This window comes from Cibotium barometz, chromosome 49 (assembly GCF_041138505.1).
Source record: "Cibotium barometz isolate CiBa-2024 chromosome 49, ASM4113850v1, whole genome shotgun sequence".
In the NCBI taxonomy this organism is placed as follows: domain Eukaryota; kingdom Viridiplantae; phylum Streptophyta; class Polypodiopsida; order Cyatheales; family Cibotiaceae; genus Cibotium; species Cibotium barometz.
In genome coordinates, this window is record NC_141094.1 from 15,502,376 (window position 1) to 15,574,464 (window position 72,089).

Here is a 72,089-nt window from a genome sequence, read left to right on the forward strand (position 1 = left end):
TTTAGAAGCTTTTGAGTGTGGGAAGAGTACTGAAGTGTCGTACGGTGATGGGACAAATGCAAAAGGGTACTGATCGTCCGTACGGACAAGGAACTGATGAGGATCAAAGACTTTGTACAAATCAGTTCAACTTCAACATAATGTTTGTGCTATATTTGATGACTAAATCCTATTACTCCCAAGGCTTGCGAGTCGGAACTCTCTTTTTGAACTTGATTAGACTCTTTTTCTTCCTTATTGGCTTGATGTCGACTTTCTGTTTATCAATGCTTGCCTCTGTTGCTTGTCTGAGAGGGGTATCCTTGTCTTCAGCTATCTCCACGTGTTCTTCTTCTTGGATTGTGTGGCCTGATGCAATCATGGGTGGCTCTCGAAACCTTATGAGCTTGTGTTTTCCATAGCCCTCTAGACATTTGGGCTCCTTAACACCACATGCTAATGCATAAGAAGTGTAAGACAAAAAGTAAGAGGCCCTAGAGGCCTGCTTATTCACATAATCCCCAAATATATCTATGGCGGACAACCTCTCTATTAAAATGATCTTTTCCTTTTGCCATGGAAGATCATGTCCACCTAAAACCCTAGACAAACATTTAAAGAAGTAAACAATGGCTTCTCCATTGTTGCTCAACTGCCTATGGTAAATCAAGATCTTAGCACTGCCTAGATCATGAATATAATGAGCTAGGCTTGACATTTTGCCAAACCCAGCCGGCCTGCTTCCACTTGATCTCTGGAGGAATGTGTCATCCTCAATTTGTAGCTGCCATGTATCAAAAGATTATAGTGAGACAATGATACATAACTACAAAACATTTAAACACAACATAAAGTATTTGATTTGAAGTAATAATATCATACCCTCTCATTTTCATCAGCAACAAGAAGTTCATCTTTCCAAAGATTTATTCCTCTTCCCTCCAATCCAGCCTCTTCTTTAAGTTTTTCCTTATGAAGTGATGAGAGATTAATAGCTTCCTGGGTGAGCTGGAAGGCAGCTTCATCTGGCTCTTGGAAACTTTCAGCCTCTTTGAAACAAATAGTAAGGGCCTCTGCAGGATCAAAGGTTGTTTCCAAAGCTAGCAGTGAATGGTCATCCTCTATGCCAACCTCCTTGTCAAGCCTTGAAGCCTGGGCAATAAGGGAAATGGCATAGTCCTCCCTCAAATTGAACATACACTCTATATCATGGAGGAAAACATAATCTTTACCACCAATCAAGACACCTGGAAGCATGGGCACTGCATAGTTGCTGCTCTGAACATCAAAATCTTCAACTGGCTGTGCTGCCCTAAGAGTTTCAGTCCTCAGTTGAACAAGGTCAAGAGCAGCCACTTGCAGCCCCTCATCCTGGAGGTTGATATCTTCTTCCTGCTCTACCATATCTGTTGCCATAGGAATATCCTCTTTTACCTCCGCTACAGATATATCTTCTTCTTCAGTCTCCTGCCCTTGCTCTTCTAGAGATTGCTGTTGAAAGACAATGTACATAAGGAATGCCATGTTTTCCTCAAGCACTCTACACTTTCTGGTGTGCAAGTTACAGCTGAATTTATATTCCTCAGGCAGGCTGTCAAACCTTGTATTCACATGGTACCTCAGCTTGTCAATGGAGACAATATGATTTAAATGCACAAAAACCTTTTCACCTTCCACAATCCTTCCTGCCTCTGTCAGTTGTTTGAAGGTATCCCAATGGTCTGCAAGGAAATCTCTGTGATGGTCCAAAAGAGAGCTCATAGTGAACTCCCTGTTGAAAATACTGTGGTATATGTGGAAGTTCCTTTGAGCCTTGCACTTGTGAAGAAAGTCAAATAGGAGCAAATGTGGAGATTTGTCCTCTTCTGGTTCCCTTTGTTTTGAAAGGGAAGACTCACCTTTCTGCTCTAGTCTCTTGCTTTTGCCTGAACCAAAATTTATATAACATGAGTTCTATATGCTCACATATGCAATCAAATAATGTATAGGATATCACCAAACAAAACTCTTCATAAGCACACATGAATCACCTGGTGATTGCTGTGGTCTGAGTATAGCAGCAGAAAAGTCCAGCTTCCTCTTGAAAGGAGGGGCCTGAGGATCAACTGTTCCAAAGCAAAAACATTTCTCATCATCAAGAAAGACATCTCCATGGACATTGAAAGCAAAACAATGAGCAAAGAGTAAAAACCAAAAGAGACACAAGACTTTGCAGCAAAACGCGATGCAGATCCATTTGAAAAATGTAAAGTGCTCTCCTCGCATTTTGTTGCAAATTCTAAATTTCTATTAACATCCATTTCCAATCAAATACTAGGGATATCTCACAATGTTTAGGACAGTAAATGATACCAGGAGGAATTCCCCAGGGCAAAAGAGATTAAAAGAAGGAGGAAAAAATAAAAACTAAAACAAATATCAGAATTTGCAGGAAAACGCGATTTGGAGCATTTGGAAAATGTAAACTACTATAATCGCATTTTGTTGCAAAATTCTAAATCCTACTCATATCCATCTCTAATCAAATCCTAGGGTGATCTGCTAGATTTCTAGGCACTGAGATTCAAGAATTCTACAGATGGAAGAAATATATATCAGAAAACATTGGAAAGGGTATAGATCTCTGACCTTTCTTTTCCTCTTCCATACTGTTGGAATAGCCCTGGAGATTCTCCTGCTCTCTTCCAAAACTGAGCTGTAGCACTGGTAACCTGGAGATCTGGTAATGGTAGTAGTCTTCAGACAGGTTGTAGAGTGGATGGAGTGTGTTGGGTAGAAAGTGATCAAAGTGGGAAAGAAAAGGATGATGGGAGGGTGCTGGCAGGGATGGAATACGGGGAGGGAAAAGTGTTAATGGATCTAATTATGAAATCATGATTGGCACAATTTCCAAGGCAAAAAGTGATCCACAAATTTCAAATTCCAAAAGATCTGGTGGGACCCACACGTGTTAAAAAACGACTATATTTCACACGTGTGGTATTTAATACCTCCTTTATTTGTATTTTGTAATAATCTACTCTCCTAACTCAGTTCTCTTGCATCTCTACCTCCCTACTCTACACCATCAGCATCCAGACCAGCAGCAGAGGTTCACAACCAGCACAGGATACTCATCATCAGCACAGCACACTTGCAGATAGCTTCCAGGTTAGTAAGAAAATCTTTTTCCTTTTCTTCCTGTTTAATAGTATATTAGGGTAAGGAACTGATTGATGTGATGTAGGTTACACATTATGATAAATATTATATGCATTTTTTAGATTTTCTCCACTGCATGTAGAAGCAGGAAGACTTTTTATTTGGGCCTGTTGAATGAGAGTTTGATCACTTCTTGATGTCCATAGGCTCAATCCATGTTGCACCAAGCTGCATACACACTGAAATGACTAAAGGCATGCTGAAGTATGTTGTCTCTAGAATTTGCAGCAAAACGCGAGGAGAGGATTTTAGAAATCTCAAAATAGTCCAAATCGCATTTTGTTGCAAATTTTAAAATGCTTCTTCATCCACCCATTTCATTGTGATTTTGTAACTTTCTAGGGTATTCAAGGCTGCATAGTTCTTCTATAAACTCAATACATAGTTGAAAAGATAGAGAATTCATCATAGGGATGCAATAGCATGTTGTTTCAAGTATTTGCAGAAAAACGCGATTTTGAGCTGTTAAAAATTTCAAATCATCATAATCGCGTTTTGTTGGAAATTGTTCAATTTTGCTTTATCCAATTTGTCATCACCTTCTTTTATCATTCTATATTCTCCATGTTTCTAATCTTTTTCTATTTCTTTGTATGGACCTTTTCAGAGTGATGGCAAGAACCAAGGCAACTGCAAGGAGGTCTGGCAAGGGGCCAGGGCTTGCAGCAGCAGCAGAGCTGGGGCTGATGTCAAGGAATCTAGTGTGCCTACAAAAGGAAGAGTTGCACATGGCAGGAAGGGGAAGCCAATGAGCATGCTGCAGCAAAAGTCCAAGAGGTTAAAGCATTTTGCTGGTGTGCTAAAGGAGATCAGGAAACAGCAAAAAGCTATAGGCTTTGCAATCCCCAAGGCACCTTTTCAGAGGCTAGTGAGAGAAATTTGTGATAGCTGGCACCTTGGTTTCAGGTGGAACAGGACTGCCATTCTTTCCTTACAGGAAATGGCAGAGGATTACTTGGAGAAGTACTTTGAAGATGCAATGCTTGTAGCAGCCCATGCTCACAGGGTATCTCTGATGGCCAAGGACTTCAACACATTGTCCAGAGTGAGGTGGAGGTATGACAAGCTGGTCCATCCTGTGGAATGGCAGGACATTAAAATGAGAGATATATTATTAATTCCACCTACAAGGAAATTGAAGGCAGACAAGGTGAAGGTTGTTGAAGTGACCCACTCAATGAGCACCAGAGGGAAAGCTGTTTATGAGGAGTCACTGAAGCAGCAAATAGAGGAATCCAAATTTGCTATAGATGTGGAGACTGTACAGATGGAGCTACAGATACAGAGAAGGTTGCAGGAGCTGGGCCCTAACATAGTTGTCCATATTGAAGATGATTTTTCAGAGAATAATTTTGACTTGACAAAAGCATGCTTGGCAGCATTGGCTCATAAGAATGAGTATTGCTCAGATACTATCATTCTTGCAATGCTCTAGTAAGTGTCTTTTATTTTACATTTGTTTGCAAAATAATCCTTATTGTACCTCCTTCCTTACACCTTACCTTAATTATTATTTTGTCCAATGTAGCATGATGAGAAGCTGGCTGAACCATGCTGTACAGCATACAATTTATATTATTGATCCTGCAATTTCCTTCAAGTTAAGAGATCCAAAGGAAACTCCCATGGATATTTCCAATTGGTTCAGACACTGTGATTTTGATCATGTTGATATTTTTCTACTTCCATACCATAATAAGTATGTGTGTGGCTGCTTCTTTTGGGATTTTCCTTCAAGATTGAGTACTCTTGTAGCCTTTGATTTCTTAATGCTTTTTTCCTTATGCAGTGACCACTGGAGCTTTGCTTCTATTGACATCCAGCAGAAGCAATGCTTTTTATTCAACTCTCTTAGAAACACACACAGAGAGGTTAAATTGTAAGTGGTTTGTGTGCTATTTTTAACTTTAAACTTCATTATTTGGATTTAATGCACACTAACTGAATTATATGTATTGCAGTTGTATTAGAAGACTTCTAGATGCATTGGATCAGTGTCCTCCTAATGTCAATCTTTTGGATTCAATAGAGCCAATAGATTTAGAGGTAGAAAGTTGTTCCCTCTACTGATGTCTATTTCATGCTATGCCTTTGAACTTATTGAATAATTTTATTTTGTTCAGATATTAACAGTTTCTAACATATCTTTCCAACTATCCAGACACCACAACAAGATGATTCAAGTAGCTGTGGCTGGAGAGTGCTGATTAGTGCCAAATATATACTTTCAAGCTATTTTGAGATAGGACAGCCAGAGCTTGTAAGAAAAAATAATTTTCATTTAGCTTCAAAAAATTTGATATTGGTACAAAGTGTTCTAAATCATCATATCTCATTGCAAATGAGAGAAGATAGCTTCAACTCGAGCTATGTGTATAGTTTTAGAATTGATATAATTTGGAAGTTTTTGAAGTATGCCTTCCCCAAACCTATTGTACAAGCTACTATCGAGTTAGGTGAGAGCTCTAAAGTCCGAGAAGGTGTCATACACCTTGATGACACAGATGATGCAGATGTGGTGCCACAAGAACAAGGTCCTAGTGGTTATGAGGAGAAGCCACAAGAACAAGGACCTGCTGCTGCTACTGATGTTATTGAGAAAATGATGGAGCAACAGCAAACAGATGCTCCAGGGGCAGTAGAGGAGACAATGGAGCAGCACCAAGAGACTGTACACGACAAGATGGAGCAACAGAAAGTAGATTCTCCAAATAAAGATGATACGGTGAGCCTGGACCATGTAGAGCAGCCTCTAGATCAGCCTGTAGATAAATAGAAAATTGTTGTCAAGAATATGTTCTACATATGTAATTAAACACTTCTGTACAGAATTTTACATTTCTGAATACAATACCTTTGTTTATGGAGTCTGTGTTATCTCAATTTTTAAATTTTCAATGTCTTTGCATTTTATTGATCTCTCTCTTCTTTTGAGCACCTGCAAAAAAGAAATATGAAACAATAGGGTAAAGTAAACTAATAGCAGTGCTTAATGAGACTAGGATAAGTCACATGGTATACCTTCTTATTGTTGTAGATAAATAAAAAGTCCTTTGAAATAGAACCTTCTGTCTCAAATAGAATGTCATTGCGCAATTGAGCTAGGGAGCAACATTGTCTTAATGTGATATTGACTAGCACATCACCATTCTCAACAACATCAATATCAAGAAGTTTATTTTCTGCACCAAAAGAATCTTCATCTTGATCCATTGGGACTAGTTTTGTACCTAGCATTCGACTGCACTTATATTAAAAAGAAAAAATAAAATTTTGTGATGCAACCATGTACTTCAGTTGCATAGAAGGTTGGACAACCTCACAAAACACTGAACTACATGTCTTCTTATCCCAACCTTTATCCAAAAATTGTGGCATGCATGCCAGACTTGTTGCTTTAACTGTGAACATTGTTTTTGAAACCTTCACTGGAAAGGTATTAAACAAGTCTACAAAAACTGTGAGAGGCATGCACAAAGAAATTTTTATTATCCTTGTGGCAATATTGGGCCTCAGAGCTTTCTGTACTTCTTTGAAAAGCTTGGCTCTATATGCCTCTGTAACACTAAAATGTGGGAGAGGCCAATCCACTGAATTCCATGCTGGAAGGTCTTGTTTTCTTAACACACCATGTGTGTTTGCATTGTCCAGCAACTGATAAAAATGATCAGTAAAAAATATACCGGATTGAGCTAGCTCTGTTGCACATCGACCTTCGTATTGTTGTTCTCCTATCGATCCATGCAAAACATCTATAAATCCCAGAATACAATCGATGTTTTGCCATGTCTCATACGATGAAGGGTATAAATCTGAAATAAAATAACACAAGAATATCAATAAGTAAAGAAAGAAAGCTTTGTCTTAAAAATCCATGCACCTCATAAAGAACAAAACCACAATAGAAAAATATACAATTAGGCCTGTGTTGCGGAAGATCATTTGGATAGTCTCGCAAGACAAGTTCTTTATGCATGTACACATGCTGAATCAAAACTTCTTTCACCAATATCTTTCCTCTGGTGATTTTAAAATCTCGTACTCTTCCCTTCCATGATGCCAAGAAAATATTTTTTGTCTGGGGTCTCTTTCTTTTACTAGGTTGCATGAGCACCCATGCTCCTTTCGAAACAGTAAACCTTTCCCAAGTTCCTTCCGTTTTGACTGTACTTGAATTCTCTACCGAAGAAATAGAAGAAGCAGGTCGACGGGGTAAGGATGTGTGGTATAATTCTGCCTTCATAGCATTATCATCCACAGAGCGTCTTCCACAAGAACGACCATAGTTTTTATTCACCATGGATACCTTGTGAATCTGTAACCACAGCAAAGTAATGTAAACAAGATAACAAAGTGAAGTTTCAAGAAAGAGAAAGTAAGCAGACAGATAGTTGACAAGAAACATCTTACTCTAAGCCAAACTGGATCAAGGGAGCAGTTTTGGAAAAGAAGAGGTTGCTGTACAATGAGGTAGTGGTGTAGAATGGTAGACCTTTCGAAGGAAAGGCAGCACAACAATTCAAAGTTCAAAGAGAGGTGGAAGTGGGAAGGCCCTTGTCAGAGAAAATGTCAGACTAGATTCTATCGTCATGTCCAAAGATCTTGTGAGAATAAAAAACCAATCTCCACATTAATGTAGCACGCTTGTACCTACATAAAATATTGTTTCTTTTATCTATTTTCTTTTATTTTTGTGAATTTCCAACGTTACGTTGGCCCTCTGTTCATTGGTTGAGAGCTTATTTTTCCAAACCGTAAAAGGCCCCAAAATGAGCTCCCTTTTTCCCTAATGTAACATGGAATATGAATCAGCTATAACTTCCATTCTCACATTCACATCACTCCAACTTACAATGTTATTCATTCTTTCACACATATGCACAATCATTTTTCTTTATGCACTCACTCTTCCACTTATACTCGCACACTCATTCACCAGTCTAACTAATAACTTTTAAAGAATAACCTTATTAAAGGTCAAGTTGGAATAAGCTTGATCGTTCTCAATATTTCGTAAACTTAGCTTCTTCATCATTCCACTCCTTCTTGTCCTCTTTTCATGTCTATCATACTTTGAAATTAAACCTATCTTACATTAGCAACACTTCACCCACGGCGTAGTCCTAGACTAATTTTCAATTTTTCAAATTTTTATAAATTTTTTGAGTTTTAATTTTTTTTCTTGACAAAATAAACCTTAAAAAAACAAAACAGTCACGCACACTTCCTCATAAAAACTACATCATCTCAACAAATTCACCCTCGATGAGTATAAACCCAATCACTCCACTCATCGACATCCTCTATCACATCAGTATCTACTAAGAATATATTAGCCAAATCGAGACTATCCACCTGCTGCTAGGCTTTAAAAAAGCATCAAGGCTACAGGGTAAGGAGGTCAAATACAGCTAATCCATTGAGACTCTTCATCCTCTAAAGTGATCCTAGTAGTCACCTACTCCACTACAAAATGGACAAACAGTTGGTAGCGTCATATTATAAAAAGAATGATGTAGATCGTAACACCTCGCCATTCTCCAACGCTCAGCCTTTAACTTAGGACCAAGAAACCTATGCTAGAATGCACCTCTATCTAGATTTAAAAAATTCTATGCTCCTCATGCCTCTGAGGAGTCAGACCGACTAATGTTTTAACAAATCCCATCCCATAATGTCTAAGATAGGTACGACATTGCAAACATAAATATGCCGATGTATGTAACAAACGATGCTCACACTCTCGGCAAGAGGAAATAGGGTGGAACTAAAGGAAGAATAAATAAAAAATGAATCATGACAACATTTATCACCCTCACTACAAAATAAAACCGAGAATAAGTAAGAAATGAGGGAATAGCAAACTCATCCTAATGATGTACTGCCACACTATCCTCCTCCAAAATAGGTGTGATCATTCATCTAAAAGATCTACCCTTCCCAATAAAAAGAAAACAACATACATCAAAATCAATCCTCTACACTATATCTTCCTATACCTTCATTACCCTTACCTAAACATCACCATTTCCAAGGTATCCTGAAACTACATAATAATGCTTAACCCTTAATCCATTAACCCAAAATGGTTCATTCTCTATTTGCAAATCTTATATACTCAAAGAACCATTATTGAAAGCTTACACAACCATTTCCAAGGTATCTTGAAACTACATAATAATGCTTAACGCTTAATCCATTAACCCAAAATGGTTCATTCTCCTTTTGCAAATCTTATATACTCAAAGAACCATTATTGAAAGCTTACACAACCTTAAAGGGTCTTAATAAACTAATCTTTATCTTCCCAAGAAATTTATGCTATCTACTGTCGTAAACCAACACTAAATCGCCTTCCTGAAACTTATGAATTTTTATATTGCAATCGTGCCACGCTTTTCTACACTTATGTATAGCCTCTAAACTTTGAAGAGCTATTAATCTTTCCTTATCTAATCTTTAACAAACGATTGTTCAATCTAACACTCTCACCTAATCGCATAACTAATGCTATTCGTAAAGTTTAAATTTCTTGCTTAATAGGGAATATTGCATCTGTACCATACACCAAATTGAATGGAGTATTTTTTGTAGTGAATTTATAAGCTATACAATATGCCCATAATGCTTCATATAACCATTCATCCCAATCTCTTTGGTTTTTTGCTACTGTCTTGGTTAATAATCCACATAGAATTCACTTGGTAACTTCTACTTTTCCATTCTCTCTAGGATAGTATGGCATTGATTTATGATGTTTTATTTTGTAAAGCTCAATCAATTCATTGATTGTATCATCTAGGAAATGAAAACCTCTATCACTCACTAATTCTAAAGGACATCCAAAACGCGTAATAATATTCTCGTAAAGAAACTTAGCAACATCCACGGCTCTTTCTATCTTTAGGGGTTTTGCCTCTACCCACTTAATCACATAATATGTACATACCAAAATGTATTGATTGGATCTATAACATGATGGGGGATCTATCGATTCTACAAAATCTATTCCCCACTTCTCAAATGGTTTCGATGCTAAGATAGGCATCAATGGTGTTGCAAAACTTTTAGATGGTCGGTCAAACTGTTGGCATTTATCACATTTACGATATTAAAAATGATAGGCTTTAAATAACGTTGGCTACCAATAACTACCAAGGAGAACCTTGCGAGCCACTAATTTGCCGATACACAGGGTTCATCCTGTAAAGTTTTTAAAATAGCAAAAGCATTTCATCTTCATGCACATAATGGCGATAAATTCCTTCTCAAGGGAAGTACTTGTAAAGGTAACCACCCAACAAAATATAAGACCAAGATTATAACAAAAGTTTTTTATTTTCCCTCATGTCTAACTACTGTAGGTTTGAGTTGTGCTCAAAAAATTAGCAATGCCATCATACTATGGCACTTGTGTTTCTATTAAAAATAGTTGAGCATCTGGTAGATCATTTTCTACCCCAATCTCTTGATCATCTGCCAGTAACCTAGATAAGTGATTGGCCAATACATGCAAATTTCTTGCTTTAGTCACCACTTGAAAATGAAACTCTTGAAATAAAAGCATCCATCTAATAACATGTCCTGATAATTTTGGCTTTTTCAAAGCTATTTTAAATCCTCATGATTGACATAGAATATGAAGTTGTTTTCCAAAAGATAATAAAAAAACTTCTCGCGAGACAAAGAATACCATCGAGAGGCATTCCTTTTTCGTTGTATAATTTTGCTCAACATCACTTAATATCCTACTCGCATAATATATAGGATGATCCACTTTATTATTATCTGGCATGATACTGAACAAACTGCCATCATTGATGCATCAGTGTGAATATGGAATTCTTTAGCCCAATCCGGAGGTACCAAAATTGGAGCTTCCACTAATTGCTTTTTAAGGAGCTCAAAATCTCTTGGACATTCCTTCATCTAAATAAAAGAATTAAGGGTAAAGAGATAATGGAAAAGTTTACGATAAAACACGATGGTAGTTCACATAACATAAAAATTCTCATATTTGATTAAGATTATAAGGAGGAGATAACTCATTTGTCTTTCTAATCTTTGCTTCATCCATAGCTATCCCTTCCCTATAGACTAAATGTCCTAACAATGTACCACTTTCCACAACAAAGACACATTTCTCTGGTTTAAGGATATCCCCACCCCAATACTGTGATGGAATAGTTTTTCCAACTTATGAGGCATATCGTCAAGAGTTCCAAAGATGCATAGAAAAACTTCCATCCAATGCCTGAGAAAATCTTGATAAGCCGCAATCATGACATGTTCGAAAGTAATCGAGGCATTGCATAACCCATCTAGCATAACTTTATCAGTAAAGGTTCCCCACTCCGTAGTAAAGGTCGTTTAATGTTGATCCTTAGGATGGATTAACACTTGGTTATATCCACTAAAACTATCCATAGAGGAATAAAGCTCATGACCAGCTACTTTATCTAGGACTTGGTCTCAGTGTGAATGGCAAAGAAAAACAATCTTTCTTCGTCTTATTATTCAATTACATGTAGTCCACATAGATATAGAAATTTTTGTTTTTCTTAGGGACTATGACAAAAGGTAAAACCCATTCACTATTAGCTACAGGATATATAAACCCCACATATTTATAGGACCTTGCAAAAACACTTAAATGTTTAGTTAAAACCTTCTGAAATCATAAAGATGCTAGGTCTCTTGTAAGTTTTACTAGTGTTCCTTGAGAAATAGTATACCTTATCATGTATTTACAAGACAATAGAGGAAGAAGGACCCTAGGAAAAGCAAGGCGACTGTGACTTGTATATGATACTACGTGGAAGTGTAAACCTTGAAGGTAGTGCTTGGTGTGAAGATTCTATTGCTAATAAATAAAAGTATTGTCTCAAAACAAAAAGGATACAAAGTGAAATTGTATGTGTACGTGTCGAAACAACATGCACGCAAAATAAACCTATGTTAATGTCCATTGAAATGTGAGAAAATATAAGGCCTATATATATATATTTTTTAACTTGTCATAAGTAGACGTAGCTAAAAAAAATTAAACCGACTAGACAAGTGCCGAGCTATTGGCTTGCTTGAAAATCTCTCCATATGTTTCCCATATATATATATATATATCAACAATGAAGACCATAGCTCCATCTAAAAGCGCCATGTGTGCGAGAGGCAAACTAGGGGCCACTAATTATAGACTTCATCATTGGCCGAAAAGAAATGAGGCTAGCGACATACGACGACATAGGAGCTCAGTTGAGATTCACATAGAGAGACTCAGTTGAGATTCATATAAAATTGATTGATGCAATACAGCTACAGCAACAAACGACGCAATGCTCAGTTGAGATTCACATAAAAATTGATTCATATAAAATTGATTGATTGATTGAACGACGGCCGGAACGCGGGATTGCGGCCCCTCCGCCGTAGTGTTGTTCGCTTGAATGATTGAGAATGCTGGGGGCCCCCGCCGTGATGGTGGATATTCACACACACACACACACACCGCTGCACCCCACCCTTGAGTGTGAGCAGCTCTATTTAAGACGTCGACGAGTGCCTGCAATATACTCACACCATCTGATCAGAACTATACCGATCCAGAAGCTCATGATGACGTCTAGTTGCTGCAGCTGTTTTCTACTCCGTGTCTCTGCTGATCTCTTGCAGCAGCTTGTCTTGATTATATTAACGTCCATAATTCGTGACGACAGCATAAGTGTAGCAGCCCAGGACTGTACCCCAATCGCCCCTTCCTCCGGCGACACCCCTCTGGACGGGGCCGTGAGCATCATCAAAGGCGGCAACATGGGCTGCCCCGGTGGCCGGCCTTGACGTCAGCACTTACACCTCCGTTGCCGTCGACGCTCTCACCGCAGCCAAAATCATCATAGTTCCGACCTAATTTTGATCTTTTTTGAATATATAATAGCTGGGTCTGATCTGTATCTTATAACAAACTCTCTCTTATATAGAGATGTCAATGAATAGACTAATCACACATGATTAGTTGGGTCATGATCCCTTGATTAATAGCACTCCAAAGGAGTCCAGTCTGGACACAGTTGTATGACTTGCAGCAGCAGCTGCTGTTTATAATGTCGTAGATGTCTAGAGTGGATTGCTGCTTATAAGGGTATATCTAGTGGTAGCATATTAAGCAATGAGTAGTAGAAATATAAGGGCATGCTATCAAACATTCGTAAACACTAACCCTTCCCCCACCAATCACGTACCTCACACCCAATCAATCACGTACTGCAACAGTGCCTGCTTTTGGTCCTTGTTTTATTTTCATTTTTCTTGAAATGAATCCGAAAGTATGCACAAATTACTGTTAAACACTATAATATGGTACACTGATCTTACCTTGCTTCTGATGGCATTCGAACTGCACCATGCAATGTTGATGTAAGTTTTGGTTTGCTATTATTATTCTGACTACACATTGAAACTTAGGATATAAAGTTCTCACGACTATGGCTACTATCTATCTTGCATAGCTCATTACATAATCACTCCACAACCATATAAAGTCCTTGTACTACTTACCTATAATGCTCCACGATGGTGATTGATTCTTACACTTTGGTCCTATTTGGATGATTGTTTGCAGGATCCAACACAACTTTTTCAATGGTGTGATCACGTCACTCAGAGTTGTGTTGTGCCAAGCGGGCAGATATTCAACCCATGCTAAATATACATTAGACGGAGTGTATCACCACTTTGATCTTTGAGGATCCTATGTTTTCCATGGTTTGCCAGTGCAACAATCCCACACATTATCATGATAAAAAGATTTGACACTCCATGTCAAAAGGAAAACCTCCGCCATCTCCTACTAATAAACTTTATTTTTTGATGCCTAAGCTTGCTAAAATGTTATATCATTGTTTCTAACATGGTCCTTGAATATGATACTATTTCTACCTCACATCCATGTAATTGGAAAGCTATTTTTACCAAAAGGCTCTCTTCAATTAGAAATTTATAATCCCTGTCCCCCTGGCTTCTTGCTTTTGTGATAGGGGTACCGAAATTTCCATGTGTGACCTGGTGGCAAGGATTGGCTTTAAGCGTTATCAAGTCGTACAATTCAAATCAACTCAGAATTGAATCATGCATCCTCATAGATTGGTGCTTGAGATAAAAATTCATTGATATAGAGTCAAATAATGAAGGCTCTAGGTTACAGTTTTAGGATAAAAGTTCTCATTTTCAAGTTCGTTTGTATAGGCTTTATTGTAGGAATTGTTTTTGAAAAGCATGCTTTTATAAACACTTGAGTGAATGAAGATTGATTTCATAAGTGCCACTTCTTGTTCCTACTGATATGTCTTTACAAGATCACACTTTACTCATGCACTAGCTATCACATCCACAGATTCACATCAATGGATTCCACACTTTTAAACTTTCATAAATGAAGATAGCATAAAAGCTTCATATATCAGGCCCTTTGAACCTACAAAATTGTCAGGGGAAGTGGTTTAACAATTTGTTTTGCACAACAAGGTAGAAGTCACTATCAAGGTTATTTTCAACCACGCTTCTCAACGCAACTCCTATTTTTGGTGTCGTCATGGGCCTTTTTAATATTTATAGTCCAAGGGTTGCTTATTGTTACTCTCAAAGACATGAAAATGACCCTTGAAGTGAGAGAGAGAGAGAGAGAGAGAGAGAGAGAGAGAGAGAGCATCTAGTTTTCCACATTGGCCCTTTTTTGTTTTATGATAAGTATTTTATTTTATTTTCTTATATTCTTCCAACATATATGCTAGGCTATCAAGTGACATAAAAGCAACCTATATACTCTAAAGGAATATACTAAGACATCAATATGGAGGTTATGTACTAGCACATAAGTGGGGTGATCACATAGAAGATCCCATAAAATCACCCCAAAGGAGTCACTTCACAATAAATTTTATATTTTGTGTAGTACTTAAAGTTAATTTCCAGGGTAATGTCTAGAGTAGCTTGGCTTTTGTGGGGCTTCTGACCATTCAGAGATGATGATTTATAAATTATATATATTGTAGTATAAAAAGTAAGTAAATGTAAAGTGCAATTTATCAAACACTAGTTTTATAACTTCTAAAAATGTACATTGCTTTCTATTCACCATTAGTTTGTGGATTAAAAAAAGTATGAACATATCACATGATGAAATGATTAAAACTTGATGATAATATTCATCTCTAAAGTTTACTTAGAAATCCACCAAATATTGTTCCATCTAGAAACCTATTTGTACGGTTCATTGATAAAATCTTTGAGGGGAGTGTTATCTAGAATAGCCCAATCAATAGTTGTTGGGATGTAGAAAGTAAATATGGGTTCCTAGATGGTGTAAATATTTCTTGATGACTTCTACCTTGTTCTGCACAACAAGGTAGAAGTCACTATCAAGGTTATTTTCAACTACGCTACTCCATACCACTCCTATTTTTAGCCTCGTCTTGGACCTTTTTAATCTTTATAGTCCAAAGGTTGCTTATCATTACTCTCAAAGACATGAGAATGGCCCTTGGAGAGAGAGAGAGAGAGAGAGAGAGAGAGAGAGAGAGAGCATCTAGTGTTCCACATTGGTGCTTTTTGCTTTATGATAAGTATTTTATTATATTTTCTTACATTCTTCCAACATATATTCTAGGATTTCAAGATACATACAATAACCTGTATACTCTAAAGAAATATACTAAGACATCAATATGGAGGTTCTGTACTAGCACATAAGTGGGGTGACCACATAGAAGATCTTATAAAATCACCCCAAAGGAGCCACTTCACGATAACTTTATCTATTGTCTAGCTATCACATCCACAGATTCACAATAGATTCCACCCTTTTAAACTTTCATAAATGAAGATAGCATAAAGGATTTTTATATCAGGTGCTCTGAACCTACAAAATTGTTATGAGAAGTGGTTTCACAATTTGTTTTGCACAACAAGGTAGAAGTCACTATCAAGGTTATTTTCAACGGCACTAATTAACACCACTCCTGTTTTTGGCATCCTCTTGGGCCTTTTTAATTTTTTTAGTCCAGGGATTGCTTATCGTTACTCTCAAAGACATGAAAATGAACCTTGAAGAGAGAGAGAGAGAGAGAGAGAGAGAGAGAGAGAGCATCTAGTTTTCCAGATTGACCCTTTTTTGTTTTATGTTAAGTATTTTATTTTATTCTCTTACATTCTTCCAACATATATGCTAGGCTATCAAGTGACATAAAATCAACCTATATACTCTAAAGAAATATACTAAGACATCAATATGGTGGTTATGTACTAGCACATAAGTAGAATGATCACATAAAAGATCGCATAAAATCACCTGAAGGAGTCACTCCACAATAAACATTATATTTTTTCTAGCACTTAAAGTTTATTTTTCTATAGTAATGTCTAGAGTTGTTTGCATTTTGTGGGGCTTTTTACCATTTACAGATGATGACTTATAAATTATATATATTGTAGTATAAAAAGTAAGTAAATGTAAAGTGCAATTTATGAAACACTAGTTTTATAATTTCTAAAAATGTACATTGCTTTGATCTATTCATTGTTCGTTTTTGGATTTAAAAAAGTATGCACATATCATATGATGAAATGATTAAAACTTGACGATAATATTCATCTCTTAAGTTTACTTAGAAATCCACCCAATAATGTTCCATCTAGAAACTTATTTGTAGGGTTCATTGACAAAACCTTTGAGGGGAGTGTTATCTAGAATAGCCCCATCCATAGTTGTTGGGATGTAGAAGGTAATTATGGGTTTCTAGATGGTGTAAATATTTCTTCATGACTTCTACCTTGTTTTTCACAACAAGGTAAAAGTCACTATGAAGGTTATTTTCAACTATGCTACTCCATACCACTCCTATTTTTAGCCTCATCTTAGACCTTTTTAACCTTTATAGTCCAAAGTTTCTTATCATTACTCTCAAAGACATGAAAATGGCCCTTGAAGAGAGAGAGAGAGAGAGAGAGAGAGAAAGCATCTAGTTTTCCACAATGGCCCTTTTTGTTTTATGATAAGTATTTTTTTTTATTTTCTTACATTCTTCCAACATATATGCCAGGCTATCAAGCTACATATACAAGCAACCTATATACTCTAAATAAATATACTAAGACATTAATATGGAGGTTATGTACTAGCACATTAGTGGGGTGATCACATCGAAGATCCCATAAAATCACCCCAAAGGATTCACTTCACAATAAACTTTATATTTTGCCTAGTACTTAAAGTTTTTTTTCCACAATAATGTCTAGAGTGGGTTTGGCTTTTCTAGGGCTTTTGACCATTTAGAGACAATGATTTTTAAATTGTATATATTGTAGTAGAAAATATAAGTAAATGGAAAGTCAAACATTAGTTTCATGACTTCTAAAATTGCATGCTAAAAATGTACATTGCTTTCTATTCACCTTTCATTTTGGATAAAATATAGTGTACACATATGACTTGATGAAATTATTAAAACTTGATGATAATGTTCATTGTAGAGCGGTTCTCTCTACCGTGCAATATAGTGCTCATAGAGTACTACCGATCAACAAATGTGTTAAGAAACACAATGTCAATCCGAGGACTCGACCCGATTAGTGCATGAAGGCTTATCCCATGAGGGAGAGCTCACATACACGAACCACCACTTGACGATTCAACCATTCAACACCTCAATCAATCTCTCAATCCATTAAATCCACTACACTAATCAAGAGAACAAGCAATGCATGGCAATCTCTTAATCCCATTCAAACATTGATTAAATCTTAGCTTTCCCTAATACCAGCAAACCCATAAGCGTGCATCTACTAATCCACAAGCTTAAGCAAGCACAGAATGTAACATTCACAAACCCACAAGCTCATAGAGAGAGTCTATCCATGAATAACTCATTGCCAATGAAGTGGGCAAGAGCTTTCATTAATGGAGACTGCACACACACTACAAGCATGCAGCATACATAGGAGAAAGAAAGAAGCATTAACCTAATCATAGATTAATCTACTTCAATGATGCTAAAACAGATTAAGAGAAAGAAGTGGAGCTATACTCATTGGAGCTTGATGCTCATTAGAGCAATAGAGAGAGAGTTAGAGAGTTGCCATAGCTTGAGAGCTCAAGAGCTTCACTCAATAGCTTATGAAAATGGCCAAAAAACATCCCCTTTCTTTAGATAACATCTCTTTTATAAAGATGTCACTAACCCTAGGCCTCTTTCACAAGCCTCACAAAAGCCAACCCACTCTAGACATGACTATCAAAACAAGTACTAGATAAAATATAAAATTTACTGTAAAGTGACTCCTTTGGGGTGATATTTCTTTAGAGTATATCTGATCATTATAGGTTTCTTTTATGTCGCTTAATACACTAGCTTCTATGTAGGAAGAAGGTAATCAAATAAAATAAAATACTTATCATAAAACAAAAAAGGGGTCAATCTAGAAAACTAGATAGTCTCTCTCTCCCTTCCTCTTCAATGACCATTTTCATGTCTTTGAGAGTAATGATGAGAAACCTCTCCTACAAATATTAAAAAGATCTAAGACAAGGCCAAAAAGAGGAGTGGCATTGAGTAGCATGGTTTAAAATTACCTTGCTAGTGACTTCATTTGCCTTCATTTATGATGATAACAGTAAATTTACTATGCACAAAATCAAACAATTAAACATACACATTGAATGGCTCAAAAACCATATGTTTTTTAGAGCGTGATCTCTTAATTAACATCGAGCAATATTGGGTGATTCCAATAGCTTAGAAAGGACAAAAAAAATGGAGCTAATTCCTAGGCTAGTCCTTTGAAAAAGTATCAAATATGTTAAAGTCAAGAGCTTACCTTAGCCTTGTCAAAGCATGTGTCTTTGGGTCTAACCTTTGAGCAACAAATGCAACTTCCCATTCTCAGTGTGCTAGCTCGTCCATGCATCCTCACTCCATTGTCAGATCGCAGTGCTGCCAAAGGGGTGAAGACAGCTCTGGATGCCTGGATGGAAGCAAGAAGAGATGATCCTTCACGACAACTCTCTCTCTCTCAAAAGGAGAAAGAATAAGAAGACACTAATGTAAGATAAAAACCTACAATCAAACCATGTAGCATGCATCCATCAAAGCAAGCAAGATTTGATATCATGCAAGTAAACAAGAAGAGGGAAAAATGAGAGCTCACAACAAAAATATTGCAAGGGAATAATTGTCCCTTGCTTATGTCAAATAAATGGCTTGTATGCAAATGACTATTTTTCACACTAGGCTAGCCAAACTTAAAAATGAAATGACTCCCAATTACTATTCTTAAGAAACTATGTACACGAAATCTATAGACCTTCCCTATTTGACATTAAGTGCATCCTAAGGTTGGCTAAACTTAGAAATGGTATGACCCCCAATTACTAGTCTTAAGCAACTATGTGCACAAAATCTATAGACTTTTCCTATTTGACATTAAGTGCATCCTAAGGTTTATGTATATGTTCCAAATAAACCTTATAAATGTTAAGCATGGGTAATATCCAAAAATTACTCTACCCTTTGCTTTGTAGTTTCTCTTCTATGACTATGAGAGGGTGTGCTCTTCTTGGATCCATAATGACATATATTTCTTCAAAGTCCATATTTCTAAAATTCGGACCAAACACTTTAGTGAAATTCTTCATTGTTCCTACAATTTAGCCTTGCATTATAAGGCTTGAAGTTGCCTTCTATTTTTTAAAAAAAACTTTACACCATCTACGAACCCATATTTACCTTCTACATCCCAATAATTGTTTATGGGGCTATTCTAGATAACACTTCCCTCAAAGATTTCCTCTGATCCCTACAAATAAGTTTCTAGATGTAACGTTATTGGGTGGATTTAAGAAACATGTCATGAATGTTGTCCATCAAGAAATATTTACACCACTAGGAACCCTTAATTACCTTCTACATCTAGCAAAAGAAATCTTTATACCATCTAGGATCCCATAATTACCTTCTACATCCCAACAATGGTGATATTCTAGATAACACTTCCCTCAAAGATTTTTTCAATCACCCCTATAAATAGGTTTCTAGATGGAGCATTATTGGGTGGATTTAGTAAACTTAAGAGATGAAAATTATCATCAAGTTTTAATCATTTCATCAAGTCATATGTGTACACTATATTTTATCCAAAATGAAAGGTGAATAGAAAGCAATGTACATTTTTAGCATGAAATTTTAGAAGTCATGAAACTAATGTTTGATAAATTGCAGTTTCAATTTACTTACATTTTCTACTACAATATCTACAATTTAAAAATCATCGTCTCTAAATATTCAAAAGACCTAGAAAAGCCAAACCCACTCTAGACATTACTGTGGAAAATAAATTTTAAGTACTAGACAAAATATAAAGTTTATTGTGAAGTGAATCCTTTGGGGTGGTTTTATGGGATCTTCGATGTGATCACCCCACTAATGTGCTAGTACATAACCTCCATATTGATGTCTTAGTATATTTCTTTAGAGTATATAGGTTGCTTGTATGTAGCTTGATAGCCTAGCATATATGTTGGAAGAATGTAAGAAAATAAAATAAAATACTTATCATAAAACAAAAAGGGCCAATGTGGAAAACTAGATGCTTTCTCTCTCTCTCTCTCTCTTCAAGGGGCATTTTCATGTCTTTGAGAGTAATGATAAGAAACTTTGGACTATAAAGATTAAAAAGGTCTAAGATGAGGCTAAAAATAGGAGTGGTATGGAGTAGCATAGTTGAAAATAACCTTGATAGTGACTTTTACCTTGTTGTGCAAAACAAGGTAGAAGTCATCAAGAAATATTTACACCATCTAGAAACCCATAAGTACCTTCTACATCTAGAAACCCATAATTATCTTCTACATCCCAACAACTATGGATGGGGCTATTCTAGATAACACTCCCCTCAAAGGTTTTGTCAATGAACCCTACAAATAAGTTTCTAGATGGAACATTATTGGTTGGATTTCTAAGTAAACTTAAGAGATGAAAATTATCGTCAAGTTTTAATCATTTCATCATGTGATATGTGCATACTTTTTTTAATCCAAAAACGAACGGTGAATAGATCAAAGCAATGTACATTTTTAGAAATTATAAAACTAGTGTTTGATAAATTGCACTTTACATTTACTTACTTTTTATACTACAATATATATAATTTATAAGTCATCATCTGTAAATGGTCAAAAGCCCCACAAAATCCAAACAACTCTAGACACTACTATAAAAAAATAAGCTTTAAGTGCTAGAAAAAATATAATGTTTATTGTGAAGTGACTCCTTGGGGTGATTTTATGGGATTTTTTATGTGATCCCCCTACTTATGTGCTAGTACATAACCACCATATTGATGTCTTAGTATATTTCTTTAGAGTATATAGGTTGATTTTATGTCACTTGATAGCCTAGCATATATGTTGGAAGAATGTAAGAAAATAAAATAAAATACTTAACATAAAACAAAAAAGGGCCAATCTAGAAAACTAGATGCTCTCTCTCTCTCTCTCTCTCTCTCTCTCTTTAAGGTTCATTTCATGTCTTTGAGAGTAACGATAAGCAATCCCTGGACTATAAAAATTAAAAAGGCCCAAGAGTACGCCAAAAATAGGAGTGGTGTTAATTAGCGTGGTTGAAAATAACCTTGATAGTGACTTCTACCTTGTTGTGCAAAACAAATTGTGAAACCATATAAATATTAAAAAGACCCACGACGACGCCAAAAATAGGAGTTGTGTTGAGTAGCATGGTTGAAAATAACCTTGATAGTGACTTCTACCTTGTTGTGCAAAACAAATTGTTAAACCACTTCTCCTGACAATTTTGTAGGTTCAAAGGGCTTGATATATGAAGCTTTTATGCTACCTTCATTTATGAAAGTTTAAAAGTGTGGAATCCATCGATGTGAATCTGTGGATGTGATAGCTAGTGTGTGAGTAAAGTGTGATCTTGTAAAGACATATCAATAGGAATAAGAAGTGGCACTTATGAAATCAATCTTCATTCACTCAAGTGTTTATAAAAGCATGCTTTTCAAAAACAATTCCTACAAAAAAGCCTATACAAATGAATTTGAAAATGAGAACTTTTATCCTAAAACTATAACCTAGAGCCTTCATTATTTGACTCTATATCAATGAATTTTTATCTCAAGCACCAATCTATGAGGATGCATGATTCAATTCTGAGTTGATTTGAATTGTACGACTTGATAACGCTTAAAGCCAATCCTTGCCACCAGGTCACACATGGCAATTTCGGTACCCCTATCACAAAAGCAAGAAGCCAGGGGGCCAGGGGTTATAAATTTCTAATTGAAGAGAGCCTTTTGGTACAAAATAGCTTTCCAATTACATGGATGTGAGGTAGAAACAATGATATAACATTTTAGCAAGCTTAGGCATCAAAAAATAAAGTTTATTAGTAGGAGATGGCGGAGGTTTTCCTTTTGACATGGAGTGTCAAAAGGAATTATTGCATGTTTTAAATACATCTTTTTGTCATGATAATGTGTGGGATTGTTGCACTAGCAAACCATGGAAAACATAGGATCTTCAAAGATCAAAGTGGTGATACACTCCGTCTAATGTATATTTAGCATGGGTTGAATATCTGCCCGCTTGGCACAACACAACTCTGAGTGACGTGATCACACCATTGAAAAAGTTGTGTTGGATCCTGCAAACAATCATCCAAATAGGACCAAAGTGTAAGAATCAATCACCATCGTGGAGCATTATAGGTAAGTAGTACAAGGACTTTATATGGTTGTGGAGTGATTATGTAATGAGCTATGTAAGATAGATAGTAGCCATAGTCGTGAGAACTTTATATCCTACTAAGTTTCAATATGTAGTCAGAATAATAATAGCAAACCAAAACTTACATCAACATTGCATGGTGCAGTTCGAATGCCATCAGAAGCAAGGTACATGCATTGCATCGTAGACTTGTTGAGAAATAAAAAGTTGGCACCACCAACGGGGATAAACTTGAACTTTTGTCTGTCGTCATCGCTGCAACCAGTGGTGAAGAGAGGATCGCCTTGGTCGGGACCCACGTAGAGGCAGTATAATATTCCACTTGGCTCGGCACCAATCTGGCTCCAGCCATCTCCGTCCGGAGAGGTTGGGCCAAACTTGAAGTTAACTTCCGTAAACAAACCCCAATCGCATCCATAGGAGATCATTCTACCATCAGGGAACCCATAGTTGCCTTGTACATTCCAGCAGTTGTCGGCAGGGCTGTTGTAGATAGCAGTTCCTTCAAAGAGTTGCTCGATGATCCCTGTGGAGGATCCAAGATGTGCAATATTTAGCTTGTGCAGGATTAAAGAAGCTTAAAAGGCAGGTAAGATCAGTACACCATATTATAGTGTTTAACAGTAATTTGTGCATACTTTCGGATTCATTCAAGAAAAATGAAAATAAAACAAGGAACAAAAGCAGGCACTGTTGCAGTACGTGATTGATTGGGTGTGAGGTAGTTATAGTGGTGATGTACGTGATTGGTGGGGGGAGGGTTAGTGTTTACAAATGTTTGATAGCATGCCCTTATATTTCTACTACTCATTGTTTAATATGCTACCACTAGATATACAAAGTAAAATTCCTCTAACTTATAAGCAGCAATCCACTCTAGACATCTACGACATTATAAACAGCAGCTGCTGCTGCTGCAAGTCATACAACTGTGTCCAGACTGGACTCCTTTGGAGTGCTATTAATCAAGGGATCATGACCCAACTAATCATGTGTGATTAGTCTATTCATTGACATCTCTATATAAGAGAGAGTTTGTTATAAGATACAGATCAGACCCAGCTATTATATATTCAAAGAAGATCAAAATTAGGTCGGACCTATGATGATTTTGGCTGCGGTGAGAGCGTCGACGGCAACGGAGGTGTAAGTGCTGACGTCAAGGCCGGCCTCCGGGGCAGCCCATGTTTCGAAGAGCTGGTAGTAGTTGCCGCCTTTGATGATGCTCACGGCCCCGTCCAAAGGTGTGTCGCCGGAGGAAGGGGCGATTGGGGTACAGTCCTGGGCTGCTACACTTATGCTGTCGTCACGAATTATGGATGTTAATATAATCAAGACAAGCACGAGCTGCTGCAAGAGATCAGCAGAGACACGGAGTAGAAAACAGCTGCAGCAACTAGACGTCATCATGAGCTTCTGGATCGGTATAGTTCTGATCAGATGCAGATGGTGTGAGTATATTGCAGGCACTCGTCGACGTCTTAAATAGAGCTGCTCACACTCAAGGGTGAGGTGCAGCGGTGTGTGTGTGTGTGTGAATATCCACCATCACGGCGGGGGGCCCCAGCATTCTCAATCATTCAAGCGAACAACACTACGGCGGAGGGGCAGCAATCCCGCGTTCCGGCCGTCGTTTAGTGCGTCGTCTGTGTTAGGCTCTTGTTGCTGTAGCCGTATTGCATCAATCAATTTTATATGAATCTCAACTGAATCTCCCTATGTGAATCTCAACTGAGCTCCTATGTCGTCATATGTCGCTAGCCTCATTTCATTTCGGCAATGATGAAGTCTATAATTAGTGGCCCCTAGTTTGCCTCTCGCACACATGGCGCTTTTAGATGGAGCATATTTCAAATTTGAGATTTTCATAAAATTACCATTGGTAACATATTTCAAATTTTGCGTTACAATTTGGTAGTTTTCTAGATCTTAAAGTTACCAAAGATCTCTTTATTTCGTTCATACACTCAAGATGTTATATGAGTTTCAAAAAATTAAAGCTATTTCTATCAATTATTGAGGGAACTTGGAAAAAAATAGCAAGATATTATAGTGATTTTTACTTGGTGAGCCTCAAATCATAAATTTGAGCCTTGTTAAGCATGTGTCATATAGACTTATAAAAAAACCCTAATGGTAATTTTTCTTAAAAGGTGAGTTATCATTTGAAATTTTTTACTAATACAAAGTTACCAAATAGTAATTATCAATCTAAATTAGATTACAATTTGTAACTTTTTAGTCGTTTGGTTCCAGGATCGTTACCAAATTTATACTGTGAGCTATGGTCTTCATTGTTGATATATATATATATATGGGAAACATATGGAGAGATTTTCAAGCAAGCCAATAGCTCGGAACTGTCTAGCCGGTTTAATTTTTTTAAGCTACGTCTACTTATGAGACAAGTTACAAAAAAAAAAATATAGGCCTTATATTTACTCACATTTCAATGGACATTAACATAGGTTTATTTTGCATGCATGTTGTTTCGACACGTACACATACAATTTCACTTTGTATCCTTCTTTGTTTTGAGACAATACTTTTATTTATTAGTAATAGAATCTCCACACCAAGCACTACCTTCAAAGGTTACACTTCCACGTAGTACCATATACAAGTAACAGTCGCCTTGCTTTTCCTAGGGTCCTTCTTCCTCTATTGTCTTGTGAACACATGATAAGGTATACTATTTCTCAAGAAACACTAGTAAAACTTACAAGAGACATAGCATCATTATGATTTCAGAAGGTTTTAACTAAACATTTAAGTGTTTTTGCAAGGTCCTATAAATATGTGGGGTTTACATATCCTGTAGCTTATAGTGAATGGGTTTTACCTATTGCCATAGTCCCTAAGAAAAACAAAAATATCTATATCTATGTGGACTACATGTAATTGAATAATAAGACGAAGAAAGATCGTTTTTCTTTGCCGTTCACACTGAGACCAAGTCTTAGATAAAGTAGCTGGTCATGAGCTTTATTCCTCGATGGATAGTTTTAGTGGATATAACCAAGTGTTAATCCATCCTAAGGATCAACCTTTACTACAGAGTGGGGAACCTTTACTGATAAAGTTATGCTAGATGGGTTATGCAATGCCTCGGTTACTTTCGAACATGTCATGATTGTGGCTTATCAAGATTTTCTCAGGCATTGGATGGAAGTTTTTCTATGCATCTTTGGAACTCTTGAGGATATGCCTCTATAAGTTGGAAAAACTATTCCATCGCAGTATTGGGGTGGGGATATCCTTAAACCCAGAGAAATGTGTCTTTGTTGTGGAAAGTGGTACATTGTTAGGACATTTAGTCTACATGGAAGGGATAGCTATGGATGAAGCAAAGATTAGAAAGACAAATGAGTTATGATCTCCTCCTTATAATCTTAATCAAATATGAGAATTTTTATGTTATGTGAACTACGATCAGTGTTTTATCGTAAACTTTTTCATTATCGCTTTACCCTTAATCCCTTTATTTAGACGAAGGAATGTCCAAGAGATTTTTAGCTCCTTAAAAAGCAATTAGTGGAAGCTCCAATTTTGGCACCTCCGGATTGGACTAAAGAATTCCATATTCACACTGATGCTTCAATGATGGTAGTTTGTTCAGTATCATGCCAATCAGATAATAATAAAGTGGATCATCCTATATATTATGCGAGTAGGATCTTAAGTGATGTTGAGCAAAATTATACAACGAAAAAGGAATGCCTATCGATGGTATTCTTTATCTCGAGAAGTTTTTTTATTATCTTTTGGAAAACAAATTCATATTCTATGTCAACCATGAGGATTTGAAATAGCTTTGAAAAAGCCAAAATTATCAGGACATGTTATTAGATGGATGCTTTTATTTCAAGAGTTTCATTTTCAAGTGGTGACTAAAGCAAGAAATTTGCATGTATTGGCCAATCACTTATCTAGGTTATGGGCAGATGATCAAGAGATTGGGGTAGAAAATGATCTACTAGATGCTCAGCTACTTTTAATAGAAACACAAGTGCCATAGTATGATGGCATTGCTATTTTTTTGAGCACAACTCAATATAGACCTACACTAGACATGAGGGAGAATAAAAAGCTTTTGTTATAATCTTGGTATTATATTCTGTTGGGTGGTTACCTTTACAAGTACTTCCCTTGAGAAGGAATTTATTGCCATTATGTGCATGAAGATGAAATGCTTGCTATTTTAAAAACTTTAGAGGATGAACCCTATAGTGGACATTTTATCGGCAAATTAGTGGCTCGCAAGGTTCTCCTTTGGTAGTTATTGGTAGCCAATGTTATTTAGATCCCCCATCATGTTATAGATCCAATTAATACATTTTGGTATGTACATATTATGTGATTAAGTGGGTAGAGGCAAAACCCTTAAAGATAGATAGAGCCATGGATGTTGCTAAGTTTCTTTACGAGAATATTATTACGCGTTTTGGATGTCCTTTAGAATTAGTGATAGATAGAGCCATGGATGTTGCTAAGTTTCTTTACGAGAATATTATTACGCGTTTTGGATGTCCTTTAGAATTAGTGAGTGATAGAGGTTTTCATTTCCTAAATGATACAATCAATGAATTAATTGAGCTTTACAAAATACAACATCGTACATCAACGCCATACTATCCTAGAGAGAATGGAAAAGTAGAAGTTACCAAGTGAATTCTATGTGGAATATTAACCAAGACAGTAGCAAAAAACCAAAGAGATTGGGATGAATGGATATATGAAGCAATATGGGCATATTGTATAGCTTAAAAATTCACTACAAAAAATACTCCATTCAATTTGGTGTATGGTACAGATGCAATATTCCCTATTAAGCAAGAAATTTAAACTTTACGAATAGCATTAGTTATGCAACTAGGTGAGAGTGTTAGATTGAACAATCGTTTGTTAAAGATTAGATAAGGAAAGATTAATAGCTCTTCAAAGTTTAGAGGCTATATACAAGCGTAGAAAAGCGTGGCATGATTGCAATATAAAAATTCATAAGTTTCAGGAAGGTGATTTACTGTTGGTTTACGATAGTAGATAGCATAAATTTCTTGGTAAGATAGAGATTAGTTGATTAAGACCCTTTAAGGTTGTGTAAGCTTTCAATAATGGTTCTTTGAGTATATTGTATTTATAAAAGGAGAATGAACCATTTTGGGTTAATGGATTAAGGGTTAAGCATTATTATGTAGTTTCACAATACCTTGGAAATGGTGATGTTTAGGTAAGGGTAGTGAAGGTATAGGAAGATATAGTGTAGAGGATTGGTTTTGATGTATGTTGTTTTCTTTGTATTGGGAAGGGTAGATCTTTTAGATGAATGATCACACCTATTTTGGAGGAGGATAGTGTGGCAGTACATCATTAGGGTGAGTTCGCTATTCCCTCATTCCTTACTTATTCTCAGTTTTATTTTGTAGTGAGGGTGATAAATGTTGTAATGATTCATTTTTTATTTATTCTTCCTTTAGTTCCACCCTATTTCCTCTTGCCGAGAGTGTGAGCATCGTTTGTTACATACAACGGCATTTTGATGTTTGCAATGTCGTACCTATCGTAGACATTATGGGATGGGATTTGTTAAAACATTAGTCTGTCTGACTCCTCAGAGGCATGAGGAGCATAGAATTTTTTAAATCTAGATAGAGGTGCATTCTAGCATAGGTTTCTTAGTCCTAAGTTAAAGACTGAGCATTGGAGAATGGCGAGGTGTTACGATCTACATCATTCTTTTTATAATATGATGCTACCAACTATTTGTCCATTTTGCAGTGGAGTAGGTGACTACTAGGATCACTTTAGAGGATGAAGAGGCTCAATGGATTAGCTGTATTGACCTCCTTACCCTATAGCCTTGATGCTTTTTTAAAGCCTAGCAGTAAAAGCAGGTGGATAGTCTCGATTTGGCTGATATATTCTTAGTAGATACTGATGTGATAGAGGATGTCAATGAGTGGAGTGATTGGGTTTATACTCATCACCGAGGGTGAATTGTTGAGATGATGTAGTTTTTATGAGGAAGTGTGGGTGACTGTTTTGTTTTTTTTAAGGTTTATTTTGTCAAGAAAAAAATTAAAACTCAAAAAATTTATAAAAATTTGAAAAACTAAAAATTAGTCTAGGACTACACCGTGGGTGAAGTGTTGCTAATGTAAGATAGGTTTAATTTCAAAGTATGATAGACATGAAAAGAGGACAAGAAGGAGAGGAATGATGAAGAAGCTAAGTTTACAAAATATTGAGAACGATCAAGCTTATTCCAACTTGATCTTTAATAAGGTTATTCTTTAAAAGTTATTAGTTAGACTGGTGAATGAGTGTGTAAGTATAAGTGGAAGAGTGAGTGCATAAAGGAAAATGATTGTGCATATGTGTGAAAGAATAAATAAAATTGTAAGTTGGAGTGATGTGAATGCAAGAATGGAAGTTATAGCTGATTCATATTTCATGTTAGTGTGCTATTTAGAGAGGTTCTAAAGCTTGACCTTTCTTAGGAGCTAGTGTTAGTTATTTTTGTAATTGGTTCTATTTGAGGTATGTGGAGGTAGTATGCTAAGTTGCTTTAGCTATATCTTAATTGGGGCTATCTTGAGACTTTATATTCTAGTTTTATAGGCTGAGGTGTGAAGTGAAAGAAATACCCTAAATAAAAGAACGATGAAGTTAAGAGTTGGAGAGTATAAAAAAAGGAAACAAAAATATTATTTTTTAAAACACAAGAAGATAACTATCACTATGTGAGATTCTTGGTAGATTTCTAGGAATACTCTTGGCAGTGATGTTAAGCCCTAGAGCCGATGCCTTGGTATAATTTGGGCTGGGACCTTCTGCCAGTAAAGAAATTATGCTAATAATGGCTGAGGTGTTTATCATCGCCGTAGGAGGTTCTTATTGGTTTTTAGATTGTCTATAGAGGTCTTTGAGCCATTGCTTTAGTCTCCGCAGCAGCAGTAGGAGGATGGTGCCTTATACCATTTTAATATATGTGATAGCAGAGGGGAGTTCTCTAAACTTAAATAAGAATGAGAGAAAAAATAAATCTAGTGATGTCTAATTGCTTATCATTCTTGGTTATGGGGTTTGAATATATGGGTTTGGGATTTAAAGTTTTATAAAGAGATATTGTAGTAAAGACTTAGGTCATAACCTTAGACATTCTTGATTACACTACAACAGAATGAGAGTCTAGTAGCGAAAATAGCAATGTCATGCGTATTTCACTCAGCTAGAAACATTGCTATTTTCCTTGCCAATGGGATTGCTGCTCTCATCAGTGAAAATGGCAACGAATTTTTGTTGTTCTCATCAACAATTTTTGCTACTATTTGTGCTACTGAGCATCGATAGAACTGCGTGGAAAAAAAACTTGGGGCAGACTGGGGGGAGTCTACATAGCACTCCCAAGTCTATCCTAGCTCTTGTTTTAATTGATACATACAGTTTTTTTATAAATACATCAACTTGAAAAAGATATTTAAACCAGGAAGAATGCAAGTGAACCAAATACATATTATATTTATCGATTGGTTGGGCCTTTGGCCATATACAAAAAAAAAATCCAAGGAAGAGGAGGCTACTCGGAATCCTCATCAGATTTCTCCGACTTGTCATCCTCTTCATCTGCGTCTTTAGTTCCTTCACCCACTTCAAGCTCCTACTCCAGATCTTCCTCTTCCTCTTCATCCTACATACATGCAAACAAGATTAAGGTAAGTATAAAACTATAAAAAATAATTACATATAGATAAGACAAGGGCTTATCAGCTACTTGCCTCATTAGCTTGAGTCCCCAAAGTGGATTTGTTTAAGCGTGTACACCTTGTGTATGCATCCAAGTGCGCAATTGTGAATGGAGGGCTCTATATCCATAATTGTACTCCTCTTTTCTTGGGTCACGCCCAAAAATATCCCTCTACTAAAAATAATTTAAAAAAATACAATTAGTTAATGGAAATAAGATAGTTTAAAAAAAATGAAAGAGGAGAAGGAAAATAGTAAAATAGATACTTCCAAAGCGAGCAATGAAGGAGAATTTTCCTCCCGACCCAAAGTGAGATGCTCCTTGCTTCCATAGCTACCAAGCACTTGCCATCGCTTGTTGTTGAAAAGCACTTCGATGCTTTCTCACAAATCTCCACGTGTGTCTCCACTACTCTTGCGAGAAAATGATTGGCTTCTCCATGTTCTTCACCATTCTCTTAATGTTAACTTTGCTCTCCTATTAGAGAGGAAAAGATTTATCTTTGTCTTCATCCAGTCCTCCGAGAAGGCAAGGCCCGCATGTGGAACAGTAAACTCAATCTTAAGCACATTGATAGTATATTGTTTTGAGAGATAATCTTAGACTTTTCACTTCTTAAAGGAGTTTGTGAACTCCAGGCTAGCAAGTACAGACATCTGTTTTGACGACTTGCTTCCCTTGTGCAGCCATCATGAGGACACCATCGACATCCACATTATATGGTACTGTTCATGGATAAAATGGTGGGATGGCTCTCCTTAGGGATGGCTCAAAATGAGTGTGGATGAAGAACCCCCCCGTTGGGGAGATGACTCAGGAGACCACCCTGCCCCCCAGTACTACCCAGACTTCCACAACGTCATGGGTGAAGATGGACATGAGAGAGTTGGGGGTGGGTCTAGTCTCCATTGGTGGTGTAGGCACATTACACCCATAGCACGATGGGCCTGCAACACTCGGACCTATGCCTATTAATGGAGTGGACTGTCCCCCTAGTAAGAGACGACTGGCCATATGGAGTAGATTTACCATATGGAGTAGATTGGCTTGATGGTATGTTGGTCTGCATATAAGATTAAATAAATTGACTTACAAAATGCATAAAGGTGAACTTTGTGTATGTGAAAAGAGATGTCAAACCATACATGTGTTTGTGAGAACTGAGTCCATGCCTAGTGCCCATGTCACTAGTTGATGATAGTGCGCATATTCATGACATCTAGGTCCTGTGATGCGTCAACTGATATTGCCTACACATATAACCCAAACCAAATACACACGTAAGAGTCAATTTCTCAAAGCATAAAACAATTATAGATAGCTATGCCTAAAGCTTTAATGCATAAAGCTATGCGCAGAGCCTACGTATAAAGCTTCACATAGAGTCTATGCATAGATCCTACAATAGGAATGGAGTTAATGGAAATCAGGTGCCCAAACAAGGACAAGTGTAACTTCAAGGTCCATTGGGGGGGTAATGTGAGTATGATTTAAGCAATTATGGAAGAGGAAGATGAGGTTGATGTGATGGCTAATAAGAGGATAGGTATGAAAAGATCTAAGTCTAAGGATGTAGGTAAGAAAACAAGAGCCAATAAGAAATAAGAGAAGGGAAAGGAAACCATGGAGCAGGCTGAATCTAGTAATTAAGGAAAAGCTAGGGCTAGAAAAAGAAATATTGGCATGGATGATTTCCAGTTGGGAGAAGGATAGCCCCCTTATAGTCTCTTAGTTGATTTCAGACATAGGAAGGGTGATATCACTTATGGTAAGCTTTTGTAGCTAAATTCTAGCATAAGGAGACAATGGAAAAAGCTTGCAAGTGTGAGGAGAGTTAGATTTAAAACACCTAAGGCTAATGTAGTTCAGTTGAGCAAGGTTTCTCATATATTGACTATTGTGGATGTTTTCTCATATATTGACTATTGTGGATGTTTACGTCCATGGCAAGAAGGTGAGCAAGGTTTACATTTATGGGGGAGCGCAGGTATGTGTCATAACAGAGAGGAGGCTATGTATGATCTTGGATTGGAGGTGACATCATGGAAGTTTATTTTGAGTGCACGAGGATGGCCAATAGTTCAAAGATTAAGTGTCTTGGTGTGATCAAAGATATGGAGCTGAATGTTATTGGGCATAAAGTAGTGATTTATATGCATGTGATGCTAGTAGGGCTAGGGCATACCCCATAATTTTGGGAAGGCCCTAGTTGATTGCTATGAAGTAAAGAGAGGACTAGTATAGGAGTTGTATTAACTTGTTTGTTGAAAGGCCTAAGGATAAGAGGATAAGCTATGATTTGAAGACACTGGGAAATATTTTTAGAGATAGGAGAGGATTTGGAAGTGAATACAGGGGCTGATTCACTCTCTTTTGATAGCTATGATGCTTATTCTAAAGGATCCTTAGATGAAGCTAATGATGACATGGATTTGGATTAGAGCTTCTTGGAGTTGTAGGTGGACATGTTTGGGATGCATATAGTTGAGGTTAAAGGAGTTGATATGGCTGGGCATGTGGCTAAACAAGATCATGTCCAAGGTATAGAGTCCAATGTACCAAAAGCAGAGCTAATGGAGATGCTTGCTAGTAATCTGACTAATGAAGAAAAAGAGCAGTATGAGGATTTATTTGATGGGTATCCAAAGTTGTTTTCCAAATATTACAGTTAAATGAGGGGAACTTCAAGTGTGGTTCATGAGGTAAAGCTTAAAGAAGGTGCAAAACTAGTGGCTTAGAAGCTAAGGAGGTTGGGTGTTCTTCAAAGATAGATTTTGGTAGTAGAAGTGACATAAATGTTATAGGCTAGTTTTATTTACGTGATTGATGATGCAAAGTGGGTTTTCCCTATAGTCATTGTACTTAATAATGGTAATAAGTGGAGAGCTTGTGTATATATTAAAAACCTCTCAATTCAACCAAAGAGGCATCACTATCCTCTCCCATTTCAGGATGAGATACTAGACCAGGTTGCAAGGCATGAGAGATATTTATTTTTTGATGGATTTACTGGCTATTTTTAGATTGGATAGCCTGAGAAGACCAAAAAAAGACCATATTTATCACTCCTTGAGGGGTGTTTTGTTACAAGGTTATGCCCTTTGGGCTTCTTCATACATATGCCAATTTTCAAAGCTAGATGGATAGAGTTCTTGGCCCATATCTTGGATACTTTTTTAGAGTTTTCATGGATGATTTTTGAGTCTAGAGTGATAGATGGACACGTGTGGAGAGGCTGGAAATAGTTTTTAAAAGACTAGATGAGGATGGATCCCAACTCAATCTAGTTAAATGCAAACTAGCAAGAGGTACTCTTGGGTCATGAAGTGAGTGAGAATGCCATAGCTCTAGATCCTGTAAAGGTGGGGATTTTGTTGCATTTGGAAAGCCCAAAGTCAGTGAAGGAGCTTATAAGTTTTTTTTAAAAGTTCAAGTATTTGTCCAGGTTTTTTCGTATGCTTGTAGAGCTTGGTTACCCTTTACAAAAAGCTACTCATCAGCAAGATCCTTTTATGTGGAGTCAAGTGAAAGAGAACACCTTTGAGAACATCAAGGATATGCTTTCCACTCTTCCTATCATGATGCCCCCAAATTGGAGTCAAGTTTTCTATTTGAGCCTTAGTGTTGGACAGCACGTAGTAGGGCTAGTACTTATGCAAAAAGGCACAAAGAAGTTATACATGAGGCTTGTCTACTACATTAGTAGGACAATGGGTGAAGTGGAGAGGTCATGGAATGAGGTTGAACTGTTGATTTGACTCTTGTTTATACGAAAGAATGTAGTCTTATTTGATTTATAGATATTTTATGGCATTTACCTCTTGTAGTCTTTTGTCTCATGTCATGAGATACGCAGGTGATTACCCAAAGGTGCAAAGGTGGATTATGGATCTTCAAGATTTTGATATGAGTTTCATCAAAGAGGATAGTGTGAGAACTCACATGGCTAATATGCTCACTTATAGGGAACTTTAGGTAAATCCCAAGTCCGTTAAGGATGTTGAGAAGTAGATTGTACCTCGATGAGGAGTTGTAGTATGTTGATGGTATATTGTTTTTTGATGGAGGTTTTAAAAGAATTGTTGGCAGAGAAGTTGCAAGATTTGTTTTTTTTAATGAGTAAAGGAAAGAGCTATGGTATGGATGTCAAGAGATAGGGGTGAAGAGTAATAATGAAACCAAATATTTCAGTCTATGTTTAGGTATTGAAGATTGCAAAAGAAGAGAAGTGAAAAGGTTGATCACATCAAAAGTGATGCCATGCTCATTATAAGGTAAGTACAAGGCACTTGTAAGGTCAACACCATAGATTAAATGAAAGGGTGGTTGTTTAAGGTAAGAAGGCTTCTTAACAATTTTCAAGCTTTCCAAATATGGCATATATCTAGGGATGACAACAAGAGAGCCCATGAAATTGGCAAAGAAAATTTTTACTGAACATGTGCATGCTATAAAGGTCCAGGAGCCTTTCTATCAAGGTAAAGAGTCACTTCATGAGAAAGAGAATGTTCTTATGAGAGGATTTTCAAGAAAGCAATTGTCAAGAAAGGCATGAGGAAAGAGTGGCCAAGCTTATGTGGCCAAGTATGAATAGAGATATTAATCATTAGTGCAAGAGTGGTCATGAGTGCCAAGCTTTCCAAAAAAGGGTGTTAATTCAAGAACCTATGGATAATATCTTGAGCTACGAAGCCTTTGAAAAATGGGGTATGGATGTCATAGGACCTCTTCCAAGGACTAGAAACAAAAAGCACTATATTCTCACTATAGTGGATTATTTGACTAGGTGGCCAGAAGACAAGGCAACAAGCAATGCTACAACAAAGTAGGTGTGTAAGTTCATTTATGAGATAATTTGTCGCCATTTTGGAGTCCATTTAGAGATGGTTACTAATCAAGGAAGACTCTCTTCTTCTAGATAGGGATGAAGCCATCAAGTGGTATGAAAGTACTAGTCAAAAAAGAATTAAAGCATTTAATGAGAAGTCGGCCAGTAAGAATTTGGAAACAGGCATGTTGGTGTTGAGATATAACAGTGCTCTTGATACCACTTTCTATCAAGTTTAGAGTGAAGTGAGAAGGTCATTATGTTGTGCATGAAGTTTTTCTAATGGAACCTACCAGCTAAAGGATCTTGATGGCAAGATGCATCCAAGCAGGGTCAATGGTTTGAGGTTGAAGCCATACCACATTACAGTCATGAGTGAAGAGCAAAGGAGACAGAGTGAAACATTTAAAAGTGTTTTAGCGTGGGGTTGGGGAAAATATGTGAGAGATTTTTGAGCCCAATGAAATCAAAACATGCACAAATGTTCAGGTGGGAAGGGAAGGTTGTAGAAACCATGATGTACATATGCTAGCCTAGCACATAGTATTTAGTGGATATAGTATGAAAATGATAAACAAAAAAACCATACAATGGCTAGAAAGGGAACTGTGCATGCAAATACAAAGATGCACGTGGAATTCAAAGGGAACATGTGGCAATTTCTTATTAGGAAGGTAGAAGAAGTAGAGTGTCTCATTTTTCTATGAAAGGGGCTTTTTAGCAGGGGTTGTAGGGGGGAGGTTTTGGTTTTGGAAGGATTTGAGAGAGCCTGTTGGAGAGAGAAGGATGCGAGAGCCTATAGAGAGAAGAGAAGGAAGGAATGTGAGCACGTTTGGGGGCAAGAACAAGCAGAGGGAGGGCATGTGAGTCATAGGATCAGTTGAAGGCTACAAAGGAAGGCCCTAGGGTCTCTGATTGCCAGTCTATTATTGGAACTTGGTGCTACCTAGGATTTTACTTAACTTTGGATTTTTGTTTGAAGAATAAGATCTGTAGAGGTGACTGTAGAATTGAGTAAAAGGTTTAAAACTATAGAGTTGAAGATGAAGGTATGAAGAGCTGCTGCGTTGGGAGTCTACCTGTGGAGGTTCCCTCAGTTTTTTGTTTTTTTCTCTTGTTTGGGCTCAAGGCCTCAGGGTTGTTGAGACTGGTTTTGTTTTGGCAAGTTTGAAGAAAATAAAGTGCTTGACTCTCAACATGTTGTGAATGGATGGATGATGTTTTTTGCCAGTGTTTTAGCTATGTTGATTCGATTGAGATTATTGAGAAAATTCAATTGTGAGTGAAGATCTGAAATCTAGTTAGTCAAGGCTATATGAGCTGAGAGTTAATAGGGATCAGTTAGGGCTAGTTGAGTGTTAGGGGAAGTAAGCTCAGGATGTAGAAGGGTAGAATTGATCTTTTTGAGTGACGAGGGAGCTAGTTAGAGCCAGATATAAGAGTCATAGGTATGTTAGAGTCAGACAGAAAGGTTTGTGAGATGGTGGAGGTCTAAAAGAGTGAGCTCGAGGTCAATTAAGATCAGATATAAGGGGTTGTAGTGATGAATCATTGTGATATCTAAAGTGTTTGTTGAGGGTTTGTAAGTTTTTGAGGGCATAGAAGAAGAAAATTGTGAGTCAACTAAATCAGCTGAGTTAGGGCTCAGTTAAATAAGAGTCAGTTGGACGTGAGCAAAGGGGAGATAACAAGAGTAGTAAGGTTATAGAGGAAGAGATTCTAGAGGAAAATTTGAGAGTCTAGAGGACAATGATCTGACTGAGGTCAGCAAAAGCAATTAGCTAAATCAAATAGGAACCAGATATAGAGGTCAGCTGAATCAAATGGAAATGAGACAGAGGTTAGCTGAGAGTCAGTTGGGGTTGCACAAGCTAAATAGAGGATTAGGGGAGGTCAACTGAGGGGTTAGGGTTGAAGATCAGACTTGTTAAGAGTCAAATCTAATCTAGGAGGACATTTTGTTGAGATAAGTGATTTAGATTGAGAGGGTTTAGGTGTTCGACTACATTTGTAGGGCTGTTGAGTGCCTTGGGCTAGGTGTGCTTAATGATTTGGATGCTATAGAGGTAGATTATTTTTTCTCTTCCCAACCTTAGATAATTTCATGTCCATGTGAGAGATGCAACGGAGCAATCATGCATTTACGATGAATCACAATAAATCATGTGCAAGATTATGACTGACTCAAAGATGTACAATGTCCAGTGATTTGGATGAGTGTATATATATATTGAGGCTTTTTTCTATTATACCCCACATTTAAAACATTTTCTATTATACCCCACATTTAAAACATTTTCCAGTGCAAGTCTATTGCCAAACTCACGACATGACATGCACACGATCGTTTCATCGATGGCACGATAAGGGTCCCTATGGATTCATCGGCATGGAAACACATAGAAGATGATTGGTTGGAATTCAAGAACTAGCCACGTCACTTAAAAGTTGGATTGGGTATGGATGGATTTAATCCATTGTAGTGGTAGTAGTGAACTAGAGTCTCCCTCCTTGGAAGTCAAGAGAGAAGGGCCATATGATGCTAGCTCTTCTCATGCCCGCACAAGGTTAAGAACATGGATGTGTACCTTGAACCTTTGATTGAGGAGCTTGAGACACTATGGCATGACATCCAAATGCATGATGTGTCCCCACCACTTACACAACATAGCACAGAGGTGAAGGCAATTTTAATGTGGAAAATGCATGATTTTTTGGGATATGGAGAGTGCTATAGTATATTTTTGTGGTCAGTCACCTTCCTATGATTTGAATTATCAAATATGAATTGTCTCTAAATATAAATTACTTGTGCATTGTGCATAATTAGACTCACGACATTTGGTCACAATGCTTATTCGATTTGTGGACCATCTCTTGTTACATCATGGCCTATTCATCTCAAGAAGGTTGTGTATGAAGACCATCACTAATTTTCTCCATTTAACCATGAGAAGTTTGTTACATATACAAAAAGAGTCACCCCACATCCTCTAAGAGTAGGTGATTTGAAAGTATTATGGAGAGGATCATCCCATACACCACCATTGAGAATGACAAAGTACTCAATATTCTTTCATAGCTAAGAATTAGTCATCTTTTAGATCTCATGCACATCATAAAAAATGTAGCATCAAATATTCAGGACCACATATTTGAGAGATTCTTTAGCAGTTCGGGATGCCTTACGATTGATTGAAAGCCTCCCCACCACTTGGCTAATAGTTCAAGAGCATAGAAGGTAATATTCCCTAAAACACTTTGGATGTTGACAAAGATAAAAGAGAGAGTGAAGGAACAAATTGCCTCCTTTCGTATACCCCTACAAGTGTCATTTGTTCTTTAAAGGGGGCATTCACAAAATCAAAGAGGAAATGAGTGAAGGAACAAATTGCCTCCTTTCATACCCCTACAAGTGTCATGTGTTCTTTAAAGGGGGCATTCACAAAATCAAAGAGGAAATGAACAACTCAATTCTTCAAGTTTGTTTCAGGTATGTTCAATTTACTTCTGTAACCTTAATAATGGTCTTGCATTGTAACTACATAACATTGATTACAATGTATTATGCTACATAGTTCAATTTACTTCTGTAAGCTTAATGATGGTCTTGCATTGTAACTACATAACATTGATTACAATGTATTATGCTACATAGTTCATTCTTCCCATATGCATTAGTAGGTGTGGAGATTAAAAGGTGAGCGAGGCCATCTACAAAATGGGGATGGTTTTGAGGTATGAAAAAGTAAACTTATAGCATGGCTTTATTTTATTGTTGCGCTAGTTTATAAGACATATCATGCTAATTCAATGGACTCAACTCCATCTTAGGTACATAAGTTCCAAGGAGATCCATCCATCCACTATCGATGTAGCCTGAGTAATGTCAATGGTGAAATTGTGCATGATTAAGGAAAAGCTCCCAAGAACTATCATCACCAATTAATTAAATCTAGTGGTACACTTGATAGATGAAGTGTTGGTGTGCAGCAATGTTGTGTATGCTTGGTGGATGTTCTTCCTTGAGACTTTCATGAATACCTTGAAGGATTTTGTTATGCAAAGAGCTAGGCCATAAGGAAGCATGAAAGAGGGTTGGTCAATGCAAGAAGAATGTGTCCACATTTCAAAATATCTCTCTTGAGTGGATCCCACAATGCCATGATTGTGAAGTAATGAGGACGATGAGCGCATGGTGTCCCATGTACCAAAAGGAAAAGGAACATCAAGGAGAATGGACACATCAATGTTGAGGAAAGTGAATACATTTTGTATTCTCAATAGTGAAGTTATGAAGAGGTGGGTGGCGAGGTATGAAGAGGTGAGGATGAACCAATGGGTTGTTGCAAGATCAGGGTGACATCCAGTTTTATCCAATTTATGCTAGACTGGGACAATGCTTGGAGAGCAAATTTTGGGGGGCAAGGTACTTAAAATGAGATCAAGCAAATAATAGAAAATACACTTGTCCTTAAATTAACCCAATATAACTTAAATTAATATAAATTAGTCTAATTAATCAAAATTCATCAAAAATATGATGAAATGATAAACAAATGATCTCTCCATACTAAGAGTGATCCAATTTACTTTTCCATAGATGCACCATTACAAGTACACTAGTCCCTATAGGTTTTAGATGATTCACATCAAAAATGTAGTTTTACTAATTAGATTATTAATATTTGCATGCCTTTTAATAGTTTGGAAGAATTTTGAAAAAGAGATAATTAAAAATCTAAACATTAGATTTGTAATTTTTACTACCACCACATTCTACTAATGTCTCAATGTCTACCCACTCTTTTGATCTACAAGATTGAGGATTTTAAGTGGTAGCTATTGTGGGTACAAAAAGTGGTGTATATTATAACACTTTAAAGACCTTGAAATATTTTAAAAAAATAGACAGATATCTTAAAATTTTCTTGAAAAATCAAGTTAAGCTCCATATTATGTGAAGATCTAAGGTACAAAGTGGAAATCTCATATGAATGTATACGTAAAAGATATTAGAATTTTATGGAATCAGATCAAATTTGGGACAGGGTGTATACATTGACTTTGTACCTAAGAAAATGAGCACTTTTGACTATCTAATGCTTAATCAAATTATGCAACTATATTTCCAACTTTGAATATGATGTTTCAACAAAAGAACTTGAAATGAAATTCCTTCATTTACTAGGAGAGATTAGCCACTAAAGTTAAATAAATGCCTCTTTTTTTACTGTTTACAAGGTGTCCGAGTGGACAAAACTGGGAACCTTGATCTTGCAACCACCCCAATATGAGGAGAGAAGAGAATTTAGCATATAAGGCTTGCCATTTCCTCTTGAGCTTGCATCAATTTCAAAATAATGGTACCATTGATTGGATTTATGAAAAAATGGAAAAGTCCAAAGAACATGGAGAGATGGTGAGATGGAACAAGAGTTGGAGTACGCAAGAGGACACAAGACTTATGTAAGTTTGTCTCTACTTTCTCTTTTTTTATTCAAGTAGAATCTCGTGATATGGTTTTCCAATATCATAAAAATTTTTCATTTTGTGTTGGTGGTCGGATAAGGTATACAATGCCATGTGGTTCAAAGGAAGGTATTTTCATAAGTCAATGCATAGATACAAAGAGAAATACCCAAGATTATAGAGTTATGGTAAACTTTAAGGAAGAGAGTGGAGAAATTCTTGATTATTAGGCATGATTCAAAACATCGTAAAGGTTGGATTTAGAATATTCCAATTTTTTATATTGGATGTGAAGAGGTTCAAGGATGTGGTGTGTGGAGGTGCTCAAGAAACTGTGAAAAAAGTATCCAAATGTATTTATGGTGATCAACTCCACAAATGTTTGGCAAACAAAGAGAGATACATTCAAGTGCTACTTCATCATTGTGAACAAGTAAATTCTAACCATAATCTTTTATTCTATCATTCTTACAGATGTTTAATTTACACTCGAAATGGTTGTATGTCATACAAGTCTCTCCTCATATTTAAAGAGTATTTTTCAACATAAAGAAGGTGAAGAGATCATGGACAAAGTGACAGTCAGAAACCAACATGTGGAGGGTCAAGTATAAGATGAAGAATGCGAGATACAACCAACTAATGAAGATTAAGGTGTCCCTACACAAGATGATGAAGGAATAAAATCCAAGCATAATGATGATTGATGATGAGATCTTTTTGTTGATCTTGCAATGGGACATATGGATCTTGAGATAGAGCAATTAGCATGTATGGATTTGATGAAATATGCAACAGATGTTGGGCCAAGCTCAACCTACTATCATTGAACAATTTCTCAATTTACTAGTCTTGATTTAGTCTAAATTTGATTGTATTACAATGCATTTAGTGCTTCCTCTTTTGTGATATTGGCATCACATTTTGTGCTTCTTCTTTTGTGATATTGGGATATTTTGAGCTCTCTGGAATGCTCCTTAGAGTGTTTACATTTTTTCCCAATATGCAACTATACACGCGACTATGTATTAGGCTATAGACACGTATTAGTAGTGCATGGCTATAGCCACAAATTGGAACCATGCACACCCTGTGCACCTTCCTGGGTCCCCTCTCTCTATTCTCTCTCCTCTTCATGCGACTATGCTCCCCATGTCTTGTAGTTTTATGCAACATTTTTATTAGGGCCTTTCCAACAAGGAGATTGTATCATATTAGTAAAGCTTGTGACTCTTAAGCTTGAGATCATGGATTTTAACACCCATATGTCAATTTTTTTCAATTGAAGAGTCATTTATACATGGTCATTCGCACTTGGAGGCATTTTTGTCTTGTGTGTCTGTGGTATTCAAACTCAAAATAGCTTCATTTATGAAATACTTCAATCAAGGTCCTTCTTGTGTATGCCAATAATAGGTTGTCCTTATGCATGACAGCGATAATTAATCCTTAGCTGTATGTTTAATCCCCCTAACATGCCATGCCATTCTCTATATCATCCTAATACCTTAATTGAGGTATTTGATGTGAAGTTATCATTCATGTCATCTATTTTCCATATCTGAATCAATCTATTTGTTCATCAACATCCATATCATCCCTTTTCCATTCCTTGATTAGAGGTGTTTATTGATGCCATGTAGGTTCATGCCCAGGGCACTACATATCTAACGTGTATGCCGTGAATGTTGTATCGGTATACCCGTGTGAAACATCGTAGATTTTCATGTTGCATGATAATGTGTGAAACCAAAACCTTGAATGAGGTATTTCCTAATTACATGTGGCATTTTGATAAATATATTTAATGAGGCATTCCAAAATTATTGACTTTTGACATACATAAGAATAATTGTACACCACATATTCACTCCTACACATGATGAGATGTGCCCTAAAAACATCCAAAGGACCAAAAAATTATTGACTTTTGACATACATAAGAATAATTGTACACCACATATTCACTCCTACACATGATGAGATGTGCCCTAAAAACATCCAAAGGACCAAAAAAATGGAACCCCTATAAAGGTGATAGAGGGTAAACTTGGATTTGACTAACAGTGATGTGCTAAATGATGCAAGGTTTCTTGTAAATTGTACTAGTGTTTTGAGAGAAATAGTTCATCTTATGATGCCTTTACAAGACAATAGAAGAAGAAGAAGGACCCTAGGAAAAATCAAGGCGATGTACTAAATGATGCTAGGTTTCTTGTAAATTTTACTAGAGTTTTGAGAGAAATAGTATACCTTATCATGTCTTTACAAGACAAGAGAAGAAGAAGAAGGACCCTAGGAAATGCAAGGCCACTAGGACATATATATATGGTACTACGTGGAAGTGTAACCTTTGAAGGTAGTGGTTGGTGTGGAGATTTTATTACTAATAAATAAAAGTATTGTCTCAAAACAAAGAAGGATACAATGTGAAATTGTATGTGTACATGTCAAAATAACATGCATGCATAGAATGAGTCCCTATCATTCCTTTCATAAAATAAACCTATGTTAATCTCCATGGAAAGAGGGTCATGTGAGTAAATATAAGGCCTATATATTTTTTACAACTTGTCATAAAGTAGATGTAGCTAAGAAATTAAATCGACTAGATAGTTTTGAGCTATTGGCTTGCTTGAAAATCTCTCCATATGTTTCCTATATATATATATCAACAAGAGTAAGTTCTGAAGACAATAGCTCCACCTTAGATCCAAGAGCTCCTATGATAGATATAAACATAGGCGATATGTCTATTCTTGGAGCACATCTAGACGAAGGGGATAGTGCAAACTATGGAGAAGTTAGGGTCGAAGGATTTGGAACCTACTAGTTTAGTCTTGCGGTTGGCTGACCAGTGTAGAGTTAAACCCCTCAGTGTGTTGCAAGTCCTAACTACCAGTATTGTAGGACTTGATTTTAGAATTAGTTTCTTAGTGGTACATCCTACTTCTCATTTCATGTCATACCCCATTTTACTAGGATAGAAGATTGGCCTAAACCCTTGTTATTTGCTCATTTGAATAAACCTACAAAAAAGGAAACATAATAAATTCAAAAGTTAGTTTATTTAAACATATTAGCAAGCAAGGAGAAGAAGAGGAAAAAGAGGTGAGTATCCTAAACCCTATTCCTAATGCATAAGTGATTGAAAGAAATTGGTTTAAGTTTCCCTAACCCTAGCTCTATGTATAGAATGCTTAAAAGATAGCTTAATGGAGAGGTCTCCATCAAAGCTCTATATTAGAGATCTATGCATAGGGCTAGGGTTAGGGAAAGGGAGAAAAGGAAAGTAAAGAGAGGGGAAGGGAAAGAAAAGATCAAATAGAGCTATGTATAAGCTTTCCATGAAAACTTGGAATGAAAGAAAACATTGAAGCTTTCCATGAAATCTTGGGAGAACGAAAGAAAGGAAAGGGGCCCTTAACCTTAGAGAGGAAGATAGGCTTAATGGAATAGGCTTGAGGGAAGAGGTGTGGTGGGAGGAAATGTTGTTGTGTAGGCATTCTCTCCACATGTGCAAGCAATCGAAGTAGGTAGAAAGAAAAGGCTCCCATCGACGATGATCTAGGCGGGAGTCTCAATTTCTAGGTCGCCGCCCATAACAGTGAAACTTTTCTCCTAACTTCGCTACTGGGCAGTGATATTTTGCTTTTGAGTAGAATTTTTTCACTGTTGCACTGAGTATTGAAAAAACCTTGTTGTAATTGCTATCTAGCAAACCAAATCTTGGAAAATTTTCTATCATAAGTTCTAGATAACTCAAGTGTTTTTGTACTAACCCTAAATCAATTTTGTCTAGGTTTCAGATGTTTGATAGTGATGAAGGGTCAGAAGTTTGGAAATAAGGATTCAACCAGAGATTTTGAGGATTGTGATCAGTAACACAATGGTTTCATTAAAGGATTGTTTTAAAGATAGCTGATGCTGAGAAAAGGCAATTTCATATTGGGTGTGTAAGTGGTGTGACTAGTTTTATGTTTGCATGAACATCTGGCTAGGGAGCCTGGGAACTCGTTTGCCTTGTACCCGGGACAAAACCTAACCAAATTCTAAATTGGATCCCATCACTACAATGGTTAGGTGGTTGGCTAACCCATGGGACTTGATGGGGTTAGGCTAGACTGATGGATCCGTAAATCGAGACTCAGTTTCTGTTTAGTTCGATAGATAACATCTTTCTTGCATAGAACCTTCCATGCCACGATTGTGGAGCAATGAGGATGATGAACAACTAATCACTAATGTGCCACAAGGAAAAAAATACAATGTAGATTGGATGAAGGGACTGTATAGGGAAGAGGAGGATTTATAATTTGTATATATTGTAGTATAAACTCAAGTAAATGTAATGTAGAATTTATCAAAAATTAGTTTAATAGCTTCTAAAACTCAAGCTCTGATTTCTTTCTACTATGGGTACAAGTATCAATTTTGTAACCTAATTGAACTTGAGTCTAAGCTTTATTAATGTTAATCCTTTGTTATTATGTTGTGGTTAAGCTTCATCCACCTTAGCTTAGTGTTTTACATTATCACATTTTCTCACGACTCCATAGCCATCTTGCTTGAGATACTCATGTTTTTAACTTGGTATAAGATCTTGGCTCATAGCTCTTGTTAGTTCTCTTAGTTTCCATTACACAAATCTCAACATTATTATCACTAATTACTCATCTCATTAAGAGAAGTTATCTAGAACCTTATCCACAAATCTTCCTTAGTGGCTTAGCTTGCAGAGCTCATTGCTCCTCAACCACTCTACCATTGCCCTCCAAACTTCAGGAGACTCTTTTCTGGCTATAGGCACCACCATTCCTCACCAACACATTTCAAAAATTCATCGTCTTCAGCTTGAATTTGCACAAAACTCAGTGTTACTATTGCAAATCTTGGTACTCCATGACATACTTCACATCAGGGCGAGACCTTTTAGCCAAGGCTAGTGTATACCCTAAACAAAATCTTCACAAAGTTCTTGAGCTTTGGAGCATCAAAGGCGGAGAAACATGCTTGTCAACAATCATTGTTTTTAGCCTAATTCTTCACTTTCTAGAGGTTCTTATTGAAGATTTTCTTCCAGAGGCATTGCTACCAACCAAGGGCAATACCCTTGAGGAAAAATTTCCATCTTGTTTGTCTTTCATTTGGTCAATTGAAGTCTCCAACATTTAGCTTTCTTAATCACTATCTTAAATTTAAATTAATTTATTAAGACCTTATTAAGTTAAAATTGAGCTAAGTAAGCTGTAAAATTAGAAGATATGGTTGGTATTTAGCCTTGGGAAGTCTACTTTTTCACCTAAATTCCAAGTCTATCTCTCATATCTCGTCAATTCTCACATCTTCTTGTTGTTTTTCATTAAATTGAGAAATAATAAATCAAGTTAAAAAATTCACGACATGATTTCATACTTGCGTTGCACAAATGAAATATCTCCTCATGCATAAGAAGCTATAAAATCTTATTAAATTCAATGGACCTAATAATCCTAATGGTGGTGAATGGGTCAAAAAGGATGAGTATGCACTTTTACCTTATCTATCATATAGACTCCAAGGAACATGCTAAAGATGAATGGAAAGAGTGAATTCAAGTGTTTAGCGCTAAAGCTAAGAATCAAGAAATTCATCTCAAAATTGAATTCTATAGGCTAGAAATGAATTTTAGTAAGTCACTAGCACAATTTGTTAGCACGATGAAAAGCATAATGACACAACTAGATGGCATAAATGCCAAGATCGGAGATTAATATGCATTAGACATTCTCTTAAAAAGTAGGCGGGGAAAAAGCTTGAGTGACTCAATTGCTTGGCCCCGTACCTAGGGTTCAACCGGTTCGCTGCCTGTGCTCCAAAAACACTATGTAAAGCAAGGTCATCTCTGGGTATGGGAGGTGTACTAGAGGATGTTTCTCCATATATCGAATCTTGGTCTATTTGTGATGATCCCCATGATGGCCACATCCATAAAATTTAATAACTTTAGTATTAACCCTAATGTACGAATAATAATATATTAAGCTTTAAGCTCTATGCATGATCTATGTGTATGCATGAATAGATCCTATGTATGCTCTAATATGTGAGAGGATCCCAATTCAAAATACTTTCCAGACCTCCTTACATTAGTATGCAATGCGACTTCCCATTGAATTCTAACATAAGGAGGTTTGGAAAGCATTTTAATGACTATGTCTAAACACATGTAAACTCTATGTTGAATAGACAATCTACCTTATGCATAGAGAAAGAGATCATAAGAAATACATGCTATATGGATAAGAGAGTATAAACATTCAAGAAAACTTATACTCTCCATCCATACATAGCACTCCATATCAAAAACGCATTATGCATAAAAACATTACATAGCTCGCATAGAGTATATGTATGTTGTATGTATAAATATATGTATGCATATCTGATTATGTATAAGCCATATGAATTAAGCTTAATTCATAATCCATATGCATTAAGATTTATACATAAGCCATATGACTTAAGCTTCATGCATAATAATTATGCATTAAGCTTAATTGATATGGCTTATACATTTTGCGCTATGTTTATGCATAGAGCATACACATGCTCTATGTGAGCTATGCAATATTTTTATGCATAAGCCATAAACTACAACAGAATGAAGATGTAGCAGCGAAAATAGGAGAATTTTTATAACTAGAAGGATAGGGAGATGTGGGGCTATTTTCATTGCTAAAAATGTTGCTATTTATGTTGCAAAACAGGTTGCTAAAAATGTTGCTATTTATGTTGCAAAACAGGTTCACCTGTTGAGCACTAAAAATAGTAGCGACAACCATATTTTGCTATTTATGTTGCAAAACAGGTTGCTAAAAATGTTGCTATTTATGTTGCAAAACAGGTTCACCTGTTGAGCACTAAAAATAGTAGCGACAACCATATTTTGCTGCTATTTTTTGTTATTTAGTAGCAAAAGTATTGTAGAGTAAAAAAGCGCTAGGGTAGACTGGGGAGTTTGCATAGGACTCCCTACATAGAGTCACAATTTTATGACACATATTTCATAAATTGTTGGGCCTTTGGTCATATATACAAAAAATATATTAATGAAGAGTTAGGTAATCGGAATCCTCATCGGATTCTGAGTGCTCATCTCATCATTGTCTTTGTCCTCCTCTTAACTTCCTTCTATCGCTTCATGCTCGTAATCTGGATCTTTCTCTTCCTCTTCCCCTTCATCCTACATAAATGCCATAAAATACAATTAGAGGTAGATATGAGACAAGGGTTATTTCACTACTTACCTCATCTTCTTGAGTCCCCAAAACAGACTCATCCAAGTGTACGCCTTGCGTATGCATCCACGCCCATAATTGGGGACTCTATAGCCATAGTCTTACTCCTCCTTTGTTGGGTAATGCCCAACAACCTCTCTCTAAGAAAAAGAAAAAGAAAATATAGAATTAATTAAAGAAAACAATATGGTACAAAACAAAATGAAAGAGGAGAAGAAATGATTAGTAAAATAAGTACTTACGAAACAAGCCAATGAAGGAGGACTTTCCTCCCAACTTGAACTGTGAAAGCCCTCTCTTCGATACTCGGGAAGCACTCACTACCGCTTGTTGTTGAAAAGCATGTGGGTGCTTTCTCACACGAAGCTACGTGCATGCCTCTACTCCTCATGCATGCAAATGCTAGGCTTTTCCAAATTATTCTTTGCTGCTCTCTTGATGTTTGTTCTCCTATTAGAGAGAAAAAGCTTGATTTTTCTCTTCATCCACTCCTCGAAGAAGCAAAGGCTTGCATGTGGAATAGGGAACTCCGACTTAAGCACATTAATGACATATTGCTTTGAAAGCTTGTCTTATGCTTTCCACTTTTTGAAGGATTTCATGAACTCGAGCTGTTTAGCAAGTCCATGCATGTGGTTCATGAGTTGTTTCCCTTGTGCATCCATCACGAGGGCACCCATTGACATCCATGTTGTATCGTAGGGTGCGTGGATCAAATGGTGGAATTGGTCTCTTAGAGTTTGGCTCATAAAAAAGAGTAGATCAAGGGCCCCCTTGATGTTGGGGAGATGCATTAGAGACCTAGTGCTTCTTTTGCAAAAGCAAAAGTAGCTTGCTCCACCCGCTAGGACGTCTACTAGCCCCCCAAACTCCCTACTAGGTCATCTCGTTGTGGTGAAGGTAGACATAAGGGAGTGAGGGTGGGTCGTTTGAGGTAGCTGGCATAGGCTCATCATACCCATACTGTGATGGGCTTGCACCACTCGGACCCACGCCACTTGGACCAACACCTATGAAAGGCATGGTCTGACTTGACTGGCTTAAGTGAGGTAGATTGACCCATGGAGATTTGCCCAATTGGTAAGCCCACTTACATATAATATTAAACAATAAGACTTATGGAATGTATAAAAGGTTAACTTTGTGTATGTGAAAAGGCTTGATGGAACCATACCTATGTCTGAGTAAATTGAGACCAAGCTTGCTGCCCATATCATTTTTTTATAATAGCTAGCAGATTTGCCACATCTGGGTCTTGTGATGGGTTGATTGACATTGCCTATACATAAATGCATAAGAGTCATTTTCTTGAAGCATAAAACATAAAGGCCTTATGCATAGAGCCTTATGTATAAATCTCTATACATAGAGCCTATGCATAGAGTCTTACGAGCCTTATGCATAAAGCGTACACATAGATCCTTATGCATAAATCTTTATGCATAGAACCTTATGCATACAGCCTTATGCATAGAGCTACCCATAGAGCGTTATGCATAAAGCCTACACATAGAGCCTTATGAATAGAGACTTATGCATAAAGCCTACGCATAGTAAATCTTTATGCATAATGTTCCTCATGCTTTTGATCAGCCTCCTCCAAAATGTTTTCTTCATCATCTTCTTCATAAGATGATTTGAGGTAGTACTTGCACCTCATCCGAGATTCGACCTCCACAACTTGGTCTTGAAAGATATATTTTGAATGAGGGAAAAATTATATGAAATACCACCACTTTTGATCAATTTGATCGGTGTGAAGCACAACCTAATATCACAAAGGAAAGGGTTTACACTTTTATTATACTACATCAAGATTTATTTTGGAATTGGTTGGGTTACTAATCTATTGACAATGTTGAGGTAGTACGAAAGTATCTTTCTCATCATTCCAAAACTTGGTGGAATTAATTTGAAAGAATCCATTTGGATGTTTCTTCACAGTTTCTTGAGCACCTCTATATAACATCTTGAACCATTTGGATGTTTCTTCACAGTTTCTTGAGCACCTCTATATAACACCTTGAACCATTTGACATTAAAGATGAATACACTAAATTCTCTAAACCTAGCCTCAAGAATATCTTGAATAGTTCCACAATAGTTAATATTGTAATCTATGCCATTGGTATCATGTCTACTAGCTTGATTTTCTTGCCCAAAAGTTGCCATCACACCACAATAAAATGTCTTTCTTTTAGAATCCACATGCTCCATGCAAAAGTGCCTTCCCTTTGACCTTATTTCATTATATAGTTTGTACTAACATTAAACAAAATCATGACATTTAGTATAGTGCATTAAAAAGGTATATAACGATTGAAGCACGAGAAAGAGATAAAGAATGTACTTACTTGAGGGTCACATCCTCTCGCATACTTTTGCTCTTCTCTTATGATCATCTCTCTATTTTGCGATGCCATCGATATTGCCATATGAAGCCATTCTATATTGATCACATTTGGTAGAGGCTACAAGCCGGGAGGGAATGGAAAGTGTCTATTTTCTCTTCTAAAAGCCCTTCTCTCATCCTTTCCTCTATTGATTGCATCCTTGTATCTCCCAATCCACTTCTCCATGATGTGATAATTTAGAATGGAGAATGTATTCACATCGTGGCATAATGCTTCATCCAATCTACATTGTATTTTTTTTCCTTGTGGCACATTAGTGATTAGTTGTTCATCATCCTCATTGCTCCACAATCGTGGCATGGAAGGATCTATGCAAGAAATATGTTTTGAGATATACACAGGAGACTCTTGCATCAACCATCCCTCTCCCATACTTGCTTTTGATCTTGCTCTTTTTTTCATAAAGTCCTTTAAGTTTTTCATGAACCTTTCAAGGAAAAATATCCATCGAACATTAACAACACCATAAAGAACCACTTCATCAACCCAATGCACCACAAGATGCAATTGGCTAGTGAGAATTATTCTAGAAAAGTTATCCTCAATCATCAATCATACAGACTAGTTCAATAGCATTGAGACCAGCCATCTCAATGGATGTAGAATCTATCTCCTGTAAGGATATGTACCTACATACATATCAATCATGTGTACTATTTACAATACATAACCTATGAGCGCATGAGCATACCAAATATGCAATATAACTTAGCTAGTGAATTGAAGAGAAGATTCATACCTCACAAAGCTTCCCATTTTGTAAGTAGCCTCACTTACCTTCTTGCTGAACCTATTTTAAAATTGTGATGATTGAGAGGTAGAGATATAAACTTAAAGTTTAAGGTTCAAAGCTTAAAGTTATTTAATTCAAGTATGTACTTGAGCACTTTGAGACTCGAGATAGTCATACATCGTCTTAAGCAAAACCCATTCTCTGCCTCATGCCTATTTATTGGCCTTGAAACATCATCATGCACTTTGATACCTTGCCATAGTGTCTCAGGCTTCTCAGTCAAGGCTCGAGGTACACATCCATGGTTGCCACCTTATACTTGCCTAGTACAAGGAGAGCAAGCATGATATGACCTTTCTTGATTGTTGCCACCCATGAAGGGAGATTGTAATTCACCAATACAATAGGCCAAGTAGACCATGATGTGGACTTGAAGCCAAATGGGTCAACACCGTCCATGCCCAAGCCAGAAGGTAAGTGACACAGCTCATCTTTAGCCATTGATGCTCCAGATGTTTCCATGCCGGTGGATCAGCTGCAATCCTCATGATGCCATCGGTTGAGTGATGAGTAGCATGCCATGTCATGAGTTCTACAATCCCCTTATATTTAAACATGTGTTAGATGCGAGGAATGATAGGGGAAGTGTCTCAACACCTTTTGGGAAATTTTGTCTCCTTGAGAATCATCCCTATAGAGGCTCTCCCTACATTGTGTACATTTTTTTGCATGTTTATTAACCCCTCTAAATAGCATATGCAATCATTGGGACATGTGTGTATTTTTGTGTAATACATACCTAGCATAGAGAGCATTTTATGACACCCATCTCATGAGTTAGTTAATAGATTTTGAGGGGGAACAATCTTCTTGAGAAGCCTATAACATAACATAAGAAATCATATGTCAGAGGAGTTGTGACACTTGCATTACTCCATCCATAAGTTGTTTGCAAGTTTAATATCTCCAAGTTTTCTCGAAGTGTTGAGTATGAACATCCCTCATACCAAGGGGTGCTTGCCTCTTTATGCAAGGTTTCCTCGTCTTGTGACATTGGATCTTGCTTACTATCATCTATGACCTCTCGTCCAAAGAAGTCATTGACTATGTAATCCATGATGAGATTCGCTTCCTCCTCATGTGGCAATGGTGGAGGCACCTCATTCATTGGTGGATGGCGAAGATATGTCTCAGTCATGCTTTCCATATGAAGCCTTTCCACCTTCCGCACTGTACCCGATGTCACCGAATGTTGTGGTATGTTACTTAGCACTCTCTTATGGTTCTCCTTCACGTCATCATCCACACTTGATCGTGCCAATGCCTCATGAAGCCCATATGTCCGGAAATGCTCAATTGTTATACGACGTTGTCTCATATATTGGCCCTTACATCTATCACACACACAATGAATTGTTTCTCTCAAGCATGCCTCGGAACCAACTTCTAACCCTTCATCACTATCAAACATTTGAAACCTAGACACAATTGATTTAGGGTTAGTACAAAAACACTTGAGTTATCTAGAACTTATGATAGAAAATTTCCCAAGATTTGGTTTGTTAGACAGCAATTACAACAATGTTTTTTCAATACTTAGCAATGAAAAATTTCTACTCAGAAGCAAAATATCGCTGCCCAGCACAGCAGCGAAGTTAGGAGAAAAATTTCACTGTTGTGGGCGGCGACCTGGAAACTGAGACTCTCGCCACCTAGATCATCGTCGATGGGAGTCTTTTCTTTCTACCTACTTCTATTGCTTGCACATGTGGAGAGGATGCCTACACAACAACATTTCCTCCCACAACACCTCTTCGCTCAAGCTTCCCTCAAGCCTATTCCATTAAGCCTTTCTTCCTCTCTAAGGTAAGGGCCCCTTTCCTTTCTTTCTTTCTCCCAAGATTTCATGGAAAGCTTCAATGTTTTCTTTTATTCCAAGTTTTCATGGAAAGCTTATACATAGCTCTATTTGATCTTTTCTTTCCCTTTCTCCCTTTCCCTAACTCTAGCCCTATGCGCATAGATCTCTAATATAGAGCTTTGATGGAGAGCTCTCCATTAAGCTATCTATTAAGCATTCTATACATAGAGCTAGGGTTAGGGAAACTTAAACCAATTTCTTTCAATCACTTCTGCGTTAGGAATAGGGTTTAGGATACTCACCTCTTTTTCCTCTTCTTCTCCTTGCTTGCTAATATGTTAAAATAAACTAACTTTTTAATTTATTATGTTTCTTTTTTGTACATTTATTCAAATGAACAAATAACAAGGGTTTAGGCCAATCTTCTATCCTAATAAAATGGGGTATGACATGAAATGAGAAGTAGGATGTACCACTAAGAAACTAATTCTAAAATCAAGTCCTACAATGGTGGTAGTAAGGACTTGCAACACACTGAGGGGTTTAACTCTACAGTGGTCAGCCAACCGCAAGACTAAACTAGTAGGTTCCAAATCCTTCGACCCTAACTTCTCCATAGTTTGCACTATCCCCTTCGTCTAGATGTGCTCCAAGAATAGACATATTGCCTATGTTTATATCTATCATAGGAGCTCCTGGATCTAAGATGGAGCTATTGTCTTCAAAACTTACTCTTGTTGATATATATATATAGGAAACATATGGAGAGATTTTCAAGCAAGCCAATAGCTCAAAACTATCTAGTCGATTTAATTTCTTAGCTACATCTACTTTATGACAAGTTATAAAAAATATATAGGCCTTATATTTACTCACATGACCCTCTTTCCATGGAGATTAACATAGGTTTATTTTATGAAAGGAATGATAGGGACTCATTCTATGCATGTTATTTTGACATGTACACATACAATTTCACATTGTATCCTTCTTTGTTTTGAGACAATACTTTTATTTATTAGTAATAGAATCTTCACACCAACCACTACCTTCAAAGGTTACACTTCCATGTAGTACCATATATATATAAGTCCTAGTTGCCTTGCATTTCCTAGGGTCCTTCTTCTTCTTCTCTTGTCTTGTAAAGACATGATAAGGTATACTATTTCTCTCAAAACTCTAGTAAAATTTACAAGAAACCTATCATCATTTAGTACATCGCCTTGATTTTTTTCTAGGGTCCTTCTTCTTCTTCTATTGTCTTGTAAAGGCATCATAAGATGAACTATTTCTCTCAAAACACTAGTACAATTTACAAGAAACCTAGCATCATTTAGCACATCACTGTTAGTCAGATCCAAGTTTACCCTCTATCACCTTTATAGGGGTTCCATTTTTTGGTCCTTTGGATGTTTTTAGGGCACATCTCATCATGTGTAGGGGTGAATATGTGGTGTACAATTATTCTTATGTATGTCAAAAGTCAATAATTTTGGAATGCCTCATTAAATATATTTATCAAAATGCCACATGGAATTAGGAAATACCTCATTCAAGGTTTTGGTTTCACACATTATCATGCAACATGAAAATCTATGATGTTTCGCATGGGTATAAGGATACAACATTCATGGCATTCACGTTAGATATGTCGTGCCCTGGGCATGAACCTACATGGCATCAACAAACACCTCTAATCGAGGAATGGAAAAGGGATGATATGGATGTTGATGAACAAATAGATTGATTTAGATATGGAAAATAGATGACATGAATGAAAATTTCACATCAAATACCTCAATTAAGGTATTAGGATGATATGGAGAATGGCATGGCATGTTAAGGGGATTAAACATACAGCTAAGGATTAATTATCACTGGCATGCATAAGGACAACCTATTATTGGCATACACAAGAAGGACCTTGATTGAAGTATTTCATAAATGAAGTTATTTTGAGTTTGAATACCACAGACACACAAGATAACAATGCCTCCAAGTGCGAATGACCATGTATAAATGACTCTTCAATTGAAAAAAAATTGACATATGGGTGTTAAAATCCATGATCTCAAGCTTAAGAGCCACAAGCTTTACTAATATGATACAAGCTCCTTGTTGGAAAGGCCCTATGAGATCCCAGTTCCCACCGAGCAACGGATTCAGGATACTGGCAGCGGAAGTAACACATCATGCGCGGGTAGGGGTCTCACACTCGGGGCCTCACCCACGGATATCCGGACAAGAGACTAATCCATCGGTTTGTCCAAAACCGAAACCGGAAAAACTTCCTTTACCCGGAAAGCATGGGCGATTCCACCAGGATAACTCTTTACTCTAACGTAGTCAAGATCATTACGGATCAACTGATCTGACTGCACCTTTAACGGTACTTGGTCAAATCAAGGAAGAAACTTGCACTTGGATCATTGGGATCAACGCTTTTTTCCCCATCAAGAGGCACAGCCGTTGATTCCTATCCATAGAACAATTTCTATCTGGGATTTACTTCATCTATCTCGTAATAATAGAAATTAAATCTCGATTTACGGATCCATCAGTCCAGCCTAACCCCATCCGATCCCATGGATTAGCCAACCGCCCAACCAATGTAGTGATGGGATCCAATTTGGAATTTGGTTAGGTTTTGTCCCGGGTACCAAGGAAAAGAGTTCCAAGGCCCCCTAGCCGGAAGTTCATGCAAACATAAAACTAGCCACACCACTTACACACCCAATATGAAATTGCCTTTTTCTTAGCATCAGCTAACTTTAAAACAATCCTTTAATGAAACCATAGTACCACTGATCACAATCTTCCAATTTATCCGGTTGATTCATAATTTTCCATCATTCCTTCATCAGAGCATCTATGGCATCATTGGCAACTAGAACGCTCACCACCTGTCCACACAGGGGCCTTTTCAATAGTTCCTAGCCCATAATACTCGGCAATATAATCACTTATAAAAATTCAAGATGGACTCTCGTTGAAGATCAGCAAGATCAACCAACAGATCCATATAAAGAGCCATGGACTCATCCATTGAAGACCAGCAAGGTTAATCAACCAGATCCATGCCCGGTTTCACAAAACAACTCTTACTCCTTGTTCCAATATCTTCCTCGACGCACGCGTGGGTATCCTGGGTGACCCAGAGCCCGAGCACAGTATGGTCAGCACCCTCTAGGATCCTTCGCAGGTTACCTAGCGCTTCACTCATAGGCCGCTTCCTTGGTCCCTCATCCATCGTACCGGAAGCTCACCATTTAAATCGAACCGAGGCTGGTCAAAACCTCGGTCGACCTTGCTACGCGAGACGTCCTCCATCGACTCTCCGTCAGCAGTTGCAACTTTAACAGTTAGGTCTTCATGACCTTAATCCACAAGATGGTCAAAATGCTTCCCCAGCATTCTTGACATAAAACAGTCATTTACAAACAGTCACAAAATACAGTTTCTAAATCGAACTCTCGTCTTTTCACATTATCCCTCCTTAGTCCACATTACTATTTCCACATTCCATTCAATGTGTACTCATTCTCATCCATTTCCTCATATCGACGACAACTCTTACTCCTTGTTCCAATATCTTCCTCGACGCACGCGTGGGTATCCTGGGTGACCCAGAGCCCGAGCATCGTATGGTCAGCACCCTCTAGGATCCTTCGCAGGTTACCTAGCGCTTCACTCATAGGCCGCTTCCTTGGTCCCTCATCCATCGTACCGGAAGCTCACCATTTAAATCGAACCGAGGCTGGTCAAGACCTCGGTCGACCTTGCTACGCGAGACGTCCTCCATCGACTCTCCGTCAGCAGTTGCAACTTTAACAGTTAGGTCTTCATGACCTTAATCCACAAGATGGTCAAAATGCTTCCCCAGCATTCTTGACATAAAACAGTCATTTACAAACAGTCACAAAATACAGTTTCTAAATCGAACTCTCGTCTTTCCACATTATCCCTCCTTAGTCCACATTACTATTTCCACATTCCATTCAATGTGTACTCATTCTCATCCATTTCCTCATATCGACGACACATTAATTCACATTCACATCCATACATCCACATTTACATGCATACATCCATTTTCACATCCTCATTTATACATCCACATCCCATATCCACATTCATACATACACATCCATATCCACATCCATACATCCACATCCATATCCACATTCACATCCATACATCCACATTCACATCCATACATCCATATCTACATGTATACCTCCATTTTCACATCCTCATTTATACATCCATATCCCATATCTACATTCATACATACACATCCATATCGACATCCATACATCCACATCCACATCCACATTCATATTCACATCCATATATCCACATTTACATGCATACATCCATTATCACGTCCTCATTCATACATCCACATCCACATTCATATCCATATATCCACATCTACATGCATACATCCATTATCACGTCCTCATTCATACATCCACATCCACATTTCCATTCACATCTATACATCCACATCTACATCCACATTCACATACATCCATATCCACATTCCCATTCACATCTATACATCCACATCTACATCCACATACATACATACATACATCCACATCCACATTCCCATTCACATCCATACATCCACATCTACATCCACATTCACATCCACATTCCCATTCACATCTATACATCCACATCTACATCCACATTCACATCTATGCATATACATCTTCATGCATACATCCATTTTCACATTCATACATCCATACTCCCATCTCCACATCCACACATCCACATACATACATCCATTTCCACATTCCCATTCATATAACCCCATATGCCTTCACATCTAATCTTTTACATCACATCCATTCTTGCCCTATCACAACCCATATACATCTTATCCTATCACATACACTTCTAACCTCATCCCATACACATCTTATCACATCTTAATTCATCTTATCACCTCTTATACACCTCTTATCACATCCTATCACATCTCATATCTTTTTATAGAATACAAGAGAATTCTTATATTTGATATAAGATTTCTTTACACATTTACTTATCCATAAATTCCATTTAAGGAGATTAATACTTCCGAAGTAAAATCAATCTTTTATGCATCTTCCTATGCATAAATTCATTTTAAATGAAAATGACACTTTTGAATTAAAATTCAATCTTTTATGCATCTTCCTATGCATAAATTCAATTTAGATGAGAATGACACTTTTGAATTAAAAATCAAATTTTTATGCATCTTCTTATGCATAAATTCAATTTAGTAGGAATTACACTTTTAGAATAAAAGAATTTCTCTTATGCATCTAAGTTATGCGTAAAATCCATTTATGAGAAAAATCACACTTTTAGTTTAAAAAGAATATCTTTTATGCATACCTCTATGCATGAAATCCAATATGATAAAAGTAACACTCTTACAATAAAATAATCAACTTTTTATGCATACCTCTATGCATGAAATTCAATTATGATAAAAGTCACACTTTTATAATAAAATAATCAACCTTTATGCATACCTCTATGCATGAAATTCAATATAATAAAAGACACACTTTTATAATAAAATAATCAACTTTTATGCATACCTTTATGCATGAAATTCAAATATGATAAAAGTAACACTTTTGATATAAAAATTTATCCATTATGTATACTTCTATGCATGAAATAAAAATGATAAAAGTAACACTTTTCATATAAAAATTTATCCTTTATGCATACTTCTATGCATGAAAATAAAAATGATAAAAATAACACTTTTGATGTAAAAATTTATCCATTATGCATACTTCTATGCATGAAAATAAAAATGGTAAAAGTAACACTTTTGATATAAAAATTTAACCATTATACATACTTCTATGCATGAAATAAAAATGGTAAAAATAACACTTTTGATATAAAAATTTTTCCTTTATGCATACTTCTATGCATGAAAATTAAAAATGATAAAAGTAACACTTTTAATATAAAAAAATTATCTTTTATGCATACTTCTATGCATGAAAATCAATTATGCATAATATAAAAATCAATTTCTCTATGATTACAATGAATATCTTTCAATTAATCTAGGATGATAATTCCTAGAATATGGTAGGAAGTCCTCTTTTTATGCTTTGAATGAAATTATTTTATGCATAATTTTTATAAAAATTTTGCCATAGCTCCGCTGCTATGACTGATAAATCTCAATTTTTCTAAGGGATAAAGCTTATCATTAAGGAAATAATTAAAATGATCTCTAATTGGATCATTCATCCATAATGGATTGAATCATCAATATACATAAACTAAAAGCATAGAAAAAAGCCATTAATTTGGCCTCAAGCATAGCTTAATCTTGGGTTAAGGAAAAGCTTTATGAAAAGCTTGATTTGGATTGAGAATGGGTCATGAGTATGACCATTTCTTGATTGAGAGAGAGAAATTACATAAAAACTATTAGAATTTAAACATAAATGGAAATTAACTTCAATAGCATTTATTAAATTATGTAACTCTTCACTAACATTATCAATTCACTTCAATAGCATTAAAAAAAAACCATACCAATTAAGCTTCTCAAGCTTGAGAGGGGTTAAGAAGAGAGAAACATCGAGAAATTATAGAAAAGATCAATATTCACTAATTACCTTACAAATTGCTTGATTCTTTGTTCACGGTAGAGGCCCCCAACCAATCAATTGGTTAAGTACGTTGATGGAGCCACTAATGGGGATTGAAGAAAGAGGGAAGCTCCAAAAACTAGTGAATTATTAAATGAATTCACAGTTCTTGGCTTAGGTGGAGTAGAGTAACGATGCATAAACACTATCTATTTTTCAACAAGGGGGAGGCTTCTATTTACAGGAAAAATTGAGCTCCTAACCAAACAAACTGATTCTAGAATTTTCTAAATCAGTTTGGTCAATATTTGACCATTTTTAGGTCAGTTAAGCTAACTTTTTGGAACTAGACTTGAATGAGGAGAGAGGAGAGATGAAATATCTCAATTTTTATGAGTTTAAAACTCATTCAAGCATGTGAAATATGCACCTCCTTTAAAGAACTCCCCTTCCTTACATATGTGTCATAATGGAATCATTTTAATATTGCTCATAGTTTTTTTTACTAATAAACCTTGTACATTTTCAACTCTTCATCTTATGTGAAATATGCACCTCCTTTAAAGAATTCCCCTTCCTTACATATGTGTCATAATGGAATCATTTTAATATTGCACATAGTTTTTTACTAATAAACCTTGTATATTTTCAACTCTTCATCTTATGTGAAATATGCACCTCCTTTAAAGAATTCCCCTTCCTTACATATGTGTCATAATGGAATCATTTTAATATTGCTCATAGTTTTTTACTAATAAACCTTGAACATTTTCAACTCTTCATCTTATGTGAGCATTTACTCATTTTTGGATACCCAAAATATCTCATATTTTTAATATTGCTCATAGTTTTTTACTAATAAACCTTGTACATTTTCAACTCTTCACCTTATGTGAGCATTTACTCATTTTTGGGTATCTTCTTTTTACAAATTTGGATTTATCTCTTCCCTACACATGGATTGATGCTATTGGCCCATAGGAACCTTAATTGGACCATAGTCTAAAGATTTCTGAAAATCTAGATCCTTAGATTAAGGTTCTTTATACCTATTTCCAATTAATTCCAATTGCACATTGGAAAATTCTTTTTGAATTTCTGTTTCAGGGGAACTCATCTGAATTATACGAGATATTTTTCTATCCAAAAATATTCAAAATCTGAATATTCTCTCTCTAGAATAATTTTCCTCTCTCTAGGCTAAAATAGTTAGCAACAGGGTCTTTATATTTCTGAAGAGGGTTGATTACAGGGGAAGATACTAGACATCAAAAAGGGGTTGGGGGAGGAATCATACAGGCCCTATTGAAAATGTTGCATAAAACTACAAGAGATGGGGAGCATAGTCGCATGAAGAGAAGAGAGAATAGAGAGAGGGGACCCAAGAAGGTGCAGAGGGTGTGCATGGTTCCAATTTGTGGCTATAGCCATGCACTACTAATACGTGTCTATAGCCTAATGCATAGTCACGTGTATAGTCGCATATTGGGAAAAAATCTAAACATTCTAAGGAGCATTCCAGGGAGCTGAAAATATCCCAATATCACAAAAGAAGAAGCACAAAATGTGATGCCAATATCACAAAAGAGGAAGCACTAAATGCATTGTAATACAATCAAATTTAGACTAAATCAAGACTAGTAAATTGAGAAATTGTTCAATGAATTAGGTTGAACTTGGCCCAACATCTGTTGCATATTTCATCAAATCAATACATGCTAATTGGTCTATCTCAAGATCCATATGTCCCATTGCAAGATCAACAAAAAAAACTATCCCACGTCTAGTGGACTCAATGTCATCGTCATCATTATGCTTGGATTTAATTCCTTCATCATCATCTTGCGTAGGGACACCTTAATCTTCATTAGTTGGTTGTATCTCACATTCTTCATTAGTTGGTTGTATCTCGCATTCTTCATCTTATACTTGACCCGACGCATGTTGGTTTCTGACTGCCACTTCGTCCATGAGCTCTTCACCTTCTTTATCTTGAAAAATACTCTTTAAATATGAGGAGAGACTTATATGACATACCACCATTTCTTATCATTTATATCTGCATGAAACATAACCTTGTAAGAAGAAACACATCGAGTGTGAATTAAACATCTATAAGAATGATAGAATAAAAGATTATGGTTAGAATTTACGCATCTTGGGTATTTCTCTTTATATCTATGCATTGACTTATGAAAATACCTTCCTTTGGACCACATGGCATTGTATACCTTATCCTACCACCAACACAAAATGAAATATTTTTATGATATTGGAAAACCATATCGCGAGATTCTACTTGAATAAAAAAAGAGAAAGTAGAGACAAACTTACATAAGGCTCCCGTCCTCTTGCTTACTCCAACTCTTGTTCCATCTCACCATCTCTCCATGTTCTTTGGACTTTTCCATTTTTTCATAAATCCAATCAATGGTACCATTCTTTTGAAATTGATGCAAGCTCGAGAGGAAATGGCAAGCCTCTCAAATACATGCTAAATGCTCTTCTCTCCTCATATTGGTTCATCCTCACCTCTTCATACCTCGCCACCCACCTCTTCATAACTTCTATTGAGAATACAAAATGTATTCACTTTCCTCAACATTGATGTGTCCATTCTCCTTGATGTTCCTTTTCCTTTTGGTACGTGGGACACCATGCGCTCATCGTCCTCATAACTTCACAATCATGGCATTGTGGGATCCACTCAAGAGAGATACATTGAAATGTGGACACATGCTTCTTGCATTGACCAACCCTCTTTCATGCTTCCTTATGGCCTAGCTCTTTGCATAACAAAATCCTTCAAGGTATTCATGAAAGTCCAAGGAAGAACATCCACCAAGCATACACAACAATGTTGCACACCAACACTTCATCTATCAAGTGTAACACTAGATTTAATTAATTGGTGATGATAGTTCTTGGGAGCTTTTCCTTAATCATGCACAATTTCACCATTGACATTACTCACGCTCCATCGATAGTGGATGGATGGATCTCCTTGGAACTTATGTACCTAAGATGGAGTTGAGTCCATTGAATTAGCATGATATGTCTTATAAACTAGCACAACAATAAAATAACGCCATGCTATAAGTTTACTTTTTCATACCTCAACAGCATCCCCATTTTGTAGATGGCCTCGCTCACCTTTTAATCTCCACACCCACTAATGCATATGAGAAGAATGAACTATGTAGCATAATACATTGTAATCAGTGTTATGTAGTTACAATGCAAGACCATCATTAAGCTTATATAAGTAAATTGAACATACCTGAAACAAACTTGAAGAATTGAGTTGCTCATTTCCTCTTTGATTTTGTGAATGTCCCCTTTAAAGAACAAATGACACTTGTAGGGGTATGAAAGGAGGCAATTTGTTCCTTCACTCATTTCCTCTTTGATTTTGTGAATGCCCCCTTTAAAGAACACATGACACTTGTAAGGGTGAGAAAGGAGGCAATTTGTTCCTTCACTCTCTTCTCTTTTATCTTTGTCAAGATCCAAAGTGTTTTAGGGAATATTACCTTCTATTCTCTTGAACTATTAGCCAAGTGGTGGGGAGGCTTTCAATCAATCGTAAGGCATCCCGAACCACTAAAGAATCTCTCAAATATGTGATCCTGAATATTTGATGCTACATTTTTTATGATGTGCATGAGATGTAAAAGATGATTGATTCTTAGCTATGAAAGAATATTGAGTACTTTGTCATCCTCAATGGTGGTGTATGGGATGATCCTCTCCATAATACTTTCAAATCACCTACTCTTAGAGGATGTGGGGTGACTCCTTTTGTATATGTAACAAACTTCGCATGGTTAAATGGAGAAAATTAGTGATGGTCTTCGTACACAACCTTCTTGAGATGAATAGGCCATGACATAACAAGAGACGGTCCACAAATCGGCGGATAAGCATTGTGACCAAATGTCATGAGTCTAATTATGCACAATGCACAAGTAATTTATATTTAGAGACAATTCATATTTGATATTTCAAATCATAGGAAGGTGACTGACCACCATAAAAAAATACTAGAGTACTCTCCATATCCCAAAAACTCATGCAGTTTCCACATTAAAATTGCCTTCACCTCTGCGCTATGTTGTGTAAGTGGTGGGGACACATCATGCATTTGGATGTCATGCCATAGTGTCTCAAGCTTCTCAATCAAAGGTTCAAGGTACACATCCATGTTCTTAACCTTCTTGTGTGGGCATCAGAAGAGCTAGCATCATTTGACCTTTCTCTCTTGACTTCCAAGGAGGGAGACTCTAGTTCACTACTACCACTACAATGGATTAAAATCATCCATACCCAATCCAACTTTTAAGTGACATGGATAGTTCTTGAATTCCAACCAATCATATTCTATGTGTTTCCATGCCAATGAATCCATAGGGACCCTCATCGTGCCATCAATGAAACGATCATGTGCATGTCATGTCATGAGTTTGGCAATAGACTTGCACTGGAAAATGTTTTAAATGTGGGGTATAATAGAAAAATGCCTCAATATATATATATACACTCATCGAAATCACTAGACGTTGTACATCTTTGAATCAGTAATCTTGCACATGCTTTATTGTGATGGTAAATGCATGATTGCTCCCTTGCATCTCTCACATGGACATGAAATCTTCTAAGGTTGGGAGGAGAAAAAATAATCTACCTCTATAGTATCCAAATCATTAAGCACACCCAGCCCAAGGCACTCAACAGCCCTACAAATGTAGTCGAACACCTAAACCCTATCAATCTAAATCACTTATCTCAACAAAATGTCCTCCTAGATTAGATTTGACTCTTAACAAGTCTGATCTTCAACCCTAACCCCTCAGCTGACCTCCCCTAATCCTCTATTTAGTTTGTGCAACCCTACCTGACTCTCAGCTAACCTCTATCTCATTTCCATTTGATTCAGTTGACTTCTATCTGGTTCCTATTTGATTTAGCTAACTGCTTTTGCTGACCTAACTACTTTTGCTGACCTCCCCTAATCCTCTGTTTATCTTGTGCAACCCCAACTGACTCTCAGCTAACCTCTATCTTATTTCCATTTGATTCAGGTGACCTCTATCTGGTTCCTATTTGATGTAGCTAACTGCTTTTGACCTCAGTCAGATTATTGTCCTCTAGACTCTGAAATTTTCCTCTAGAATCCCTTCCTCTATAACCTTATTACTCTTGTTATCTCCCCTTTGCTCACGTCCAGCTGACTCTTATTTAACTGAGCCCTAACTCAGCTGATTGAGTTGACTCACAATTTTCTTCTTCTATGCCCTCAAAAACTTACAAACCCTCAAACACTTTAGATATCACAATGATTCATCACTACAACTCCTTATATCTAATATTAATTGACCTCGAGCTCACTCTATTAGACCTCCACCATCTCACAAACCTTTCTCACTGACTCTAATATACCTATGACTCTTATATCTAGCTCTAACTAGCTCCCTCGTCACTCAAAAAGATCAATTCTACCCTGACCTCCACCATCTCACAAACCTTTCTCACTGACTCTAATATACCTATGACTCTTATATCTAGCTCTAACTAGCTCCCTCGTCACTCAAAAAGATCAATTCTACCCTTCTACATCCTGAACTTACTTCCCCTAACACTCAACTAACCCTAACTGATCCCTATTGACTCTCAGCTCATATAGCCTTGACTAACAAGATTTTAGATCTTCACTCACAATTGATTTTTCTCAACAATCTCAATCAAATCAGCACAGCTAAAACATTGTAGCAAAAAACATCATCCATCCATTCACAACATGTTCAGAGTCAAGCATTCTATTTTCTTCAAACTTGCCAAAACAAAACCAGTCTCAACAACCCTAAGGCCTGAGCCCAAACAAGAGAAAAAAAGACATAAAATTGAGGGAACCTCCATAGGTAGACTCCCAACGCGATAGCTCTTCATACCTTCATCTTCAACTCTACAGCTTTAAACCTTTTACTCAATTCTACAGTCACCTCTACAGATCTTATTCTTCAAACAAAAATCCAAAGTTAAGTAAAATCCTAGGTACCACCAAGTTCCAATAATAGAGTGGTAATCAGAGATCCTAGGGCCTTCCTTTGTAACCTTCAACTGATCATATGACTCACATGCCCTCCCTCTGCTTGTTCTTGCCCCGAAAGGTGCTCACATTCCTTCCTTATCTTCTCTCTTTAGGCTCTCGCATCCTTCTCTCCAACAGGCTCTCTCAAATCCTTCCAAAACCAAAACCTCCCCCCTACAACCCCTGCTAAAAAGCCCCTTTCATAGAAAAATGAAACAATACTTCTTCTACCTTCCTAACAAGAAATTGCCACATGTTCCCTTTGAATTCTAGGTGCATCTTTGTATTTGCATGCACAATTCCCTTTCTAGCCATTGTATGGTTTTTTTGTTTATCATTTTCATACTATATCCACTAAATACTATGTGCTAGACTAGCATATGTACATCATGGTTTCCTACAACCTTCCTTTCCCTCCTCAACATTTGTGCATGTCTTGATTTCATTGGGCTCAAAAAACCTCTCACATATTTTCCCCAACCCCACACTGAAACACTTTTAAGTGTTTCACTCTGTCTCCTTTGCTCTTCATGACTCTAATGTGGTATGGCTTCAACCTCAAACCATTGACCCCGCTTGGATGCATCTTGCCATCAAGATCCTTTAGATGGTAGGTTCCATTAGAAAAACTTCATGCACAACATAAGGACCTTCTCACTTCACTCTAAACTTGATAGAAAGTGGTATCAAGAGCACTGTTATATCTCAACACCAACATGCCTTTTTCCAAATTCTTACTCGCGGACTTATCATTAAATGATTTAATTCTTTTCTGACTAGTATAATAGGCAACACACACTCATCACCAAAGACCAGATGATAGGGAGGGAATCCTTTAGTATTCTTTGTTGACACTTTGTATGGCCATAAATCCCTGTTCAAATACATATCCCAATCTTTTGGATGTTTTCCACAAGCTTGAATAACAACTTTTGCAAGACACCATTAAAACTCTCCACAAGCCCATTGCATTGGCTCGAATTATAAGGGGTAGTAAACATGTGATTCTTGGCAAGATCTTTCATCATAGAAGCTTTAAACTCTCTTCCTTGATTAGTAACCATCTCTAAATGGACTCCAAAATGACAACAAATTATCTCATAAAGGAACTTACACACCTGCTTTGTTGTAGCATTGCTTGTTGCCTTGTCTTCTGGCCACCTAGTGAAATAACCCACTATAGTGAGAATATAGTGCTTTTTGTTTCTAGTCCTTGGAAGAGGTCCTATGACATCCATACCCCATTTTTCAAAGGATCCATAGCTCAAGATATTATGCATAGGTTCTTGAATTAACACCCTTTTTTGGGAAGCCTGGCACTCATGACCACTCTTGCCACTAATGATTAATATCTCTATTCATACTTGGCCACATAGCTCAAGATATTATGCATAGGTTCTTGAATTAACACCCTTTTTTGGGAAGATTGGCACTCATGACCACTCTTGCCACTAATGATTAATATCTCTATTCATACTTGGCCACATAAGCTTGGCCACTCTTGCCTCATGCCTTTCTTGACAATTGCTTTCTTGCAAATCCTATCATAAGAACATTCTCTTTCTCATGAAGTGACTCTTTACCTTGATAGACCTTTATAGCATGCACATCTTCAGTAAAAATTTTCTTTGCCAATTTCATGGGCTCTCTTGTTGTCATCCCTAGACATATGCCATATTTGGAAAGCTTGAAAATTGTTAAGAAGCCTTCTTACCTTAAGCAACCACCCTTTCATTTAATCTGTGGTGTTGACCTTACAAGTGCCTTGTACTTGCCTTATAATGAGCATGGCATCACTTTTGATGTGATCAACCTTTTCACTTCTCTTCTTTTGCAATCTTCAATACCTAAACATAGGCTGAAATATTTGGTTTCATTATTACTCTTCACCCCTATCTCTTGACATCCATACCATATCTCTTTCCTTTGCTCATTAAGAAAAACAAATCTTGCACCTTCTTTGCCAAACAATTCTTTTAAAACCTCCATCAAAAAACAATATACCATCAACATACTACAACTCCTCATGCAGGTTTGGACTAGGTACAATCTACTTCTCAACATCCTTAACGGACTTGAGATTTACCTAAAGTTCCCTATAAGTGAGCATATTAGCCATGTGAGTTCTCACACTATCCTCTTTGATGAAACTCATATCAAAATCTTGAAGATCCATAATCCACCTTTGCACCTTTGGGTAATCACCTACGTATCTCATGACATGGGACAAAAGACTACAAGAGGTAAATACCATAAAATATCTATAAATCAAATAAGACTACATTCTTTCACTAGTATAAACAAGAGTCAAATCAACAGTTCAACCTCATTCCATGACCTCTCCACTTCACCCATTGTCCTACTAATGTAGTAGACAAGCCTCATGTATGACTACTTTGTGCCTTTTTGCATAAGTACTGGCCCTACTATATGCTGTCCAACATTGAGGCTCAAATAGAAAACTCGGCTCCAATCTGGGGGCATCATGATAGGAAGAGTGGAAAGCATATCCTTGATGTTGTCATCAAAGGTGTTCTCTTTCACTTGACTCCACATAAAAGGATCTTGCTAAGTAGCTTTTTGTAAAGGGTAACCAAGCTTTACAAGCATACAAAAAGACCTGAACAATACTTGAGCTTTTGAAAAAAACTTATAAGCTCCTTCATTGACTTTGGGCTTTCCAATGCAACAAAATCCCCACTTTTATAGGATCTAGAGCTATGGCATTCTCACTCACTTCATGACCCAAGAGTACTACCCTAGCTCTTGCTAGTTTGCATTTAACTAGATTGAGTTGGGATCCATCCTCATCTAGTCTTTTAGAAACTATTTCTAGCCTCTCCACATGTATCCATCTATCACTCTAGACTCAAAAATCATCCATGAAAACTCTAAAAAAGGATCCAAGATATGGGCCAAGAACTCTATCCATCTAACTTTGAAAATTGGCATATGTATGAAGAAGCCCAAAGGGCATAACCTTGTAACAAAACACCCCTCAAGGAGTGATAAATATGATCTTTTTTTGGTCTTCTCAGGCTATCACAATCTAAATATAGCCAGTAAATCCATCAAAAAATAAATATCTCTCATGCCTTGCAACCTGGTCTAGTATCTCATCCTCAAATGGGAGAGGATAGTGATGCCTCTTTGTGGCTGAATTGAGAGGTTTTTAATATACACAAGCTCTCCATTTATTACCATTATTAAGTACAATGACTATAGGGAAAACCCACTTTGCATCATCAATCACGTAAATAAAACTAGCCTATAACATTTAAGTCATTTCTACTGCTAGAATCTATCTTTGAAGAACACCCAACCTCCTTAGATTCTAAGCCACTAGTTTTGCACCTTCTTTTAGCTTTACCTCATGAACCACACTTGAAGTTTCCCTCATTTAACTATAATATTTGGAAAAAATCTTTGGATACCCATCAAATAAATCCTCATACTACTCTTTTTCTTCATTAGTCAGGTTACTAGCAAGCATCTCTATCAACTTTGCTTTTGGTACATTGGACTCTATACCTTGGACATGATCTTGTTTAGCCACATGCCCAAACAAATCAACTCCTTTAACCTCAACTATATGCATCCCAAACATGTCCACCAACAACTCCAAGAAGCTCTAATCCAAATCCATGTCATCATTAGCTTCATTTGAGGTTCCTATAGAATAAGCATCATAGCTATCAAAAAGACTAAATCAGCCCTTGTATCCACTTCCAACTCCTCTCCAATCTCTAAAAATATTTCCCAGTGTCTTCAAATCATAGCTTATCCTCTTATCCTTAGGCCTATCAACAAAAAAGTTAATACAACTTCTATACTAGTCCTCTCTTGACTTCATAGCAATCAACTAGGGCCTTCCCAAAATTATGGGGTACACCCTAGCCCTACTAGCATCACATGCATATAAATCACTACTTTATGCCCAATAACATTCAACTCCATATCTTTGATCACACCAAGACACTTAATCTTTGAACTATTGGCGATCCTCGTGCACTCAAAATAAACTTCCATGATGTCACCTCCAATCCAAGATCATACATAGCCTCCTCTCTATTATGACACATACCTGGGCTCCCCCATAAATTTAAACCTTGCTCACCTTCTTGCCATGGACGTAAACATCCACAATAGTCAATATATGAGAAACCTTGCTCAACTAGACTACATTAGCCTTAGGTGTTTTAAATCTAAATCTCCTCACACTTGCAAGCTTTTTCCATTGTCTCCTTATGCTAGAATTTAGCTACAAAAGCTTACCATAAGTGATATCAACCTTCCTATGTTTGAAATCAACCAAGAGACTATAAGGGGGCTAATCATCCATGCCAATATTTCTTTTTCTAGCCCTAGATTTTCCTTAATTACTAGATTTAGCTTGTTCCATGGTCTCCTTTCCCTTCTCTTATTTCTTATTGGCTCTTGTTTTCTTACCTACATCCTCACACTCAGATCTTTTCATACATGTCCTCTTATTAGCCATCACATCAGCCTCATCTTCCTCTTTCATAATTGCTTAAATCATACTCACATTACCCCCCCAATGGACCTTGAAGCTACACTTGTCCTTGTTTGGGCACCTGATTTCCATTAACTCTATTCCTATTGTAGGATCTATGCATAGACTCTATGTAAAGCTTTATACATAGGCTCTGCGCATAGGCTTTATGCATTAAAGCTTTAGGCATAGCTATCTATAATTGTTTTATGCTTTGAGAAATTGACTCTTATGTGTGTATTTGGTTTGGGTTATATGTGTAGGCAATATCAGTTGATGCATCACAGGACCTAGATGTCATGAATATGCGCAGTATCATCAACTAGTGATATGGGCACCAGGCATGGACTCAATTCTCACAAATACATGTATGGTCTGGAGTAGGAGCTTAAAGTGGGTGAAGGAACTAAAGATGCAGATGAAGAGGATGACAAGCCGGAGAAATCTGATGAGGATTCCGAGTAGCCTCCTCTTCTTTGGATTTTTTTTTGTATATGGCCAAAGGCTCAACGAATCAAGAAATATAATATGTATTTGGTTCACTTGCATTCTTCTTGGTTTTAATTTCTTTTTCAAGTTTATGTATTTATAAAAAAACTGTATGAATCAATTAAAACAAGAGCTAGGACAGACTTGGGAGTCCTACGTAGACTCCCCAGTTTGCCCCCAAGTTTTTTTTCCACGCAGTTCTATCGCTGCTGAGCAGCACGTATAGCAGCAAAAATTGTTGATGAGAACAACAAAAATTCGCTGCTATTTTCCCTGATGAGAGCAGCAATCCCATTGGCAAGGAAAATAGCAATGTTTCTAGTAGAGTGAAATAGGCCTGACATCTCTGTACCCTTGTAGTTATGCTATTTTCGCTACTAGAATCTCATTCTGTTGTAGTGTAATCAAGAATGTGTAAGGTTATGACCTAAGTCTTTAATACAATATCTATTTATAAAACTTTAAATCACAAACCCATATATTCGAACCCCATAACCAAGAATGATAAGCAATTAGACATCACTAGATTTATTTTTTCTCTCATTCTTATTTAAGCTTACAGAACTCCCCTCTGCTATCACATATATTAAAATGGTATAAGGCACCACCCTGCGGAGACCAAAGCAATGGCTCAAAGACCTCTATAAAGAATCTAAAAACCAATAAGGACCTCCTATGGCGATGATAAACACCTCAGCCCATTATTAGCATAATTTCTTTACTGACACAAGGTCCCACCCCAAATTATACCAAGGCATCGGCTCTAGGCCTCAACATCACTGCCAAGGGTATTCCTAGAAATATACCAAGAATCTCACCACATAGTGATAGAGTTATCTTCTTGTGTTTTAAAAAATAATATTTTTGTTTCCTTTTTTTATACTCTCCAACTCTTAACTTCATCATTCTTTTATTTAGGGTATTTCTTTCACTTCACACCTCAGCCTATAAAACTAGAATATAAAGTCTCAAGATAGCCCCAATTAAGATATAGCTAAAGCAACTTAGCATACTACCTCCACATACCTCAAATAGAAAAAATTATAAAAATAACTAACAA

At 36.8% G+C, this 72,089-nt stretch overlaps 1 protein-coding gene across 1 annotated transcript; it reads right to left on the reverse strand.

Moving 5' to 3' along the window:
- Nucleotides 1-22,791: 22,791 nt before the first annotated feature.
- Nucleotides 22,792-24,382, reverse strand: LOC147610341 (uncharacterized). Its single transcript, XM_086786560.1, has 3 exons — nt 24,076-24,382; nt 23,101-23,501; nt 22,792-22,892 (listed from the first exon to the last, which is right to left on the reverse strand). The coding sequence occupies exons 1-3, from the start codon at nt 24,380-24,382 to the stop codon at nt 22,809-22,811; spliced, it is 792 nt and encodes a 263-aa protein (XP_086642686.1). The 3' UTR covers nt 22,792-22,808.
- Nucleotides 24,383-72,089: the final 47,707 nt, after the last annotated feature.

What these genes read in the sequence shown, in the direction of transcription:
- LOC147610341 (XM_086786560.1), bottom strand. Translation starts at nt 24,382, where the DNA reads ATGACGTCTAGTTGCTGCAGCTGTTTTCTACTCCGTGTCTCTGCTGAT. An exon ending in CGCAGCCAAAATCATCATAG is followed by an intron (nt 23,502 to 24,075) that starts GTCCGACCTAAT and finishes GATCCTCCACAG; the next exon opens with GGATCATCGAGCAACTCTTT. An exon ending in CTGCACCATGCAATGTTGAT is followed by an intron (nt 22,893 to 23,100) that starts GTAAGTTTTGGT and finishes GATTGTTTGCAG; the next exon opens with GATCCAACACAACTTTTTCA.